The 72,089-nt window shown below is 41.6% G+C and overlaps 1 protein-coding gene across 5 annotated transcripts; it reads right to left on the bottom strand.

Moving 5' to 3' along the window:
* Nucleotides 1-23,948: 23,948 nt before the first annotated feature.
* SFXN1 (sideroflexin 1) lies at nucleotides 23,949-69,539 on the bottom strand. 5 transcript variants are annotated; one of them, XM_036884724.2, is made up of 12 exons: nucleotides 69,381-69,539; nucleotides 57,334-57,506; nucleotides 44,263-44,433; nucleotides 43,463-43,561; nucleotides 42,130-42,205; nucleotides 41,492-41,577; nucleotides 40,477-40,604; nucleotides 38,168-38,217; nucleotides 31,163-31,235; nucleotides 30,254-30,303; nucleotides 29,742-29,789; nucleotides 23,949-26,129 (listed from the first exon to the last, which is right to left on the bottom strand). In XM_036884724.2, exons 2-12 carry the CDS (start codon nucleotides 57,495-57,497, stop codon nucleotides 26,100-26,102), a joined length of 975 nt encoding a protein of 324 aa, XP_036740619.2. In that variant the 5' UTR covers nucleotides 57,498-57,506; nucleotides 69,381-69,539; the 3' UTR covers nucleotides 23,949-26,099. The 5 variants fall into 5 exon arrangements, 4 of the variants coding, with proteins under 4 accessions (XP_036740619.2, XP_036740621.2, XP_057347902.1 ...); XM_036884726.2 differs by lacking the exon at nucleotides 69,381-69,539 and adding an exon at nucleotides 68,833-69,367; XM_057491919.1 differs by lacking the exon at nucleotides 31,163-31,235.
* Nucleotides 69,540-72,089: the final 2,550 nt, after the last annotated feature.

Raw genomic sequence — 72,089 nt, 5'->3', positions numbered from 1 at the left:
GCCAGGCTTCAGATCTGGGTGGTGTTTCCTGCCTGATACAGGAAATAATGGCTCACATTTTACAGAGTGCTTCCTCTGTGCCAGGCACGGTGCCAAGCGCTGTCTCCATCCATAATCTCTCTCCATCCTCCCAACAGCTGCAGAGGTGGGCACTTGCTCTGATGATCTTATTTTGCAGTTGAAGAGTCAAAGACTTAACCCATGTGGAGTCATCCCCAAACCAGGACTGAGAGCCAGGGAAGGTTCAATGTGTTGGCATCACTATAAACAGGCCCAGAATCCTATGGGCTTTGGAACAGGAGTCCAAGCCTGGTTTTTGTGTCACCTGGACCCTGAATTTCCAGAAGCAGAGCAAAACAGGACTGGTACCATGAACCCAAAAGATAAAGGAAGACTGAATGAGGAGTGAATGAATGGATACCAATCTAACAACAATGCAGGAAGGTGGAGTGGAAGGAACACAGGCTTTGGAGTTCCAGTCCCAGTCATGCCAGGGGTTTGCAGTGGGACCTTATTGCACGTTTTCTACTCTCCCTGGATCTCACTTTGCTCATGTATCAAATGGTGCTAGAAACATCTCCCTCTCAAGGATGTGCGAAGGATAAAATTTAGAAATCCACGGGAAGCTCTTTGTTAATAGCATTTTTTAGAGGGAGACATACAATTTATTGTCCAAACCAGGTGTTGTATATTGGTGTGTTATGATTTGAAAAATACTTGTTTGTGGCTTTAATGAAGATATTTTGATCTAAGGGTGAGTTTGTTTACATTAAGGAGGTCATGTCAGGATGTCATCAAAATGGGAGCTTCTGAGTGCTTATCTATATGAACATGGGAGGAGCAATATGACATAATGGGCACTTAAATCTTAAATACCAAGAATTTTGAGGACTTATCAAGAGTGTTCAGTTTGGGCAGGGCAACACTTTGTTGATATAAGTAGCTCTCTGAACACCTTGGGACATGAGCTCCTGCTGAGGGCAGGCTACCTGCAGGCAGTGGTGAAAACACAGCAATGGCCCTGCGAAGGCGATCACCTTGCACATCAGCACCAGAGCTTTAGTCTGCCAGCGATGTGCTCCAGCAACAAGGACTTCCCATTTGCACTGGTAGCTGGCCCCCAGCTGTTGGCTGGCTCAGGTGACCTTTCTGAGAACTAACCCATAGCAAGGTATACCTCAACTAAATTTGGACCTTATTTCTTCCACCTCCCCTTTGCCTGAAACAATAGTGTTTCATTGTGTTTAATCTATCATTGGTTTGGACAGTTATTTCTTTATTGGCTTATTAGGAGACATTATCCTATATACTTGGCTTCTGAAATAGTATTACTAGTATAAATTATAATCCCCACAGTGAACCTGTGTTAAATAAATTATTGTCAAAGACAGTCTTAGTCTCTGAGCATGTTTTACCATGAACAAAACACCAGGGTGACGGAGAACAGAAAGGGGCACTGTGAACGCTGACACCCAATCAACCATTTTCCTTCTAAGTGTGCAAATTGTCACTTCTGCTTTCCTAAGAACAGAAGAAGAATGTTTCAGGAGGAGGACCCTTGGGAAGTGGTTAATAAGGTCAATTTAGCTTTCATGGAACCTGGCTGAGTACCTGGCTCTGTCCTATTTACTCACCAGATCTTGGGGCCCCTTCATAAAATCATGTCATTTTCAGTTTAATTCAGAGATTGCTGATTACAGTTGAGATGACTGATGCTGGAGTTTTATTTTGTGTATTTGAATCCCATTTCTGCCTCTTATAAGCTGTGTAATCTTGAGTAAGATATGCAACCTCTCTACGCCTCAGTTTTGTTCCCTACAAAATGGGGATATTCACCCCAAGTTCATAAATTGTGTGAGTATTGCATTCTTGGCACAGTCCTTGACACACAAGAGCCCTCAATAGCTGGTAATTTCCATTTTTTCCTTTGGCTGAACCACGCAGCCTGTTCAAGTATTTATTGAAATTCAAGCATCACAGAAGACAATGAGAATCAGGTTGCACTGGTTGTGTTATGGGCCGAGTTCATTCTCCTCAGTCCTTGTCCCTGCCACCACAAAGAACGGAAAGGCAGAGATGCATTAGTGAAGCAGAATGAAAGTTTTCTTTGAACACACTCCAAGGGGAAGAGGGCCAGAGTCAAGGTAGACAAAGAAAAGAAAGGGAAGCTCATTGGACAAATCCCTCACCAACTCCTAAAGCCAGGGTCACCTGGCATCCAGGGTCTGCTTGAATTTGCACAGCATAGGAACTAAGTCCTTACCACCCCAGGATTTGGGGGAGCTGCAGATCACTGGATGGAGTGAGTTTATATTCTGAGAACTTCCCAAAGCAAAGAGATTTTTCAGGCAGGATACTAAGGAGCATGATCATATACCGCAGTTCCGTCCTGGTCACCTAAGTGATGGGAACTTCCAAGCCCAAGTCAGAGACCTCAGCAGTCCCTCCTTACTTACCTGGAGTAGAACAGAGAGTGACACACTGGAAGAAAGGGGAGTGTGGGCAACCTCAGAGAGGGAGGCACAATGAAAATTTTAGGGTTTGGGGTTTTATAGGGCTTTTTGGGTAGAAGTCAGCATAAGGCATGAGGTATACAGGTGTTTTGTAATTCCTTTGAAGTTCTATCTTAAGAATAGGGTTATTTAGGTGACTGTGTTGGTCTGGATCTCAGCATTCTTTACCCACATAGGTTTATTTACACTTTGGAGGTCCTGGTTACAAAGTTACTTGACTGAGGGGCTGGAAGAAGAGGAAGAACAGCATATAGATTAAGTTAAAGAATAAGCTGGGCCTTTTTGCAGGGTAAGTAGATTTTACAAGGGCATCATCTAATCAGTACAATGAAGACACAGGCTGTGCTCCAATACTTTTCTTTGTTTGAGGAATATCCAGACATTCCAAGTCACTCCTGGCCTTTGAAGCTTCAACTAATTAACTAATTAACTCTCTGAGTCCTTTCTGGCTCTCTGGTTTTATTTGGTTAACTCTTTAGGTCCCTTTTAGTGGGCTTTACTGGCTTTATTCTCTCTCCACCCCTCTCATGTCTGTCTTTCTGCCTAACAGTTGTAGTAGTTCTATAACATTTAAGTGGATAGTACAGGGAAAAATGCTCTGTTACACACACCTGTTGTTACTAGTAATAATAATGGTAAGTGAAGCAGAGGCAATGGATGTGCCACTCCACACCCCCCTGGTCCTGCAGGTTGGCCCAAAAGCTGACTACTTCTTTCCTCAAGCATTTGCATCTCTCCTCTCTGTCAAGTGCTGCTCGTCCCATGCAGGCACTGCCATGCCTCCCAGGGCAACCCGTACATGATGGGGCAAGAGTCTGGATACCCCTGAGCCTCACGTCCTCGGGGGGCATGATTCTGACGTGATTCCACTGTGTTTTTCAGGTGTCCCATGAGGACCTAGGCCCCAGGTGTCTGCAGCAGGAACCCGTTCAGAGACACGCTATAGTGGCTTTTCTCCTTTTCCTCTCCCCAGGTCCCCACTGTGTTTCCTGGGGTCGCCTTGTAAATAAATCATGATCCCAAGTCTTGCTCTTTGAGAAACCCAAGGCTAGACAGTAACTGGAAACTGCTTTGGTCTGTTTGTATGCCCTCCAAATTAATCTGTTGACATTGTAACCCCCAATGTGACAATATTAGGAGGTGGGGCCTTTGAGAGGTGATTAGGTCAGGGGGTGGAGCCATTGTAAGTGGGATTAGTGTCCATATAAAAGAGACTCCAGAGAGCTTCTTTGCCCCTTCTACCATGTGATGGTACAGTGTGAGGATAGCCACCAGAAAAGAAGCAGGCTTTCATCAGACACCAAATTTTGAACTGCAGAGCTGTTAGAAATGAATTTCTGTTGATTATAAGCCACCCAGTCTATGTATTTTTGTTATAGCAGCCTCAAAAGTCTAAGACACTGACAAACATATAATCAGTGCTGGCCATGTGCCCAGTACTGTGTTGAGCACTTTACAAATACCCTTTTATGTGACCTTTGTAGAAACATTATGAGACAGACACTATTAATATGCTTCTTTTACAGATGAGAAAACTGAGTCTCAAAGAGGTAAAAGTGATTTCCCCACAAATTCAACAGTGACGCAGTAATTTTCCAGGATAGAGTACCTGGGCCAAAAATGAAGTTTGTACTGGTTGATTCTGTAGGGGCAGAAAAATTGTCCCTTCTTCTCTTCTAGGTTCTTTAGCTGATCTAATAATTAAATTTACATAAGATAGAATAACAAGAAAAAAACAAATTAAATTTTGTATATATGAGAGCCCTATAAAAATGTGAGACCCAAAGATAGGCAACTGAGGTTTATATGCCTTCCTAAACCAAGGAATGGAATAAGAGCCTTGGGCTTCCTTCAGAGGAGAGGAGGGCAATTTGCAGAAAGAGATGAGCAGATGTTTGGTAATCAGATGTCTGTCCTGCTATGCAAGTCTCCTGTGGCAGTATCTGTCTTTCTGGTATAGACCCCTACTAAATCCCACGACGCAGTTCAGGGAGAAGTAAAAGTTTTTCCTGCGTCTGCTGGATGTTGATTGCCTTCAGCTCAAAATGATCCACACGCCAAAGTGGCACATGTTGGGGAGGCATATTCTGCTCCCCTTCAATTCTGTTCTGATATGTTGATTTATTCATTTGATATGAGGAATATCTTATTCAGAGGGGACTTTGGGGATGATCTCCTTTGGGGTGGGCATGGGCTAGAGAATATTTAGACTCTAGAGGTCCGTATGTCAGGAGTTATTGATGAAATTGGGCTTCTGGTCAATACAAGAGTTTAGTGGAGCCTTAGGGAGAGGCTGTCACTGGGTTCTGATGACATTGCTAGAGGCATAGAAGAGTGAGGTCTTCAACAGAGGCTGTTCTCTGCCTGCTTGACTCATGGGGAGGGGGTGGTCTTCTCTGGACCAAGAGGGGCAGCTACTCTGTGCCTTTCCTGTGGGGCAGGTACCATGCTGTCCCATATCATTGCTGGAGGCATATTTCCCATGTGAGGGGCCACAAATCCTGCTCTTCCTCTAACCTATGGCATCTGCCAAGCTCAGGTCTTTGGCCTTTGATGGCCTGCTGATCTTGGGGAAACTGAGGCAGCCATGGGTACTGAGTGCTAGCCTTTTCGTGATCAGACTCAAGTCTCCAATGTGGGACTTCTGATGCAACTTCAGTGTGGAGAAGCCTTTAATTTCAGCTCTTGTTAATTAATTCATGATCAGATTACCAGGAAACTTCATTTCCAAATTAGACAAATTGCAAGAAGGAAAGTGTACTTCCTTTTTTTAATCTGGAGGAAACTGGAGTCTGGAAAACATCTAGGTGAAGGACAGAGCAGTGAGAATGCTGAAGAGCTGCCTAGTGTCCTCTTCTTCAGAGGGCTGCAGACCTGAACTCTGAGTCCAAGCCTGGCTTCACCTTTTACTGGCCATGGACTCCCAGGTAGGCTGCATGATCTCTCTGCTCCTCAGTTTTCTCTCTGTAAGATGGGGATGATATTGGTTCCCATCTCACAGAATTTCTGTGGGTACGAAATGGCAGTGCATGTAGACAATTTAGCACAGTCCTGGAAGCAATAGTAAATGCTCAATAAATATTAGAGCAAAGGGTTTATTGAGCATACACATATGTGACAGGTAAAAGGGAGAGGAGGTAGGGAAACTTTCAGACTTTGGTGCTAATCTGACATTTGGCCAATGGGGCACCAAGTTCTAGAGCAATAACTGTTTTTAGAAGAATCTGCATAGGACAGAAATGGCCAGACCCAAGTAAGCCTGCCATGCTCTTTCCCTGGCCAGGGCAGAGAACTCTAGCTCTGGAGAACCAGAATGCTGAGCTGCATGCTAAGAGGCTGTAGCCAGCTGCACTTCTTACAACTGAAAGGCAAGCTCCCTGAAGGAAACCGGAGCATGCACCTCTGTGGCTGCCACTGGGAATCTCTTCAGAAGCACAGCCAGTTCCTGACCTCACCCAGGTCTATGATCTCCTGAGAAAGGTGGTCATTCTTCAGGCCCCTAGTCAGCTTTTGGGAAATGCTGCCTCATCCATGGGGACTGTTCTCCCTAGGATCCACCTTCTTGCACCCGCAATGCATTTTCTTAAGTCCTTTTCTATCAAGAGCACGGCCTTGGAGATCCAGGAGGCTGGGGGACAGCCAGGAGTGGCCTTGGTCAGGGGAAGGTGTCATCCCAGCCTACTTCCTTTGACATCTCCCTACCTATGTGCTGGAGACACTGTTCTGTAATTGCAGTCATCCTGCAGCTAAGTGAGGGTCAAACTCTGTTCCCTCCAGCTCTGCTCCCATTGAGTGGTGTCTCTAAGCCTCCTTCACAGCTGACTCCCAGCTTGGCCATCTGACTTGCCTTGGCCAATGGGAATATCAACCAATGTGACTTAAGCAGAGGCTTGGTAAGTGCCAAAGCACTGGGGTTTTTCCCTCTTATGCTGTCCTGAGGCCACCATGCAAGGAAGCCAGTGTAGCCTTTTGGAAGATGAGGGGCCACATGTAGGAGCACCAGTGCCCCAGCCAACAGCCAGCAACAACTCCCAGGCATGTGTCTGAGGCCATCTGGGACTTTCCAGCCTCGAATGCCATTACATGAATGAGTTCGGGTGAAACCAGCAGAATATCATCCAGCCAAACCACAAAATCAGGCAAAGTAATAAACCCTTGTTATTTTAAGGCAATGTTTGGAGTGGGTTGTTATGCAGCAAGAGGTAGTTGATAAGCACGTACCCATATAAGCACCTCCCAAAGAGAAAGAGGTCTTTGAAACCTTATGAGTCCACCAAAGGGGAAGAGACATGTTTCCTAGGTGCTGCATAACTCGCAAGTTTACCCCTCACCCTGAGGAGTCAGATGGGCCGGAATTTCACATCAGTGCAGAGCAGAGTCCACCCTCTCCTCCAAGTTTCTGCTCTCACACTGTGGCTCCCAGCATTTGTGAATGAGGCATAGGTCTGCCTCTGAGCCAAATACGGACTGTCTGCTCTCTTAGCCACTGAAGACTCAGAGGAACCCTGAAATGATAACATGTAAGGACTTACTTGAGGGCCATGCCCATCCCTGGTTCCTGTGGGGAGGGAAAAACCTTCTTTTGGATGTGTGAGGAGCTTATGTTTTAGAAGTCAGCCATGGTATGTGTGTGTGTGCTTGACTTGTTTGTTAATTAATTCATAGACTCAGCAACCATTTTTGAGGGTCAACTATATGCCAGCCACCTTGGAAATTTCCTCAGAGGAAAAGAACACCTACTTGGATCCAAATATAAACAACGAGGTGAGGTTAAGATTCCTCTCAGCAAGTAATTTAGAATGATTTAGGTCAGGGCCCTAAAACACTACTTTAGAAAGCACAGCCTAAGGCATTTCAACTGAAAAATGCTCAAAAATCAAAGTTATTTTTTTCTAATTATGAAAGTAACTGCAAAATATTTAGAAAGCACAAAAATGTATAAAAAAGAAACAAATATCACTTAAAATCTCACTGTCACTGCTAATAATTTGGTGTTCTTCTTCTTGGTTTCCCTCTGGTTTTAAGAGGAACCATTTTAATCAGGCTTTGAAGGAGGAGTAGGAGTTTGCCAGGCATACCAAAGATAGAGAGGCCTTCCAGAAAAAGGAAGTGACACGTATAAAGGCCTAGAGATGTGTAAGTCCATGGACAGACATGGTTTGCGAAAGCCAATAGGGAAGGGACAGGAGGGCCAGAGAAAGGATACTGACTTGGACAGGCAGGCATGGATGAGGTCATGGAGGGCTTCAAATGTCAGATCAAGAAGCCAGGCTTTGTCAAACGCTCCAGGAGGGGATGTGCCTGCTCAGGCGGTGTGGAAGTTGGACTAGAAGGGGGAAGCCTGGCAGCAGGAGCGAGTGGAGGCTGTGGTCTAAGATGGGGAGCCAATGGTTTGAAACAGGCTGGTAGGAGGAGAGGATGGAGAAGATATTCAACCTCAAGGGGTGAGAAGCAAACAAAACAGTTATTTTTAGATTTTTAGCTTGTACAAAAAAAAATGATACCATCTATTTGAGAGGGTGTGAGGAAATGAGCCCTGTTGCTAGAATGAAAATTGGTACTACTTTTTTTACATAATAGTCCATTCACTAGCTATGTGATTTGGGGCAAGTGATTCAACCTCTTTAAGCCTCAATGTCATTGCATGAAAAGTGAGGATAATAGTAGCATCTATCCACAGAGTTGATGAGAGGCTTGAATGAGATAATAAATGAAATGTCCTTATAATGCCTGGCACATCAAAATAAATGCTAACAGTTAGTGCTCATCATCACCATTGTTATCTTCATCAACATTACCACCACCATTATCAAAATTTTAAATACTCACATCCTATGACCTAGCTCATCTCAATTCTAGGAACCTCTCCTAAAGAAAGAACAGCATTCAAAGATAAAGCTATACACAAGGATATTCATGACAGTTTTTTTTTTGTAATGGCAAAAATGTGGAAATAAAGGAAATGTCCATCAATGGAGGAATAATAAATTATGGGAATTAATATTTCAGGGTTCTATGAAGCTCTTAATAAGAAAGAGGAAAATCTACATATACTGCCTTGAAAGATATCCCTGGGATATTTTTTTTTTTTGAGAGGGCATATCTTATATTTATTGATCAAATGGTTGTTAACAACAATAAAATTCTGTATAGGGGACTCAATGCATAATCATTAATCCACCCCAAGCCTAATTCTCAACAGTCTCCAATCTTCTGAAGTATAACAAACAAGTTCTTACATGGTGAACAAATTCTTACATAGTGAGTAAGTTCTTACATGGTGAACAGTGCAAGGGCAGTCATCACAGAAACTTTCGGTTTTGATCACGCATCATGAACTATAAACAATCAGGTCAAATATGAATATTCGTTTGATTTTTATACTTGATTTATATGTGGATCCCACATTTCTCCCTTTATTATTATTATTGTTATTATTATTATTTTTAATAAAATGCTGAAGTGGTAGGTAGATGTAAGATAAAGGTAGAAAACTTAGTTTAGTGTTGTAAGAGAGCAAATGTAGATGATCAAGTGTGTGCCTATAGACTATGTGTTAATCCAAGCTAGACAAGGGCAATAAAACATCCACAGATGCAGAAGATTTCTCTCAAAACAGGGGGGGAGAGGTTCTAAGCCTCACCTCTGTTGATCCCCAATTTCTCACCTGATGGACCCCCTGCGACTGTGCCTGTCTTAGGTTGTTCCTCCCTTGAGGAATCTTACCCGTCTCTGGCTAACCAGTCATCTTCTGGGGCCATACAGGGAAATGTAAAGTTGGTAAGTGAGAGAGAAGCCATATTGTTTGAAAAGGTTAGCTTTTTACTTCTTTGCAGATTTATGCCCTGTGGCTTCTATGCCCAGCATTTGTCTTGAGGTATCTTTAGCACTTGGAGGAATTATGATACTCGGTAAATTCGATATGAGGCACGAATTCTATTTAAGGGTTGTAATTAGGAAGGAAGAAGAAAAGCTATAGAGGTAGCAGAAGGAAGAAAACATGGGAAGATTTATTATTTCTTTGACATATCTTCTTGTAGAGTAATTTAAGCATGTATAGGTGTTAAACTACTAATTAAATTATGCACACACATTAACATAATAGGAATACAGTCCAAAGCAGATCTATAATTACCAGCCATCTCCAGTGAGGCCAAGAAAACCAGTTAGGCACCTTAGGCATTTGTGAAAATTTGTCTGTGATATGATGGATATTGTCCAACTGTACTTGAACAGTCTTAAGAGAAATCAGACAAATTAAAACAGCCCATTCCTGGGAACTGTTCACATCCCATATGTTCTTTTAACAGTAGATAGTCTGTAGTTGTAAGATTTTGGAGCGCTACAACTTGCACTTCTCCTAATTCTTGGTTGATTTCCAACAGTGTAGATCCAGTCAAATTTGTTGTTTTACTGTATGCACAGGCCAGCTTAGATATCTCTTTCTTCATTCCAATGGCAAGTCCAGGAACCCGTGGGATGGATGCAGCTATGACTGCAGCATTGCCTGGATCTTTGTTGAGGTTTTTTGATGATCATCTTCTGGTATGACTCTTCCAGAGAGTGCTGATGTTGGAAGTTCTTCTTCATATCATATCTTAGTTCATTTTCTGGGTAGCCAAATTAGGCTTTGATCCTCTGTATAAACACAAACAGACCCTTTGACCACACTTTGATCTGCCCTTTATACCATTGTGTAGAACTCACTGGAGGTCACCACACAGGAACTGCTTTTTTGTTTTTAAGAGAAAGGAATATTATCAGAAAAGTGTACCTCCATAGCTGATCATCTGACACCCTTTAAGTGAACAAAATTTAGGATATTTAAAGCATGCATTAATCGTTGATTTACAGTTAGTTTTATCCTATCATGGAGTAATCCCCCTTTTCTTTCTTTTTTTTTGTTATCTTTAATCTACACTTACATGAAGAATATTATGTTTACTAGGCTCTCCCCTATACCAGGTCCCCACTATAAACCCCTTTACAGTCACTGTCAATCAGCATAGCTAAATGTTGTAGAATCACTACTTGTCTTCTCTGTGTTGTACAGCCCTCCCCTTTCTCCCACCCCCCCATGCATGCTGATCTTAATAAACCCCTTCTTCCTCCCCGCCTTATCCCTCCCTACCCACCCATCCTCCCCAGTCCCTTTCCCTTTGGTACCTGTTAGTCCATTCTTGGGTTCTGTGATTCCGCTGCTGTTTTGTTCCTTCAGTTTTTCCTTTGTTCTTATACTCCACAGATGAGTGAAATCATTTGGTATTTCTCTTTCTCTGCTTGGCTTATTTCACTGAGCATAGTACCCTCCAGCTCCATCCATGTTGCTGCAAATGGTAGGATTTGCCCTCTTCTTATGGCTGAGTAGTATTCCATTGTGTATATGTACCACATCTTCTTTATCCATTCATCTACTGATGGACATTTAGGTTGTTTCCAATTCTTGGCTATTGTAAATAGTGCTGCAATAAACATAGGGTGCATTGGTCTTTCTCAAACTTGATTGCTGCGTTCTTAGGGTAAATTCCTAGTAGTGCAATTCCTGGGTCAAATGGTAAGTCTGTTTTGAGCATTTTGATGAACCTCCATACTGCTTTCCACAATGGTTGAACTAGTTTACATTCCCACTAGCAGTGTAGGAGGGTTCCCCTTTCTCCACAGTCTCACCAACATTTGTTGTTGTTTGTCTTTTGGATGGCAGCCATCCTTACTGGTGTGAGGTGATACCTCATTGTAGTTTTAATTTGCATTTCTCTGATAATTAGTGATGTGGAGCATGTTTTCATGTGTCTGTTGGCCATCTGTATTTCTTTTTTGGAGAACTGTTCAGTTCCTCTGCCCATTTTTTAAATTGGATTATTTGATTTTTGTTTGTTGAGGCATGTGAGCTCTTTATATATTTTGGACGTCAAGCCTTTATCGGATCTGTCATTTACAAATATATTCTCCCATACTGTAGGGTTCCTTTTTGTTTTATTGATGGTGTCTTTTGCTGTACAGAAGCTTTTCAGCTTAATATAGTCCCACTTGTTCATTTTTGCTGTTGTTTTCCTTGCCTGGGGAGATATGTTCAAGAAGAGGTCACTCATGTTTATGTCTAAGAGGTTTTTGCCTATGTTTTTTTCCACGAGTTTAATGGTTTCATGGCTTACATTCAGGTCTTTGATCCATTTTGAATTTACTTTTGTATATGGGGTTAGACAATGGTCCAGTTTCATTCTCCTACATGTAGCTGTCCAGTTTTGCCAGCACCATCTGTTGAAGAGACTGTCATTTTGCCATTGTATGTCCATGGCTCCTTTATCAAATATTAATTGACCATATATGTTTGGGTTAATGTCTGGAGTCTCTATTCTGTTCCACTGGTCTGTGGCTCTGTTCCTGTGCCAGTACCAAATTGTCTTGATTACTATGGCTTTATAGTAGAGCTTGAAATTGGGGAGTGAGATTCCCCCCTACTTTATTCTTTTCTCTCAGGATTGCTTTGGCTATTCGGGGTCTTTGGTGTTTCCATATGAATTTTTGAATTATTTGTTCTAGTTCATTGAAGAATGTTGCTGGTAATTTGATAGGGATTGCATCAAATCTGTATATTGCTTTGGGCAGGATGGCCATTTTGACGATATTAATTCTTCCTAGCCACGAGCATGGGATGAGTTTCCGTTTGTTAGTGTCCCCTTTAATTTCTCTTAAGAGTGACTTGTAGTTTTCAGAGTATAAGTCATTCACTTCTTTGTTTAGATTTATTCCTAGGTATTTTATTCTTTTTGATGCAATTGTGAATGGAATTGTTTTCCTGATTTCTCTTTCTATTGGTTCATTGTTAGTGTATAGGAAAGCTACAGATTTCTGTGTGTTAATTTTGTATCCTGCAACTCCTGGGATATTTTTTAAGGAGGAAAATGAAGCTGTGGTTTAACATGTATAATAGGATTTCATTGTTATAGACAAGGCCAAGCCAGATACATTTGCAGGTGAATGTAAATATTTGCCTAAGCATAGACATGGTCCAGATAAACACAGACCAAATTATAAAGCAATTACCCCTGGAAGATGGTGGTGTTGAAGGGTGGGATTTTGGAAAGGAGAAGAGGGAAGCTATCATTTTATACAATTCTGTATTAGGGGAGTTTATTGTTATGAGCATGTATTATTTTTGGAGTAAAAATAAAGAGCTTTTTAGGTCAGAGACGTTGAGGCTTAAAAGAAAGTAGAGCAAGGAGGAGGAGCTCAAGGTGGAGCTGGGATGTTGCTGCTTTGGGAATGAATGGAGGAAGCACATGTGTGCCCAGAACAGAGTGCCCTGCAGGGCTCCAGAAACTGCATCTTTCAGATTGCAAACTCCATTCATCCTGGAATCTATCTATTCAGACCACGGTTCTCCAGAACTTAGGAGTTGCTACCTTGGGGACCTCTTCTCTCTGCATTCAGCATCATTTCAGGTTCCTCCTCCCATGCCCGTTGAGAGGGAGCTGTGGTGGTGATTACCCTGGGGTCAGAGGCGGGCTCTACGCCCTCCCTCAGAGGGAAGGCAGGCTGAGGAGAGGCCTGGGAGGGCCGGTGGGCCGCTGTTGCGTTGGCCCGGCGGTGCTAAAGCCGGATGTCAGTGCTCAGGTCTGCCTCGGCTGTGTATTAGCTGTTTGATTTCAGGCAAGTTTCTGAAAGGCCACAGTTTCATCATGAAGTGGAAATAACTAGAGTAGTTATTTCACAGGGTATTGAAAGATTAAAGGAGGTGGGGCGGGGAGGGGGGAAAAACTGCTCAATGAATGTTAGCCGTCACTGTAAACGTGGATCGCTGGTGCTTGAGTGGATACAAGTCCATATTCTTAGCTCAGTGCTGGACGTTCATGTCACTGCAGTGCACTGAAAACCCCATCTAGCACCCAAAAGCATTAAATTACTTGAAAGAACTCCTCAATCTCTGGAACAGGTATCGACTCTGGCTGCACCTCAGAATGGGCTGGGGAGCCTAAAACACCGATTCTCAGGCCACCCCCAGGTATTGGGATGCAATTGGCTTGGATGGGGCCTGAGCAATAGGAATAGTGAAATGCTCCTTGGCGATCCTGGAGTGAAGCCAGGAGTTAGAAACTATTCAAGGCCAGACGGGGGTGCCTTCTTAATGCGCAGCAGACCCTGAAGATAGCGTCTTGCTGTGCTGAGGGTCCCCCCAAACCCTCTGTAACCCACTCTCATCAACTAGACTTAGAGCTGCTGTCCACACTAGCCACAGAGTCTGTCTGCCTCTTCTTCCTCCTCTACTTTTTAAAAAAATGTTATCATTAATCTACAATTACATGCAGAACATTATGTTTACTAGGCTCCCTGCTTCACCAAGTCCCCCCCAAAATCCCCATTACAGTCACTGTCCATCAGCATAGTAAGATGCTGCAAAATCACTACTTGTCTTCTCTGTGTTGCACAGCCCTCCCATGCACCCCCCCAACATTATACATGCTAATCGTAATGCCCCCTTTCTTTTTTCCTGCCCTTATCCCTCCCTTCCCACCCATCCTCCCCAGTCCCTTTCCCTTTGGTACCTGTTAGTCCATTCTTGGGTACTGTGATTCTGCTGCTGCTTTGTTCCTTCAGTTTTCCTTTGTTCTTATACTCCACAGATGAGTGAAATCATTTGGTACTTGTCTTTCTCTGTCTGGCTTATTTCACTGAGCATAATACCCTCTAGCTCCATCCATGTTGTTGCAAATGGTAGGATTTGTTTTCTTCTTATGGCTGAATAATATTCCATTGTGTATATGTACCACATCTTCTTTATCCATTCATCTACTGATGGACACTTAGGTTGCTTCAATTTCTTGGCTATTGCAAATAGTGCTGTGATAAACATAGGGGAGTATCTGTCTTTTTCAAACAGGGCTGCTGCATTCTTAGGGTAAATTCCTAGAAGTGGAATTCCTGGGTCAAATGGTATTTCTATTTTTAGTTTTTTGAGGAACCTCCATACTGCTTTCCACAATGGTTGAACTAATTTACATTCCCACCAGCAGTGTAGGAGGGTTCTCCTTTCTCCACAACCTCGCCAACATTTGTTGTTGTTTGTCTTTTGGATGGTGGCGATCCTTACTGGTGTGAGGTGGTATCTCATTGTGATTTTAATTTGTATTTCTCTGATGACTAGCGATGTGGAGCATCTTTTCATGTGTCTGTTGGCCATCTGAATTTCTTCTTTGGAGAACTGTCTGTTCAGCTCCTCTGCCCATTTTTTAATTGGATTATTTGCTTTTTGTTTGTTGAGGTGTGTGAGCTCTTTATATATTTTGGATGTCAGCCCTTTATTGGATCTGTCATTTACGAATATATTCTTCCATACTGTAGGGTACTTTTTTGTTCTATTGATGGTGTCCTTTGCTCCGCCTCCACTTTTTATTGTTAGGCTATGCTTAGCAGTTTGGGATTCCTTGTTTTTTCCTCCATTGTCCCGTGTCCCGTTTTGTCTCTCAAGGGAGCCCTGGGAAGCTGGAAGTTCTCCGGAGAAGTGGGATACGGTCCCAGCTTCTCTCGTTGACAGCATCCTCCTCCTCCTCCTCTGATCACCACTTCTATGTTTTCAGAAGTGGCTTACTCCTGGTGAGGAGGTCGGGTCAAAGTGAAGGGTCCTGCTTGGTTCCTGCGCTTTGTGCAGGTGGCCGCATGGCCCCAGCTGGAGAGCTGCCAGCTCCCAGTGCTTCTGCTTCACCCGGCACCCCTCTGCTGGCGAACAACAGAGTGAAGCCCCCTCCTCCAGTGGGGACCGGAATTACTGTTCACAGACTTTGTATCACGAGGTTGTGCCCTTTAGAATTTCAATGGAGTAGACGCTTTGTCTCTATTTTTAGCTTTTTATTATTTAAAAAAGATTGTTCTGCTAGGCTACCATCTTCTCTGGAGATTGCACATGATTAAAATACATTTTCATTATAAACGGGAATAAGGGCAAAACGTGTTCGTGATTGCAATCACACAGATGAAACAATTTGCTGGCCCTGGGAACTGGCTGGGATGTGGACTACTAATGCTTGCCAGGCTGATGCTGTGGCGCTACTGGAAGTGGTTTGCTTGTCTGTCTTCTCCATTTGTCTGTTATTGCTGGGAAATAAAAGGACAAGGGAAGGAATGTCATGACTTAGGCCATTTACCCCTTTAAAAGACTATAAAGTGTGTTTTATTGTCTCCATCTTACAGATGAGAAAATGAGGCTCAGGGAGGGGGGCTGCCTTGTCCCATATCACGGCAATAGTAAGCAGCAGAGCTAGGATTTGGGTACTGTCCCTTCCCTGCACAACCATTCAGGATGAGCCCCGCTTTCAGGACAAAGACCACATTCCTCCCTTAGGCACTGAGGGGCCCTCAAGGCTTGGCCCTCTGGTACCCTGGTGGCAGCCTCCCTGAAGCTCCTTCCCTTGTACATTCTATGCAGCCACACTTTCTCTGATCTGCAGGTCTTTGCATGGACTCTTCCCTTTACCCACAAGCCCTAGTTTTCTTCCTGCCCCCTTTCCTTCCCAGTTAGTAATTCCTACTCATTTTCCTAGTGTCTGCTGAGGGGCCACTTCTAAAGCCCTCCTGATTAGCAGCTCCCCTCCCCGGAGACGGGTTCGAGGTTCACTTCCTAGTGAAATTGGCCTGTGTCACAGCCCGGATGGCTCTGAGGGTGCGTATGGACTGGGTCTGCTCCGCCAGTGCTGTGTGTCCCCTCTCCCCCTTCCCCTCCTCCTGGGAATCAGGTGCTGGGTACTAGGAGCCCCAGTGGATGAATCCATTCCTGCTTTCAGACATAAACCAGGGCATCATTGCAGCTTGCCGCAGCTAGAGAGACCGTGTTTTTCTCATAGCTTCCTCTGCCCTCTCCTGACCTGGCCTCATAAATCCGGAGGTCCACGTTCCGGGGCCGCAGCAGGTTGCCCTGGGCCACCTGCCCTCAGCCCTGGGGAGCGCCCAGCTGCGGGTGCGCGATCTTGCGGACAATGCTGCACCCTAGTGGCGCCTCTCAGCGCGGCGCCGCTCCCGGCCCGGAGCTCCCAAACCACAGCCAGCTGCAGGCCTGACAGTGATCGAGGCGGCAGATAAGCATGTCAGTAAGGCCCTGAACTGGATGTTTTCCTGATTAAAAAATGAATACAGCTGCATTGCAGAAAATTCGACACAAAATTGTAAAGAAAAGAAAGCCTGTAAAACCAGACACCAACAGTTCAACTATTTTGGTGAATATCCTAATACATCTTTTACACATTTCAATGCATGTACTATTAGAAAAATGGGATTATAATCTACAGAGGTTTTAAAAAGCAGCATTTAATTTGTATATCCTGAGTTCAGAAGCAGAAGAAAATCTGGAAAATCAGAAAAGCATAAAGGAGAAAATGTAAAAATCACTTAAATGCCATGATCCAGAGAACCTTTCTTCTAAATTTAGCTTATATGTGTGACAATCGGCTGCTGTTTATCCATCTATCTATCTTGCAAGAATCCAAATCAGAAATTTAAAAGATTTCCCTTAGGGAAAAATTTATCTTGGTTTACCCCATAGTTAGTGTACACTTTCTTTTCTTTCCTGCCTGCCAATTTCTCTGGAAACATCGCCCAACTTCTACCTTCCTCCACCTGTCCCCCTCTCTCCGTTAATATTCCATGTGACTCATGTGGGAGTAGCCAGGCCTCCTGTGAATGTGTGAGATTAATTCTATTCATCTGTGGGATTAATTCTTAGAAGTGGAATTTTTTAAAAGAGGTATGTGCATTTACAAAAAGTCTTGATAGATACTGCCAAGCTGTCTTGCAGAGAAATTGTAGCAATTTGCACAGCCACCAATAGTCGCAAGAGTGTCTGTTTCCCCTTAGGGTCAACAGAGTGTTGTCAAACTTACTGTCCCCTTGGGTCTTGCGCCTTAAGTTTAGCTGCAATGTGCTGAGTATGTGCTGTGCCAGGCACCAGGTTAAGTGCTATCTATTAATATTAATTACCAAATGAGGAAGTAGTTTTATCTTCATTTTACAGATACAAAGACTGAGGTTTAGAGAGCTTTGCCCATCTCAACTCAATGAATGGAGCTGAATTCAATTCCAGTGGTGTCCACCCAGTGGTTCTCAATCTTGAATGTGTCAGTCATTCAGAGGGCTTGTTAAAAGTTGGTTGGGCCTCACCTTCAGAATTTCTGACTCAGCACATATGAAAAGGGCCTGAGAACACCCATTTCTAGTTCTCTGTGATGCTGTTGCTTGCTGATATTGTCAACAAGTCCAGGGACCACACTTTGAGAACCATTGCTCCTAACTATGACAATAATATGGGATCCTGTCTGGAAAGGACCACGCTGACCAACTATTGACCTTAGTTGGGTGCTCATTTGAACTCTACATGTTCTACAAACCTTTTGTGTGTGTGTGTGTGTGTGTATGTGTGTGTGTGTGTGTGTGTGTGTGTGTGTGAATGTGAATAGATCTTTTATAGTTCTTTGCACCAACTTCGGTTTGTGGCAAGTGATTTCACTTCTTCAGGACAGTTCTGCCACATTTTTAATGGAGATGATGCTCAGAAGAACCCTTGGGAGAATTCCAAGTAGTGATGTATGCAAAAAAAACCCAACACATTTGTAGCTCTGGGAGTAAGGGTGGTCCCCATCTGGGGCAAGTTCCCTAAGAATCTGTTAAAACTGAAGGAGGACAAGGGGAAGGGCAGTTTGGGAAAAAGGGTTTTTATTGCTTACAGCTCCCTTGGGTTCTTAGCCAGCCCTTGCTCTGTCCATCCCTTGCCCCGGGTGACTGGAGGCTCTGCTGTGGTAAACATCCATTGGTATGTAAATGAGTCCCTATCTGCACACCACTATGGAACTCAGGAAGATATTCTGGGTGGAAACTTCCATTTATCCCACAACCCACCTTACTTACATGCTTGCACTCCCAATCTTCCCAATGGCCCCTGTGTGAGAAATCTGGAGCTCTGTAAGCAGGATAACAACATACAATAACCACAACAATTATACAGGTAGCAATAAAATCATGACAATCCTCAAGCCAGAGTTCAAAGTCTGACTCAGATTAAGTTATTGCTCATACATTCCATGGGAGGCCAGAGCTGAACTGGCAGGTGACTCCGTGCACACTCATCAAGCAGCAGCTGTGGTTAAGGGCCAGGCCCAATCTGCAAAGACTGTAGAAGAGAACAACCTTAAGGGTGATACATGTTTTAATGACACCAGCAGAGGCAAATCCTGTCCATCAGGTAGAATGCATGCAAGAGAGTGATCCTCTGATAGGACAGTGAATGTAGGATGCATGCAAAGGGGACAGTGCAGGTAGGATTCATGCAAGAGTGGTCCTGTGATGGGACAGTGCAGGTAGGATGTGGGACAGTGCAGGTAGGGATATGTGCAGAGAGTGGTCCTGTGACAGTGTGGGTGGGATGCATGCAGAATGTGGTCCTGTGATGGGACAGTGGCAGGAATGGGGTAGGTGTAGTTCTCCTGGAAGCACAGGCACTGGCCACAATAATAAGACACAACTTTCCCCATAAAGTGCTTTCACCTTCCAGCCTTGGGTGCACTACTATGACCTTTGGGGGCCATTCTGCAGTTACTCCAGGAATACACAGGAGGCCAGTTTCCAGGCCTTGTCCCCAGGGTGCCAGAAGGGCCAGCCATTGCTGGTCCAGGTGTCAAGATGTCCAAGGCCATGTAGCCTCCAGGTCGTTGTGGGGCTCAGTCACACAGTGCGTTACTACTAGGCTCTGTTGATGTCTCCAAACGTCAGAAGCAGGCCTCACCAAAGGACCACAGCCCACAGTGTCTGCCCTGGACCAAGTTGTCTGCTCCATGATCTCCTGGGGAAGCCAAGGCAAATGGCCTGCAAGATGCTGCCAGAAGCCACAGTCACACAGATGTCCTGCTTGTCTGTTTTTCAATGGTGGTGGTAAATGAACACATTTTATCCCAGCCCCACCTGATTCCCTTGCATGCCAAAGTAATCACGAAGGTCTCAGAATTTGTGTCAAGTGCAGAATAAACACTTTCCAGTAGCCTACAAGACCAAACCTCTTGGAATAATGCCACAGTTATCTGTAAGAGAATCAGAGGTGAGCATAACATCATACACGACATTAGTTCCCCCTATTCCCAAGGGGATTCAAACTTGTTCACTCTGACAGCCCTATCCCTGCAACCACTATAACAGTGTAGACCCCAGGACACCACTTTGGGTCACAATAAATCAGGGAATAGTCAGCTCCTGTGTCCACCAGAGCCAAGACACACTACATACTCACTGGGAACTAATACTTTACAAAATTACTCAACATGTGGCCTCTGGTGCAAGAGGCCAGTCAGTCCCCCAAGGCAGGTACCTGACCCTCCCCTCGGTCAAACCGGGACACCCAATTATCATCCAGCAAGGGTCCAGGTGGGTTCTGCATGTCCTCTCCCAGGAAGTCCTGCAGACACATGGGCCAGACGTGGGGCTTTGCTTCTGGCTTCTGTGTCCTGGACCTCAGTGGCCGAAACCGCTGCTCCGGCTTTAATTGTTGCCATAGCTCTAGCAAGATTCTATTGGGCTGTCCATCAAGTTTTTCTTTCACTGCCCTCACCTTTATCAAATCAACCTACATCTGGGACCTGGAGACCTTTGTGGGGCCCTTTGAACCTTTTGTCTCAGTAGCAGATTTTATCTCCTTCCGTGCTCTTACTCTTTCAACCTCCCCCAGTTCTGCTATAGTTTTGAGTAATGTCACTTATGGGTTGCCCTATGTAGGAGGCAAGAATAGTCACTAGGGATGAAAAGAGGGATTGGGGAGCTGTATTTCTTATCCCCACGGTGAATAACCATCGGGGCCCCGAGGGTCCATATTGTAGATGGTGTTTTTCATGCCCAACTCCTGTAAAACCTGCTGGAGCTCTGGATACATCTGCCAGCTCGTGGGGAAGTGTGGTAAATCACCCTGATTAGGCCATACAGCGCTAAGTGCCACTACCAGCCAATCAAAAAGTGCATGATTCTCTGGGGTCTGATAAACGCTCTGTAACCTCTGCCGGAGAAAGGGGTGAGTTGTCAGAGAAGCCAATTTACCCATTTCTGGCCCAGATAGAACAACCCCATCTACTCTTAAATCCCCAAAACACAAAAACCACGTGGACAGAGGCTCCAAGGGCTTCTGCGGAGACCGGTTGCTCAAGTCTACCAGCTCTGCCTGGGGATCGGGGTGGAGCATGGAGTGCGCCACAGCCTGGGGAGGGAGCTGCTCCTCTCCATGAGGAGCTCGCGGTTGCTGGGTCTTTATTACTCCGACCGGGCGGGCTTTATATACAGGAGGTGCTCGTGCCTTAGGTGGCGCCTCAGCACCAGCTCTGTCCTCGGCTCCACACCCTCACCCTTTCCCAGCTCCTCCTGCTCTGACATCTCTTCTACCATTCCTGGAGCCAAAGGCACCACCCCTTCCTTTCCCTCCCTGAGGGCCTCTGGCAGCCCATTTTTCTGCTGCCCCGTCCCACACAGCTAGCATGTCTCTCAGCAGCGTGATCTCGGTTTCCAGTAGCTTTCGCTTATTTTTCAGAGCATCCCACAACTCGTGTTCCTGTTCTGCCACTTCTGCGGAAGCGCATCTCTCTCCTTGTTAACTCTTTCCAATGCTGCAGAAGCATCCAACCCACATACCCTGCTGCCTCTCGGGCACTCAGGTCCCCTAAGGAGTCCCAGACTTTGCGGAGGGCCAACTCCCATTGCTTCCGGGGGCCCCACCCCTCCCCCGTTCTTGGGGGGGGGCCACTCCTCTAGAAGGCAACTTACCCTGGGCCATATCCCCACTGGGGGATCTCTGGGTGAATCCCCACCACCCATAAGGAGGTCCAAGGGTATTTCCCCACCACCCACAGTGGGGTCCCTGGGTATCTCCCCATCTACAGGGGCAGCCAACTGAAACATCACACGCATGAGGACAGTTTTTAGGTTCACGGAACCCTGCCAATTCTACACCAAAATGTAGCTCCAGGAGTTAGGGGGTTCACTGCCCGGATCAAGTTCCCTAAGAATCTGCTGAAACTGAAGGAGGAGAAAGGGAAGGGCAGTTTGGGAGAAAGGGTTTTTATTGCTCACGGCTGGCTCGGGTTTGGTAGCGAGCCCCCACTCCATCAGTCTCCTGCTGCCGAGCGCACACTCCCTTCCCCGCCTTCCCCCTTCCAGGCAGATCTTCATGGTGACCAGATACCAGGAAGAGAGGGGAGGAGGGAATGGCTGCCACGCCTGTCCCCTTGGCGCAACCGCCCCACCCGCCACAGGGGCTGGAGGCTCTGAAGTGGCAAACATCCACTGGTATGTAAATGAACCCTTATCTGCACTTCACTATGGAAGCCAGGTGGAAATTCTGGGTGGAAACTTCCATTTACCCCAAAACACTTAAGATCATGAAATGCTGTACCAAAGCTAGTTATAGGTATTCCTATTGATGGAGAAGCTGTGAAGCACAGTGGAAAACACTCTGGAGTTGGACAAACCTGGACTGAGATGGTGGGTGGGCCGCTGCATGATACTAGACAAGTCAGTCCACCTCTCTGAGCCTCAAGTTCCTTCTCCTGAAAAATGGGGCTATTAGGGGGTCCTTGAGGATTAAACAGCCCTATATATGTTGTCCCAAGTGTTTGCTGCTCTAGAAGCTCTAGGGGCAGTGGTGCCCTTTGATAAAGGGCTAACTCTGGAGAATGGTTATAATTTGGTTGCTCACAGCCATTTTCCCCTCTCAATTCTCAGGGATAATGTTCATCTCTAGGACTGTTACCAGAAAATCCCCGTCTCTGTTCACACATCCTGGTGATGACCTCTCTGACACAAAATGGACTCTTTCCCCCAACTGCAAATTGGAAATGGAAGGATACTTCTTCAGACTCCTGCAAAGAGCCCAGTGACCACGTGGACCCTTGGCTGGTGCCAACTGTTCTCTGTGCTGGAGGAACGGCGGTGGACAGAACAGAAATCCCTGTCCTTGTAGGTTTATACTTATTGTGTCCCTACGTATCAGTACAATGTCAACACTGAACCTGCATGCTTTCTTGGAATCTGGTGAAGGATAAACATGCAGATTTATAGCAAATTACATTGATCTGAAATTGACCCAGTGAAGCCCATAAATCTAGGAATACCAGAGATGCTGCTACAGCCAGAATTTCTCAAGCTGTGATGTGTACAGGGCTCCTGTTATCCTGCACTTTCTGGCTCAGTAGGTCAGGGACAGGGCCCAAGAACTGGCATTTCAAACAAATTTGAATGCTGCTTGTCTATACACCACAATTTGAGCATCTAGAGTTTGATACCTTATATCATGAATACCAAATGTACCTTATTTTTCTTCAGCTTTCAGTGAAATTCTGAATACACAAAGGGCAAACTAATCTTATTATCCAATTGTTTACATTTTTGGACGGGCTGTAGGTTCGGGTGGCAGATCTTGGCAGTAGTTTTCAAGTGATCAGAAACAGCCTTGAGTGTGTATTTCACTATGGGAAGGCCCAGCATTCTCGTCTGGGGGCAGAGACTTTTCCTACCTTTGTCTCATTTAGGTAAAACCTTGTTTAGATACTTTAAAAGGATGAATTCAAGTGTCTCCACTTGACCATTTTAATCTGATACTTTTAGTTGGGTTGTGGGTTATCTCTGGGGTAGTTGCCAGGGTTCTGAAATCTTAGCATAATATTGATAAACTGGCAATTCGCATGTCCAGTGTCTCTAAAATGAATAACTATATGATGGGCAGCTATTTATTGAATGCCAACTGCTATACAGGGATTATCTTGTTTAATCTTTATAACTCTATGAGGCAGATTCAATTATTTTCTCCAACCAACCAAACAAAACTGAAGGTCAGAGAGAATGTCAGTAGCCCAAATGTATATATTTTAAAACAGGGTACAAACAAGACTGTACTGGCTCTGACTTCTAGACCCAAGCTCTTGAATATATTTAGGTAATTTAAGTGATGAATAGTTATGGTAGCAAAACAGATTCAGAGGCATGACCAAGAAGGTTAAAATGCTCAGTTCTTTATTAAGTATGTTAATAAGGCACTCCCCAATCTTGGGCTAAGTTTTATTTTTTCTGTGAACTAGGCAAATGATGGGTCCACATTAGAATCTGACAATATAAAAACAAATTTACCTCACCACCATGTGCCATGGTATTAGTCACCAGGGTCCAAAGCAGAATCACATTTCTCCCCATGCTTATAATAAACATTCCTAGAAATGCATTGTGGGGCTGGTGTGTATGTGTGTGTGTGTGATATGTGTATGGTGTTCAAGGTGGAAGACTGGTAGCCAAAACAAAAATGTTATTTCCTGCATAATGTAAAACTCTCTCTTCACTTGGAGTTACTGATGGTACTATTAAGTTTGAATGAAAGGTACCATCCACTGCAACATAAAAACTGCATCATCCTTTACATACAAATAAAACAGAGAATTTATTTTCATTCTGAGTTTATTTAACATTTCATCCAGTTGAACTGAAGTAACACATTGATTCCAACACTGGCAAGACACTGCTAATACTGAAATAAAAACTGCCAGTCAGTAAGTACGTACAATTCCTTATATCATTTTAAAGGAGTTAGAAATAACTATCTTTACAAGTTTATTGCACTTCATGTGGACTTTTCTCCAGAAAAGTTATTTCTAAGAGATCAGCAAAGATTGCCAATCTTGGTTCATTTGTTCCTTTTTATAAGCCATGATTAAACTATACAGTTAAAATTTCTATATAAAATCATCAGGAGTCAGAAGATTCAATAAATAATGTTTAAAAAGACACATCTCCATGTTCATTATCCCTTTAATAATGATGCTTTGGTCGTATCTTTCTGGTGTGTATAAAATTTTGGTTAGTTCATCCATCTTAAAACCAGTTTTTCATTTTTTCAATTAAGGTTATGATTCTGAAATGAAGCTACCGATGAACAGGGGCTGAGAATCCTGAGATGAGCTGGGGCAGGTGGGGCGGGGCTCAAGTGCATTGGTTTCTTGTTAAAAGCACCCTTCCAGCACCTCATGGAGATCTGCCTTGAATGTCAGGCTTTTAACCACTTTTTAAAGAGAAGCATCTAGGCAGCAAAATACATCCAAGGCCAGTATGTCACGGGGAAGCTATTTTGCTTCAAATGGTTTCAAGAGAGAAAACCTAAGTGAGAAAATTCTGGCAGCACAAAGGAAGGCTCAGAGTGGCCCCAAGCTCCAGATCCACAGCCTTTCAGAGAAAACAGAAACACAGACACAAGGCACACCACACCATTTTTTCTTTATGGGGAAATTCAGTCTGGTCACATCGTCAGGAAAAATCTGTCAAGACTAGTTTCTACACTTTTTTCACTTACAAGTCTTTGAATTACAATCAAATTGCGTGGCCTTCACTCAAGGAAACCACCATCTCGCATATGCCTTTGAATATCTACAGACTTGAAACATACTCTGTTACATTAAATACATGTGAAACTACTACAGATGTTATAAATGTGGTCCATGAATTCATTCTTTTCCAATAGGGTGGAATGTAATATACATCATTCAAGTAAAATCCATTTAGTCACTGATTCACATACACATAATTTCCATAACTTCCTGAAACCAAAGGGAGCTATAAAGATGACAAGGTAAGACATGTAGGTAGCTGGAACTGTGTTCTCACTTCTAAAAAAATCAAACAGAACAGATTCAACCCAGTCATACATCACTGGCATTGACTATTCTTCTAAAACTTGACATTAGTATATTTCAGTTATTTGATTATTTGATGTAAATAACTGAATATAAAGTCAACAAGTGCAAGGTAAAATTAACATCTTCTTAAGAATGTAACAGCATAAATTTAAAAGTCAACCAGAGAAACCCACCAGCAATACGAATACATATAGTCGTTGGCAACAGGGAGGGCTTGTCATATTTATCTACTACCGTGACTTTCAGGAAGTATATGAAGGAGCTCTTACCCTCCCTACAGATCAAAGAACTCATCATCTACTTTGGGTTGCTCACTGACCAAACTGGGAGCAAACTGCCCTTAATATTTATGAATCATTTCATATAGTTTAGCCTCAGACCTTTAGTGTCTTCCCAAATCACTGCTGAGATCTTGATTTGAAACAAGAATGGATAAAAATTCAGTATTTTAAACCGATTTCCTTTTCACTGAATGATAATTGACAAATACTTATTGAGCATATACTGAACATCTACTCTATGCCCAGCAGTGCTGTTTAGAACTCTGGGTGAGGGCTGGGGTATTATCGTTTAAAACCAATTACTATAAAAGCTATAGGAAGGGTATTTCTGTAAATGATACCATAATTCAAATGTAAAGGAGCCAACAGGTGTTGGGCACCTGGCCCACACCAGGTGCTGTGCTCTATGTAGCAGCTTGACTCTGAAAAGCTAACGTGGATCTTTAAAAGGTTTCTTAACTGGAAGAAGCCAGGTCGAATGGGAATTCCCTCACCTACATGGCCGCACCAGGTATGCTGTTGGCCGGATCAGCTGGGGGTTCCTTTCCCTACTTTACAATCCCTTATTAAAGTACACACGGCGTAATTCAGGATAGGTCTCTTGGATCTTGGCTTGCAACTCAGCCTCCAAGCTTGTCACAGACATGGAACTGGGATAAGGGAGAAACAACAGGATTATTAAGTGGGCAGAGTTTAAATGGGAACTAGAACCTGGAGAGAACAGAGAGGAGACTTCGCGACTGATGCAGTAAAACAGTCCCATTTGAAAAATGCTTCATGAGCTTAGAAAACGAGCATCCTTTTCCTTTCAGAAAATTAACTGTCATTAATAATCAAGAAAACACACCTAAAGAGCCCCCAAATTACTAAAATCTCAAAATCCACTCATCACTGGTAAGGATGCAGGGCAATGACACTCTCAGACCCTGCTGGCACTGGAAAACAATTTGTGGGGATGCACTTCCCAAAGAAAACAATACAAATGCTCATCACTAATGGGAAAACACATATGCCCTCAGTGGGATTTTTAACACTGAGAATCACCCGCACTGATGAGCTTTTGTCCACTGTATACAAACACACGCTCATGCTCAAACTTTCAGAAAATACTAAAATGTGTGAGAAAAATCCCTTGTAGTCACACCACTGAGACATGACCACTATTAGTCTCTGCTTTATGCACTTAAAAAATGTACTTGAATGTTCTATATGTGTATATGTATTAAAGCTTTTTGTTATGAACACATAAATATAAAGGTACAAAGGAAAATTGTCCAGAATTCATACTAGCAGAAAACCTATTAACATTTTGATATGTAATTAATCTTTTAAAAAATTTGGCCTCTTAGTTGAGATGTGGTAAAATATGAGGTAAAAAAGGTAGGATATAGACTTATAAACATGTGCAAAAAAAAAAAAGTTATGCCTATAGAAAAAAATACCACAACAGCTATTTTCTATGTAGTGGGACTTTGGGTAATTTTAAAATGCTGCTGCTGCTGACAATAATAATAGCTATGAGTTCTTAATCATTTGTTGTTTGACATTATGCATTTTAATCCTTATAAAAACCCTGAATGTCAGGTATCATCCTAATTTTACAGATTAAGAAACTGAAGATGTAACTGATATGAAGCCAGATCTTTTCTTGACCCCAAAGCCATGTTCCTAACCAACAGACTATACTGCCTCTTGGTCCTTCTGTTTCTCCACTGATAGGGAGTCTTCTGTTTCCTATCTTCTTGGAGAGTTAAAAAAAATTGGCATAATCTGTTTCTTGACAGTTGAGTAAACCTCACCTGTAAAACCACCTGGTTCTTGTGCTTTCTTTGTAGGAAGTTTACATAATACTTCAACTGCCTTAATGGCTATGAGCCAATTCAGACTTCCTAATTTTTCAGTCTTGTTAATATTTTTCTATGAATTTGTCCATTTTGCCTATTATCTAATTTATTGATAAAATAATGTTGATAATATTCTCTTACTTTTTAATCTCTACTGAATCTGTAGTTATGCCTTTTTCATTCATAATATTTGAGTCTTTAAATTTTGATATCACAAGGTAACTGTCTACTTTGTAACAATTTTCAAAAAACCAACTTTTGACTTTGTAGATCCTCTATTTTTTTGTTGTCCAATTTATTTATTTCTGATCTTATCTCCTTTTTCTTCCCCTATAGTTTATTCTTTTGTTCTTTAAAACTTAAGTTGGACATTTAGTGCATAGATTTCCAGCCATTCTTCATTTCTAATATAAACATTTAAAGCTATAAATTTCTTTCAAGGCAGTATTTGTTGCTGCTTCATATAAATTTTGATTAGGAATGTTTTCATTATCTCTCACTCATGCAGAAGAATGGATATTGTGGTATATTCATACAATGGACTATACTATATGATAGTAAAGAATGGTTAAACTATAGCTACATGCAATATGGACAAATCTTAGTTATATGATATTGAATACAAAGAACAAGTATAGGAAGACTATATATAGTATGACAGTATAAAGTTCCAAAAAGACAAAACTAAACAACAGCATTAGGTATACATACATACAATAAAAAATGAAAATGCAACTGTGTGATGGCCATGAATTCAGCACAGGGTTAAATCTGCTGGGGAGGCAGGGAAACAGGCTGTGAAGAACCCATATGTAGATGTAATTTATTGGTAATATTTTTATTCATGAGTTAGGCAGTGGATTCATGGTGGTTTATTATGTTATTAAAGTAAATGAAATAAAACAGGGTCATGCTTGGAACAATGAGGACAGTCTGCTATGAACCGAGGAACATGATTAATCCTATTCTATGCAACAGACAAGGAAGAAACAAAAGGAAAAACAAATAAACAAATGAATAAGCAAAGTCCCTCACTGATAAGCTTCACTGTAGATAGAGGAAGACAAAGAGTGTTCTTGGTCTCCCAAATGTAAAACCGTATTTCTCCAAGGACAAGCACTAGTAGTGGCACTAGTAGTCACAGAAAACTTCTAATTTCTGTAACTTTAAATTTCCATACCATGAAACTAATCATAAAAACAAATGTTAGAACAAAAATCCTGTTTTTCTCATACCACAAAACCAGGCCTATATTGGAAGTTTCTTTATGGATTTTCAAATCCTTTTAATCTCAAAATAATATCTACATTTATTAAGATTATACCTGTTATCAGTCACTCTCCTCAACATTTCACATACACTATTTCTAAATCACTGAGTGCAAGATCAACTACCAGATACTGGTGTTTCAGCACTATATACTTGAGACATGAACTTTTCTTATGTTAAGCCCTGCAATTCAATGAAATAGGTATGATTACTCCTCTTTAGAGATGAGAAAATTCATCTGTACAGGGCTCAGAGAACAAGTTCTGAAGATCCTGTTCTCTCCAATGCAGGGCTTGGCTATAGCCATCACAGTGATAAAAGGCTCCCTCTCCTTGAGATTTAATTCTCTATTAAGAATAATGTGGAGTCAAAGACAGAAATGAAAGAGCAGATAACAGGTGGAGATCTCTATCAGGTGGAGGGACCTGACAAAGTTGGTTCTAGAACAGAACACATTGCCCTACTTTGAAAGCTTACAGCATGTAAGGGACCCATTGGCCAGGAGCTTGGTAACCCATTATAAAGGCAGGAGCCTGGTAGCACTTAACAAAAGCAAAACAACAAAATGCTTCTTCTGTTTCTTGATGTTAGGTCAAGAGGAGGCTGAAGATTTATTTGATGCTAATTTAATGCCTATCAATCCAGTTCTTACATCAAAAGCAGGATTCAAGAGTAGCCTGTGATAAAAGTGCACAAAAAGGCTTTGAAGGCACAATAAAAAACTAAGTGGGAAGAAGGGAAGCAAATACTCCAACCACTGAAGCTAAGTGTGTATAATTGCTGTCCCTGGAGGGAGAGCTTAAATTCTAGTATGTCTGTATTATAGATGCCATTTGCCAATGGACTGGACGACAATGAGCCATAATTAAATTTTTATGAAAGCACATCTGCACCAGAGTTAACCTGACTCTTATAGAAGAATAAAGCATTTTCAAATGTAACAGTCGTGGGTAGAAAAGAGCTGGGGAAAAAGCTCTGAAATAAAACAGACTTCATTGGATTTCTGCCTCTCTCCCTTTGAGAGACTTGGCTTCATTAAATGTTTTTGAGCCTCAAATTCCCTACTAGTGAAATGGAATAACAGTGTGTGTATCAACTGGTTTTTAGGATTAAAACTCATGATCATTCTGGAGAATAACAAATACATACCTTTTCTGAGGAAACAGAGCACAGCACAGAGGAGTAGCAAATACCAAGCTTAAAAAACAAAAAAAGACAGATCAAAGCATTTTGAAATGGCTGACTTTTTAGATTCTTTTTCTCTTTTACATCTACAATCATTCCCTTTCTTTCGTGCAAGCATTATATTGCCTCACAAAAATATATTGTTTGTGTAATTTTATTACCAAGGACAGCAAAAATAATTTCTTAAAAATGTCAGGGGTAACAGGAGTTTAAAAAAGAATCAGATTAATGACAACAAAATAAAATAAATAAATAAATAAATAAATAAATAAAATAAAAAAGAATCATGCAAACAGCTCCAAAAGTTGCAGGTTTCTCTTTATTTTAATCTAATTGTTAGGACCCTAAGTCCCAGGTGTTCTGGGATGGTCCCATTTTCAAAACTTGTGTCCCATTTTATCTACCCTTTCCCTTCCCTTTCATATGCTGTATACTTATCTTTAGAAAAAATTAATTATGAAAGGAATTCTACTCACCAGAAGCCAACTAATCCAACTTGAACAGGTGCGCTCATCCATGGGAACCTCTGTGTTGAGAAATAAATTATTTTGACTACCTCCATCTAGGCTCTTACAGACAATTTCTTCTGCTGATTAACTGGGAGGAAATGCTCCACATTACAAGATCCAGATGGAAAGTGATTAGTGAAATTGGGGTTAACACTGCAACAAGCATATTTAGTCCTGACTTTCTGTGGCCTTCCTTTATCATCAATGAATGCACATGCAAAGATCAAATGGCTTCTCACTTTTTCCCGCTGAACATATATTCTGAGAGATGCCTGCAATATACAGGAGGTACAGACATCACTCATTCACTTACAATGTACCCTCTGGTTGGAGAGGCAGTAGAGTCTGGTGCCATGGGAAAACAAACCTGCCCTGCCAGTATGTTCCCAGCTGCAGGGCAAGGGCAGGCAGGGCCCAGTCCCTCCAGGTTTCGGTTTCCCTATCTGCCAAATGAGCGTCACAAGTGGTTCCTGAAAGCGTGTGGGTGAAGATACAGCAGGTAATATTCATAAAGCACCTGGAACTTAGTGGAAACCCAAACATTCCCCCCTCCCTCCCCTGCTCCTCTTTCCTTTCTTGGGTTTAGTTGCTGTCAGTGGCTGGTGTTTTTGCCTGCCACTTTTTAAAAATGGGAACGAATGAGTTGGTTGGTCTTTTGGAGAGTAAGTATTGTTAGATTTTTCATTTTCAAAAAGGAGTAGTACCAAAATGCACAACATAAAGAGCGATGAGATATATGGTTATATAAATAAGGCCACTGAAATGGGTGCAAACAAGCTGTGCCCTGGTTGTAATGAAATCAGCCAACTTAGTTTAGAGTCAACACAAGCTGTTAAAAGATCACGATCCCAAGAAAGGCTTGAGTGAGAGGCGTACCCCAGTCCCTGGGCAGACTCCTCTGGTGGAAAGGTACATCACGTGGGTTAACATGAGCGCAGAGAGGCAGGGACTAGAGAGGAAGGGAGAAATGCTGTCAAGAGGAGGCAGATCCACAGAGCTTAGGCAGAGGGGCCACACCCCTCGAAGGAGAGCAAGGAAAGGAAACACTGTACTGTGGGCAACCGGCTCCTGATGATGAGGGGTTTTCACAAGGAAATGTAGATCGTCACCTGAGCAATTCCCAGACATGTGACACGTGAGCCAGTACACAGACTTGGTGATGGGAAGGCGGGCTGCATCCTGAAAGAGATCTTGCAGAAGGAGGAACTTGGGCCCAGGAGAGCAGCCTCCTTATTCCAAGTGGACTCTTGTCTGAAGCAAATGGGCCTAGCTTGTTATCCCAGGAACAGCTGTGTGTCACCTCAAAGAACAGCATGCACAAATGAAAGGCTGACTGTGTGTGTGCACAGTTTTTCTGGAAAGGCTCTTGGTAATGGCAAGGATCCTCGACAGCTCTGGCTTACTGGTGAGACCCAACGTGGACGCCATCCCTTCTCCCGACTCCTCTCCAGCACCCCATGCTGCCTAATTCATCCCTCCTGCTGAAACAGACTTAGTCTGAGACTAAATTAGTGAGCTGTGGATGTTGGGTCTTTCCTATATACTCACAGAACGCCTCGGGGTAGGCTCATGTCTTACCTAGCACAGAATTGTGCAAACACAGAATATTTTAAATGAAAATGAAATGAATTAAAAATAGTAATCGAAGTTTAGAAGACATATATTCAATGAGGCAAAAGCTCAAAAAGTTAATCTGCCTCTAAATTCCCCCTCCATACCACCCCCTCCACCACTACCAGGATCTCTTTTCTAATGGCTTGACATATATAGTAAACTACACATATTTAATGTGCACAATATCAGTTTTTACATATGTATTCAGCTCTAAGCCACCATCAATATCAATATAATGAACATATCCATTACCCCTAATACTTCCCACGTTCCTTGCGCCCATGGCAATTCCTCTCTCTTCCCTAAACCCTGCACCCTATTCCCTGGCAATCTCTAATCTACTTTCTGTCACTATACATTACAGTTTATATTTTCTAGGATTTTATATACAGCACCTGCTCTTCTGTGTAATTATTTTGAGATTCATTCATGTTGTTGCATGAATCAATAGTTCATTACTTTTTATTGCTAATCAGGTGTTCCACTGCACAGATATACCACAATTTGATAATCCATCCTCCTGTTAATGAGCATTTAGGTTGTTTCCAGTTTTTGGCTATTGCAAATAAAGCTGCTGTGAACATTTATCTTTGATGGATACATGCTTTCAAATACCTAGGAGTGAAATGGCTGATCAGATGATATGCACATGCTTAACATTTTAAGAAACTGCCTGTTTTCCAAAACGATGGTGCCATTTTATATTCCCATCAGCCTGATATGAGAGTTCCAGTTTTATATTCTCACCAACTTTATTAGGGGAGGTCTTTCTTTGTATTAGTGAAGTATAATTGATATACAATATTACACTGGTTTCAAGTATAAAACACAGTGGTTCAACAGTTACCCACATTAAATCCTCACCTCCACTAGTATGGTTACTATCTGTCAACACAGAAAGATGTTACAGAATCACTGACTGTATTCTCTATGCTGTACTACCATCCCTGTGACCAACTTACATTATGATTGAGATTTCTGTGCCCTTTTATCCCCCTCAATCTCTCCACCCACATACCCCAACCCCTCCTCCATGATAACCACCAGTCACTCCTCACTGTCTAAGAGTCTACTACTGTTTTGTTCATTTTGTTTTATTTTGTTTTTAGATTTCACATGTAAGTGAAATCATATGGTATTTATCTTTCTGTACCTGGCTTATCTCACTGAGCATAATACCCTTTAGGTCTATTTATGTTGTTGCAAATGGCAGGATTTCATTCTTTTTTATGGCTGAATAATAATTCATTGTGTATATGTGCCACCTCTTCTTTATCCATTCATTTATTAATGGACACTTTAGTTGCTTCCATATCTTGGCTATTGTAAGTAATGTGGCAATAAACATAGGGGTGCATATATGTTTTTGAATAGGATTTTATTTTCTTCAGGTAAATTCCTGGAAGTGGAATTATTAGTAGTATGGTATTTCTTTTTTTAATTTTTTGAGGAACCTCCATACTGCTTCCCATAGTGGATGCACCAATTTACATTCAATAGTGTAGGAGGGTGCCCTTTTCTCCACATCCTTGCCAACTCTTGTTATTTCTTGACTTTGGGATAGTGGCCATTCTAATGGAGAGGCATTATCTCATTGTGGTTTTGATTTGCATTTCTGGGGCAGTCTTCTTTATTTTAGACATTCTAATAGGTGTTTAGTGGTAGCTCATGTAGTTCTAATGTGAATTTCCCCAATAACTAAAGATACTTAGCATCTTTTTATGTGCTTATTTGATATCCATATATATTTGGTAAAGTATCTGTTCAATCACATTGCCCATTTTTTATTGGGTTTTCTTGAATGAGTGTTGAAGGTTCTTTATATATTCTGGATACAAGTTCTTTATCAGATACATGCTTTGCATAAGTTTTCTCCTAGTCTGTTTCTTGTTTTTTCATTTTCTTTAATGGAATTTTAACTTCATTTTGATAAGGTCCAATTTATCAGTTTTATTTTACACTGTGCCTTTGTTGTGTCAGGAAATCTTGGCCTAACTCTAGATCTCAAAAATGGTCTATTATCTTTTCTTCTTGAAGTTTTACAGTTGGAGATTTTTACATTTAGAGTCTATGAATCAGTGGGCATTCACTTTTGTATGTGATACAGTCAATTTCCTCCACATGGCCAGGCAACCTGACCATCCACAAATCTCCCAACAAACCATGCTGTTTCTTCCCTGAGCTTCTGCAGAGCATGTGCCCTTGAACAGTCCTATTCAAGTCTCAACCCACTTACCACAGTTGGGGGGATTCTTCGCCACTCTGTGCCTTGTGGTGTAATCAGCACGGACTGGACCACCTCTTTCCATCACCATGCTACACAGCTCCCAACAGCATGGCTCAAGCCTTGTTTCTATGATTCTAGCACCTAGCGCTCTGCTTGGCAGTCAACAGGTGTTCAGCAAAGGGATGCTGACTAAGCAAATGAATGAATGAACAAATAAATGCTACATTCAACACTCTATCGCAGACAATCCTGAAAATCTACTGAGTAGATGGAACAGTTCCCTGCTATCAAAGGAATACAGACAAAGGAGAACTTAAGGGATGAGGAACTATGATCTGACCCAACGCACATCAATTTTCTTCCCAATGCAAATGCCAGCAAGTTAAAGAGACCACAGGAACAATCCTTCAAGAAAGCCATTGTTTGAAGTACCAGATTTTAGTCAGTGGACTTTCTGATGTACTGCAAGATTTCTGTGGGTCACCTGCCTACAGCTATGCTTCCTCCAGCATTCCACTCAGGAGAAGATAAGGGGTAGGGGAGGAGGGCTCATGTAGAATGCTCCCCAAGCTCCCCGTTTAAAAAAGCCAAGAATGGTCATTTCATGTTTGAAGAGGAGTTTGGTCATATCCAAGGTAAAAGCCCAGATAAGTACATCCTTGCAAAGAGGCACCTCTGGCCACTGGAGCTGTGGGAGCAATCAGAGGGCCAACCGAGCAGAAATTATAAACTGCTGAGAAATGACCTGTGGAACCTTTGTAACAGGGGCACAGCAAAGCCTGCTTTTCAGAATAGCATTTGAAAGTGCTCTGAAGATGGAAACACATGGATAGTAATGTAAGCTGCCTCTGCCTATGGTTTGGTAACAGCTATTTTATCAATTAAATCCTATGTTCCTCTCTACGGGGGCAAAATGCAATGTCAGCGTAACAGCAGTCCTGAACTTAGGAATGTATGTGTTTATGAGTAGCTCAACAACACTTAGCCATGGCTTTTTCTCTGCTGAGGCTGAGGGAGCCCAGCTACAGCCAGACCCCCTACAGCCAGCGAGGTGCTAGGACTGACCCCTGAGTTACTCTGCCTCTTCTGAGCTTACCACAAGGGTTCTGAAGCCAATGACCCCTTCTGGCTCTGGGTGACGCCCTTCAGTGTTGGAGTTTGGGCAGGCTGACAGCTTCCTTGTGAAGGGTAGGCGAGGTGGCACACCTCCAAATTATTACTGAAGGGTCCAGTATTAAGCAAAGCTAAAAACTGCAAACTACGATGAGGGAGGAAAACTCAAAGTTTATTCATTTATTATTGTGGAAAAGGACAGTGTGGCCATTGTGGGCTACCTTCTTGTACCATTTGCTGGTTCCTTCATGTAAGAAAATGACAGGCTGGCCCTATGGCAATTTCTGTCAAAGAAAGAAAATCTGGCAGTATGCCAACTATGTTTTTTGTCCAGTGTTCGTCACTGAGAAATCAGAGTAAAAGGGGCAACTTTTCGGCATTAAGATCCCAGGAGTTCAGGGGCGTGACTGAATTCGGAGGGTGAAAAACCAACTTCATTTCACGTTTTCCCCAGTGTCCTAACTTTGCAGCATTAATATAAGTTCAAAAGCAGACTTTTTGGGGTAGAACTTCTGGAAATCCAAGCCATGATCAGGACACGTGCTAGCAGCTAGAGTGTGGCCAGTCCTCACAGGCTGAGGGCAGACTCCGTGGCCTAATGTCCCACCATCAGTGGCAAGGTTGGGAGCTTCTACTCCACACTAGGGGTTGGGAGGCAATTGAAACGTTGAGAGAAAGGACTGTAAAAGCTTCAAGAGTGGGGATGTTGCCACTGAAGGTGGCCTCCAAACTGCTTTCACAGTCATCTGCAAGTTCATGACAATCCTAACACTGTTACACTATTGGTGGAATGATCCACATTTACTGCTCCTCTATCCCAAAAGCTGTCATTTTTATGTCCGACAAACTAACATGGCAAGATGATAGTTTCCAAGTCTTATATCTACCTAGAAATCTGGTATTGCTTTAAAAAAAATGATTTTGCTTGAATTTAGCAGGAGTGGAAGGTTAGGTTTATTAAATCCATTTTTGATTTTCCATTGTTTCTGAAGCTGACATGCGGATACCTTAAAAATTAACGACCAGGCAAGTCAAAAGACTGTCTGAGTCAATATGTGTCTTTGCAGAAATACTGTAATCCTTATCATTTATCAGATCAAGAGCCAGCAGAAAACACAAGGCATCAATTCAATGTCTGCAAAGCTATGGGCCCACTGAGTGGGCCACCCACTCCTAATGTCCTGGAGAAAGATGTTGACTGACCCCATTATCAATTCATTTGATAGGTTTTCTCCCTCAAAGCCTAAATCACTTCCACAAGTAAAGCAGGATGGGTAGAGGAAGGAACATTAATTTTTTCCATATTATCTGAAAAGCAAGGAAATGTCAAAGTTGGTGAATTCCAAAGGTTTATGTAATTTGATATTTTTAAGATGTCGTCACTGAGTATGTAAACTAATCCATTAGCAGTATTTAAGAGTTATCTTTCCTAAACTTTGCACCGGAAAGAGACTTTGGCAGAACATTTCCATGAATTCTCAAAATAACTTCTGTAAGTGGGTAAAATGTCAAATGAGGCTATAGTTACATTTTGGTTTACATGAATAGCTTTACTGCTTGAATATATGTAACATCTGTATTTTTGCTTAAGGCTGTCAGAAGCCACACAAGAAATGGAAGGGGACTCAGGGCTTGTGAGGGCGCAGCTTCCTGGGAATAGGCCAGGGTCTGTGGCTTTCCCTGGGAACACTCCAGGGAGCAGTGGGACAGTTCACTACGGAGCCACCACGACACTCCACCACTGGTTCATACTGACATGCAAGACGGCTAGGAGCAGCGGCTCAGGGAATATAATTCCTCCACAGGTCCAAAGCTTGCAGGAGAGGATATGAGAGGCGGAGGGCCCCATTCCCTTACATGGCATTGGTGCATCGGCAGGTGACAGCCCAGGCACATTGGTCAAATGAGGCGCTCAACATAACGGTGTCTTCACAGCATGCTTTCTAAGAACATAATCGTATTTGAAAGTGTTTATGGGGAGTTCACTTAGTGTTGGCCTTAGTTTTCCTTCCAGGGCCTCTAGGGAGTACACAGGTCAATGAACCTATCTGTGGGACGTTTAGAATTCTCCTAATGACTGAATCACTCAGGAAGGGAACTATGTTTGTCTGGGAACTATCTTCTTTTCTCAGATCTTTTTAGTGTCCCCTCAATATTACTGTTCTGTTTCTAAGACTCCAAACAATTCACCCCAAAAGACCTGCAGTCTTCATCACAAAACACCTGTTCCTCCATCAAGGAACCTGAGCAGTTCTTCTGATACATCTAACCATGTCACTTTCCCCACCACAAGAGCCAAATGAGTCACCCTACCCCACTGTATCCTACTTGTAAGATTTGGGAAACTAAGGTGATGCCTAAATACTGCTGCATTAAATCACAGAAGCTACAAAAGTCAATGTAGAAAGAATGCATATAGCACATGGAGACTTCTTGGTTAGTTTCGTCCTGTAATATTTTCAGATCTTGAGGGGAGGCAGCTAATAGATTAATGTCTTATTAGATATGACCACCAAAGAACAATCCATCGGGGCACTCAATTCAGTGCTCAATGAGGTTACTACTCCAAATTCTTTTTTCATTTCTGATAGGATGGATAGTGACTTATAAACATACTGTTCCAAATTCTCCCCATCTCTTCATTATTACCTAGCTAGGCAACCCATTGATGACTAAGGCAAGTGTATAACTGAATTATAACCTCTCAAGAGAAGTGGGTAGCAGTCTTCGTTTTTGAGAGCTCTTTCAAATACCTGCGATTAGAAACAAAATGTTCTTGGAAACATCTTTTTATTTATGTAAGTGCCCAAGTGCCACTGGCCTTCAAATTCTTCATTCACTATTCATGTAGGAAATACGCTCTATAGTTTGAGGTCTGAAAAGGAATTGAAAGGATTGACATGATGATAAATAGAACTGAGGCTTACCTTTAGGAAGGCTTTCTTTTCCAGAGTATTCATGATAAATGGAGGGATGGCTGCAAGTAAAGATAGATCCATTTAAATCTTTACTTAAGGTCTATTTTCAGCTCACATTTTTTCTCTAACAATTTCATAAAAGGCTGATGTCACTGTTAGGCTACTTTCACAGTGGCAGAGTTCAACTATTTGTAATAATTCTTTAAAATACTTTAATATTAAAAAAAAAATTCACTGTTCCCATTCTCTAGATTTTTGAAGAATAATGTAATGCTCCTTGCCAGCCAAAGCATTTTATAAACTTGAAGAGAACTTTACAACTAATTTTAAATATGCAGCAGTATGAACATCAAGAACCCTTCCCTCCTGTACTAATAAGACAAACACAGCCTTCCCAGGGCATCTATCCCACAGGGAGGATAGTGCCAAGAGCCCTGCTTTGAGGGGTCCTGGAAAAGTTCTGTAACTTCTCTGGGCCTCAGTATTGTTTCCCTCATCTATAAAATGGAGAGAATTGAATCAAACTGGCCATGATGATTAGATGCAATAACAACACACATAGAACACTGGGCAGTGGTAGTTCATTTGTGCATAATTTTCATCAGACTGAACTGTCACATCCACCACTTCAATATGACAACTGCCTTTAGAGATTTCACTGGGATAGAAAGATTGTGTTTCTTCCCTGGGGACTAAATAATGTTTAAAATAACCAACCCACTGGAAATAGATTTGTTGGGCTGGCAGAACTCCAAAGAGGAGTCTCGTATTTCACAATGAGAAAGAATAAAACCACAAGCAAACCCTGGGTAGAAGCTGAAGTTGCAACCTTGATTTCGACAAGTCTAGAAATCTGGGCTCAGTGGGCATGCATGTTGGGGCGGGCTCCCTGGCCCCCTTTTAGGTTAGTGACAGTGTGCCATCCTGGGCTCAGCGGACTCAGCCTGCATTGCACACTGTGGTTTGCACAGTGCATCCACCCTGCAGTGCATACTGCCATCTCATGAGGGCGCTGAGGGGCTCCCTTGTTCAATCAGTTAGTGGTGGTTAAATCAGATAATCCCAGTTAGCTGGAATGTGACTGACATGTTCCTCAAAGTTTTCCTTCATTCCCTTTTCTTCAACTCTTCTTGTCCACTCCTACTCATCTGCTGATGAGCATATACAGTGACAAAAGGAATTTAAAGACAACAAAAAATATTACTGGGAAAACTTGACGGCAGCTGATTACATATGCTTCCTTTGGGAGCTTAGTTAATAGCCAAATTCAGTTTAGATGATGAAATTAACCATGTTTAATGGTTAGAAAGAGCAGCAAAACTGCCAGGCCCTCTGGTCTCTGAGTAAGTCTGAGAACCTCCTCTAGGCCCCCAGTCTGACGGTAGCTCTAGGAAGCCTTGGGAGTACACCAGAGAGTCTCAAGGAAGTGAATGCAATGTCGATTTTCTGCCTTTGGGCTGACTCCAAGCTCTGTGAACAAAACTGAGGAGTAGTTTGGCACATATCTTAAGAGCTGCTCTAACAACTCAATTTGGTTCATGTTCCAAAGCTTTCTAATTGATAAAGATAACAACTCTTCAGTAGAAATTACTCCTATTCAAGAACTTCTGGAAGTTTCTTTTCAAGATTTACAAGATCGAATTCTTTGCCTTCAAGTTCTCTCCCCTTAGGCTGTCACCGCCCTGGTCCCTGGGGACTGCCAACCCGTCCATCAACACTTGCTTGCAGTGCTGTGACAGCTTCCTGACCCGTCTCCAACTGTCATTCTTGCCCCCTCCTGAGTCTGTTCTCAACACAGCACTCACAGCCATGCACTCAAAACCTACACAGGATTATGCCACCCCCCTGCTCAAAAGCCTCCATGGTTTCCTATCCCTCAGACTGATAGCTAGGGCTTGAAACCCTACGGGGCCATCCACGTCCTGCCCTGAGGCCTCGCTCATTCCACCCTATGGTTCCCACCTCCCCGTCTGCTCCAGCTGCACCTGCTGCCCTGCAATGTTCCCAATGCACCAGGCAAGCTCCCCTCTCCTGCCATCCCCTCTGCCTGAGACATTCGCGGCAGGGCCCACTTGGCTCGCTCCCTCGGCTTTAGTCCTCTTCCCTCATCTTCCTGTCTGCTTCCACACCCTCCTTCTCTTTAGCCCTATTACCATCTCACATATTATATATATTACTTCCTTTGTTTTTTTCTCTGCCTCCTCTGATAGACAGTAAGTTCCACCAAAGGGTGTAATTTTTTCCCCCCACTGATGCATAAACATTTCTTCAATCTGTATCTACTGAAAAAAATGCATGGATGACGGAGTTCTACTAACCCATGCCAGGGGCTGCCATGAGAATCCTAGAGACGACGACCTGGGTGATGGCTTGTTTTGCAGCATTTGCTGACTCACCCAAGCGGTTCCCATTTTCATCTGTGACAGGAATGCCAACTTTGAGTTCCCTACAGGGCAAAACACGTGCAAAGAAGTTCAAAGATGTCTTCCTGAAACGGCTGAAAATAGTACTATGCTGTGAGAGATCAAGTCGCTCCTTAATCTGAAGACCCACTCAAGTGTCAGTTTTGGCACCAACAGCTCTATTTATTAATACCATGGATGAGTTTAATCCATGTGTGATAGACACAAAAGTAAAATAACACTAGTTAACTGTTATAAAAAAGAAAGTGCAGCATTTTAAATAACAGTATGACTCGAAGGGTGAATATGCTAACTTAAAGAGAAGGTTATTTCTGTGCTCATGATTGAGCAACTTTCCAAACAAGAGAGAGAGATAATATATGGCATCATTAAGTCAAATATTTATAATGACATAGGGGTCACCAGTACATGGCACTACTGGATATTTAACTACAGTTTCTAACACTAAAATTATAGCTCCTTTTGTTACCCTGTTTTTTGTCATCCATTCCAAAATGCTTTTTCCTGTTCTTTCTTCTCTTCTAATTTTTGCCAGTTCTAAAAAAATACTCCCAAAGATAGAGATTAATACTATTTTAAACCCAATCAGAAAATTCTGGGGGAAGAGACCTTCCTTCTTTGCCTAGTCTTAGCACAACTAAATGTAAGTCTGAGATACATAATTTAACCTTTTCGTAACACAGAAGTAGAAAGAGTACTCTAAACCCCCAGGTACTCACTGGCCTACTTAATTAGCAACTCCTGGCTAAGCTTGTTTCATCAATGGACCCATCCTCACCCCGAACATAAATTATTTTGAAGTTAATCCCAGATCTCATATAATTTCATCTAAATATTAATATGAATTTTAATTATTACAAAAGACTCTCTGTCAAACACAAGTCCTTTAAAGAGTGCATATTCATCTTACCTTTGCCTCATTAATGGAATATTAATACAGTTAGCAGCAGCTACCGCAGCAAAGGGAACAAAACGTCCTATGAGTGGTGAGACATGCTGCAGAAAAGATAATTCCAAAAGCATTACCTTACTTTTCCTTACTACTGAATGAAAATACTTATTTCTCCTTGAAAACTGCTAAAAATGCAGAGTCCTATTTATTTAGAAACTCAGGCCAAGGTACTTTCAAAACTTGTTTCCTAGTGGTATTTCTATATTTCTGGTAAGGGTATCCTGAATGCAGACTTCCAAAACATTTGGACAGCTTAGTGTGGTTGATGGAGTAGGGGGCTTTGCAGTCCCAGTGTCATGAGTTTAGATGTTGGCTCCCCAACTTCTTCAGGGGTGTGGCCTCTGGTGGGCAGTTGGGGTGGGTGAGCATTTGGCACTTGAGACATAGCACCAGGTCAGACCAGGGTCTTGGCAGAAGTTATTGGTGACATCCCTTCCCAAGATTATTGGATAATAAACTGAAATATACAGTGGAAGATAACGGCTACGATAAAAAAGTCATAGGGCTTGAACTATTTTTCAGAAACAACAGACTTAGAGCCAGGTAGCTTGAGAACAAATTAAGAAGCTGTACTTGGAAAATAAGGATCTGCATACCTTGGTTAATGCATTGAGTCCTAGAGCTGTTGCTACAGCGCCAGTAGTTGCAGAAACATAAGCTGTTCCCAATTCACTAAAAAGAAAGAGAAGAGTACATAAACAATGTCAGGAAATGCAAATTCTGCAAAGCAACATTTTCTTTCACTATACAAGGAGAGAAATTCAGAGAAAAAGCAAGTAGACCCATAAAAAATGGCATTCTTCACATATAACCTAACTATAACTGAAAACAAGTAACTACTTAGAATAGGTGTGTGTCTGGAAGGAAGGGAGCTGTGAGTGACTGGAAGCTGCAAAGGCAGGGAAACGCCTATTGACCTAAATGTTCACAGCTTATTTGCTTAAATAAAAAAGACTTTCCAAAATATTAACATATTATATATATTTCATATGTAATATACAAATTATTATAATTAATACTATACATAATATATAAATATAATATAAACTTAATGTTTTATGTATTTAATATTATATAAATTATATATAATTACATATATTATATGTAATATAACATAATGCAAGTAAAAATGCAATGCTGCCATTCTTAAAATTCTATCTTCTTATATAAAAATACTAAAAGTCTCATCTTTAACATATGCTTAAGCACAAGTAGTTTTTTCTTATTTTAAAATAAAATTTAATTCAAGGATTAGATGAAATGAAGGTGTGATGAACACTGCTGGTTGTAGATTGCCATATCTTTTGTTCCATATGATGAAGGTAGAAGAATATGGACTGTCAAAAGCAATTTAGAGTGATAAAAAAGAAAACCCTCTAAGTGTTACACAAGTTGTGCTAAAAGTTGTGGTTAACCAATCACTTCAGCCTGTCTAAACATTTTTTTATAGGAAGCAAAATTTTAAACTTAATTGCTTTCTTTTTGGCTCCACAAATGACTTATTTTAAAGAAAAATCACATATAAAAGTCCCCTTGATTTCTGCAGAGATCACACTGCTGATGCTGCTACTTCAGCCCCTGGTTATCTGTCCACAGGCAGGGGCAGGTGGGACCAGCTTGTTGTTTTGTGCAGGCCAGCCCTGGGCTGCCTGTGGTGTGTGCTGCAGGGGAAGGAGCCCCAGGATGGGGGGCACGTCCTCCTGCCAACGGTCACCATCTGCATGAGTCATGTCTGAGACAGCAAGCTGGACAAGAGTTCTCTTTATAGAGGGGGAGGAAAACAAGCACTACTTAATACAAGTATGCTCCATAATATTCTCAACAATGTAAACAATTTGTGCAAATCTACTTTATTAAACAGGAAAGTATTGGCACTGAGTCAAATGAACACTAGATGGGTGCAGCGGATGGTTAATCTCGCAGTCTTACTTCATAGTGAGGGGGGCGTCTCCACTTCTGTTGGTGTAATTGACCACGGCATTGAAGGACTGGTTAACCCACTGCCAGAAGAGCACGGCCGGTGTGGTCCTAAAACAGAGCGATCCATCATATACCCGCCATCACCTGTGACCTAGCCGCTGTGCAGAACAGAAAATGTGAACACCGGTGACCAGAGAGGAGAGGACTACAGAAGGGAGAATGCTGGGTCAAAGACTGCATGTTCTGGGTCAAAAGCTTAGGTCCTATGTGGCCGGGCTGAGTTTTCAGGGATTCCGTTTCTTCATTCATTAGATACGGATACACCAAGCTCAGAGGGTTACTTACGGTAAGGTTGGAGTTACCTTAAACTTCAACTGAAATTTGTGAGAGCTTGGCACAGAGTAGGGACTCAATAAATGTTACGTCCCTTCTCTTGGGGAAAAAAGAAGCCATTTGTAGGCTAAGTAGTCTTGATCCGTCCTAACTGCATATGCAGGCTTTAAGGTCCATGTCTGTATCTACATCTAAGCCTATACCTATACTTACACCTGCATTTGCTTAGAGACACCTTTTTATTTCCTTCTCCATCTTATTTTCTTTTGGGTTTAAGATTCAGGGACAGATTCAGCCTCCTTTTGAACAGCAGAGAATACTATTTAGCAGAGGAAAAAGGTAGAACAACCCCTGAAGTTGGAACATTTATACAAAATGGAACTCAAAGTGAAAAAATAAAACTACTTACATACAAATGTACTTTCAGCTTCTGTAATATAAACTGAACTAGCTATGATTACATTTCCATAACTCACCTATAAAATGTCATCATACAACCTGTGATGGTCATGTTCATTGGAACCTGAGCTGACATTCTTCCTATCAAAATCATCTTCTCGCCAGTGTCGGGATGAAAAGCTGAATCATAGATGTACTTTGCTCTCCATAATTCATTTGCTGTGAGACCTGGAGGAACAATTCCTTGTCTAGGAAACAACAACAAATAACATAATGATTGTTCATTTCAAGTATCTCACCAGTGCTGCAGGATACATGTAGTTGGAAAGTTTTTAAGTTTATACTTATCTAACACAACTGGCTGGATGGAATGGGAAATATAACTCCAATTACATAGTGAAATTTTAATGACACAAAGGACAGTAAATACTCAAAATGAGTATCTCAAACACAAATAGCTCAAATTATCTGTAATTTGGAAAATTAAAAACTTATCTTGTATAACAGGCAAGTATTCAACTTTGAAACAGTCTTTTCTTAATGACATTTAAAATTTATTTTGAACTTTGCAAACTCTAAAAATATTTTTAGCCGATTAGACAAAAGCTGTGACAATCAAGAATATTAATTCATTTTTAAGCTTAGTTTGAAAACCTAGATAAGAAAGGCTCATTATTTTATTGTCTTGTCAAAACAAAAACATGTTCACTGCTTGAAATTCAGAAAATATAGAAATTCATTAGAGTAATTAAAACCATTCAAGCCTTTGCCTACTCATCACCATTGGTAATGTTCTGATTAATATACTTTCACTCTCTTCTAGGCTCTATATACACTATCTAGAATCTATATAAAGTACCATACCTGTTGTTGTATAACTATTCCTTTTAATCAATAAGATTTTATAAACATTTCTCTGCCATCTTTAGATATTCTTCTATATCACTTATACTTGGGTGACTAGGGTCCCCCCAGATTCACATCCAGTCAGAACCTCAAAATGTGACCTTATTTGGAAATAGGGTCTTTGTAGATGTGATAGTTAAAATGAGGTCAAGCTGGATTAGGGTGAACCCTAAATCCAATGACTGGTGCCCATGTGCAGACAAACAACAAAGGTCATGTGATGACAGAGGCAGAGACTGGGGTAACAGAGGTAACAAACCAATGGATGCCAAGAAACAACTAGAGCCTTGAGAAGCTGGAAGAGGCCAGGAACGGTCTCCTCTAGAGCCTTTAGAGGGAGATGGTCCTGCCAACACCTTGATTTCAATCTTAGCCTCTTGCAATTTCTATTGTTTTAAGCCAGTTTGTGGTAATATGTTATAGCAGTCTTAGAAAACGAAGATATCATCCTTTTAAATGCTACACAGTATTCTACTGTATGACTGTAAAATATTATCCTAATCCTCCATTTTTTGGCATTTTAGTTGCTTCTAATCTTTTCCACTTGTAAAGAATGAAGAAGTAAACATCTTCCTAAATAAATCTTTCCCCAGTTTAAGACAGTTAGAAAGATATAAGTACATGTGCTGAGACAAAAGTTATATAAACCATTAAAACTAAACATGCCTGGATAAAAGGCGTATCTTTTTTTATCAACAGCAGCAGCATCCTCATTATTTTGGTATGTATGTATGTTTCATATACTGTGGATAGTTTTGGTAACTGTGTTATCTGCTGTTCTGAAATTTTTATTTTTATGTTGTCAGGTAGGAAGAAGTTTCTGTCGAGAAAGACCTGAGCCCCTTCAAGATTATACAGATGTTTACCTGGACTTCTTGCATTTTCATAAATTTTTGTCATTTACATTTAAATTTATTTGGAATACATCGTAAGGAACGAAGATGTGAAATGTGTTTAGCTTTACTTTCCAGTTGGCTGGTCTGCCATTCCAACACCAAGATTTAAATTCTCTATCATCAACTGAGGTTTTGTGAGTGCTAGGCTTGAGCTCTGGACTTTCTGTAGTGTCCCCATTACCTACCCTGTCAGGTGCTGCTGCCCACCACTTTATAATTTTGACCAATTTTATGTCTGGGAGACCAATGGCCTCTCACTCCATTACTCTTTTTTCTTTTTTCATTTCCTTAGTTACATCCATTAATGTATTCTTCCAGATAACCCTTAGAATTATTGTTAACTTTATAGGCAATCACAGTTGTATTTTGACTGAAACTGTACTAATCTGGAGATTTCTGACACCTTTGTAATATTAAAGAGTTTCTCTTCTGAACATCTCTCCAGCTACTCAAAGGCTTCTTTTAGTGACCTCCTGTGGTCTTTGAAATTGCCTCACACTTTTGGCTAAGAATTCCCAGACATTTTATATATATATCGCTTATTCTTTCTGGTCTCATGAATGAGATAAAAAAGTACTATCTAATTATTGCTGCTGTCTAGAAAACTACCAACTTTTTGTGTAAAAGCAGTCCCCTCATCATGTTCTCTTGTTCCACTGACTTTTCAATTGATTGTTGAGGGTATCTTTATTTGCAAAAAAAAAAAAGTCTTGTCTTTTCAGTATTTCCACATCTTTCCTCATTTTTATGGCTTACTAAATGGGTTAGGGGTTCCTGAACAGTGTTACATAACAGTGAAGATAAAGGCACCCTGGCTTGCTCCTGACTTTAAAGAGAATGCTTTGTAATGCAACATTTTCAGGGGAGTGGTCTCTCGGATGTTAATAGATATTATAGGAAAAGAGAAAGGGCCCATATTCAAGTTTGGGAAAATGGATTCAATAGCTTTTTTTATTCCAAGACTTGGCATTTTCTTTAAACATTCAATGCAATGTGACATACTCAAGAGTGGGATGTAAACTTACTGAAATTTGACTCGAGAAACCACCTTCTTTTTTTCTTTTCTTTTTTTGGGAGGGGGGTTGACTGGGTAAATATCCCACAGGATTACTTTTCTACAGAGCTCTCTATTGGAAGTTTAGCTCTATTGTTTCATTATTTAGTGTTACACACTGTGGGTAATGTGGGATATGTATTCCTTATCATATTAAAGAAGTACTTGTACCTTAGTCCTAGTTGATTAATAACTTTCTGAGAATTAGATTGTAATATTATCTTCTTCGGGGCATCTATCAAGATATAGCTTTTCTGCTTTGATATGATAAATTACATTGATAGGTGTCCTAAAATTAAATCTCCTCTTTATTCTTAGAATAGATCCTACTGGTTCATATTTTAACATAAGGCTTGATTTGATGTGCTACTATTTTATTTTGGATATTCACATTATTAATTTGTAAGATGAGCCATTGTTTTCTTTTAGTGTGCTTTTGTCATTTATAGTATCAGGGCTGCAAATGAATTGGGTAGCATCTCCTTCGTTTTCTATGCTCCCATAACATTAAAAAAAATAGCTTAATTAAGGTATCATTTAAATACAAATTTAAAAGTCACCCATTTTAAGTGTATGATGTACAGTGATGTAATCACCTCCAGAATCACAGTATAAAATTGTCACATCTTCCCAAAGGTTCCCTCAAGCCCCTTTGGAGTCATTCTCCTACTCCTGGCTACCACTGATCTGCTTCCTAGTACTACAATATCACCTCTGAGAATTTCACGTAAATGGAATCATATGGTGAAAAGTGATCGTGTGTCTGGCTTCTACCACTTTGCATACTTTGAGAAGCATCTTTGTGGCTGCATCAGTAGTTGGTTAACTACTGAGTAGTATTCCATTTGATAAAGGAACCATAGGCATTTATCAATTCTCTTCTTAGCCATTTTAGTGTGTATTAAGTAGTATCTTATGCAGTTTCAAACTGCATTTCCCTAGCAACTAATGACTTGAGCATCTTTTCATATGCTTACTTGCTATTCCCATATTTTCTTTGGTGAAGTGTTGTCAGTCTACCCAAATAGTCTGACCATTTAAAAACTGGGCTGTTTTGTCTTATTATTAAATTAAAAGAGTTCTTTATATCTTCTGGACACAAGGCTTCTATAAGATAGAAGTTTGCAAATATTTTCTTCCTGTCTGAATTTTTGTTTTGTCTTCTGAAGTGTTAAAATAAATTTTTTTCCTTTATTGTTCATGCTTATGTTCTACTTTGGATGCTTGGAAATCATCCAAAATCATAAAGATCTTCTTTTGTTTTCTTCTAGAAGTTTTATGCTGTTAGCTCATATATTTAGGTCTATCATCCATTTTAAGGTAAATTTTGTTTAGAGTGTGAGGTAATGCTTAATATTTGTTTTCTACATGGATATTCAATTTTTCAAGAACCATTCATTGAACAGAATATCCTTTCCCTATTGAATTATCTTGGCATCTTTGTATTAAATCAATTGACTATATATGTTTGAGTCTATTTCAGGATTCCCTATTCTCTTTGACCTATATGACTACCCTTACACAATGCTATATTGTCTTGATTACTAGAGCTTTATAGATAATATAAAATTTACCACTTTAACCATTTTTAAGTGTCTAGCTTTATGGCACTAAGTACTTTCATATTACTGTGTGACAGTCACTACCATCCATCTCCAGGACTTTTTCATCTTCCCAACTGAAACTGTACTCATTAAACAATAACTAACAACTCCTCATTCCCTCTCCCCTTAGCCCCTGGCAACCATCATTGCATTTTCTGTCTCTATGAATCTGATTAATCTAGGTACTTCATATAAGGGATTCAAACAATAATTTGTCCTTTTGTAACTGGTTTATTCCTCCTAGCAAAATGTCTTCAAGGTTTGTCCATGTTATAGCATGTGTCAGAATTTCCTTCCTCTTAAAAGGTTGAATAGTACTCCACTGCATGTGTATACCACATTTTATTTATCCATTAATCCACCCAATGACACCCAATCCTGGGTTGCTTCCACCTTTTGGCCATTGTGAATAATGCTGCTACGAACATGGGTGTACAAATATCTGTTTAAGTCCCTGCTTTCAGTTTGTCTTTTGATACATACCCAGAAGCAAAACTGTTGAATCATATGGTAATTCTATTTTTAATTGCTTGAGGAATCTCCTTATAGGATGGGTTTCTTATTTTTTAACTCAATTCTTCTTCCACTAATTAATTAAAAGGATTTATAAGGAACTTATTTTTGATGCTGTTGCATATTTTTCTCTTACCTTCATAAAAATAATCTGGTATAAAAGTTCTAGGTTATAGTGTTTTCTCCTCAAAACCTTATACATACTGCCTCACGGCCATCTGGCATTCGGCATATAGATGAAAATACTGAGACATCTCGGACATTTGCTCTTTTTAAGAACTTTTCCCCCTGTTTTTGGATGCTTTTGGACTTTTCAGTTTCTTTGTAGAAAAAGAAAAGAAAAAGAGGGGCGGAGCCAAGATGGCGGCATGAGTAGAGCAGTGGAAATCTCCTCCCAAAACCATATATATTTTTGAAAATTCTGCAAATACAACTATCCCTAAAAGAGAGACCAGAAGACACAGGACAACAGCCAGACTACATCCACACCTGTGAGAACCCAGCGCCTCGCGAAGGGGGTAAGATACAAGCCTCGGCCCGGCAGGACCAAAGTGCCCCTCATCCCAGCTCCCGGCAGGAGGAGAGGAGTCTGAGCGGGAGGGAGAGGGAGCCCAGGACTGCTAAACACCCAGCCCCAGCCATCCAGACCAGAGCACAGACACACAGTGCATGCGTGGGGTGCTGGATACTAGGGAAACAGGACAGTAAGACCTGTGGGCGGGTCCCCGCAGCCGGCACCCCTGTGACAAAGAAAAGCGAGTGCTTTTTGAAAGTCTTACAGGGACAGGGACCCTACAGCTGGACGGAAGTGTCCCAGGACACTTAGCCCAGAAGCTGAGAATCCAGGGGAACTCCAGGCGCCCTAAACTCTTCGGCAGCAGTGCAGCTCGGAGGCCCCTCACGGAGATAAACAGCCTCCTGCCCGTTTCCCTCCGACACTGCTCCGCCATAGTGGAGCAGCAGCCTGAGGCAGCAGGGCAGAGCTTCTTTCACAGCGGCCGGGCAAGAATAAGAAACCCCATCTGCGCACAGCTGCCCAGCACAAGCTGCTAGGGGTCGCTGTTCTCCCAGGAGAGGAAGGCCACAAACCAGCAAGAAGGGACGTTCTCCCAGCAGACACATGCACCAGCTTCCCTCAACTACCTCTATCGCCATGAAAAGGCAGAAGAATTTGATACAGAGCAGACTAACCCAGACATCCTCCCCTGAGAAGGAATCTGGAGAGATAGACCTAACCAATCTTCCTGAATAAGAATTCAAAATAAAGGTCATAACCATGCTGACGGAGCTGTAGAGAAATACACAAGAGCTAAGGGATGACGTCTGGAGGGAGATTACAGAAATGAAACAATCTCTGGAAGGATTTATAAGCAGAATAGATAAGATGCAAGAGGCCACTGATGGAATAGAAACCAGAGAACATGAACGCATAGAAGCTGACGCAGAGAGAGATAAAAGGATCTCCAGGAATGAAACAATATTAGGAGAACTGTGTGACCAATCCAAAAGGAACAATATCCGCATTATAGGGCTACCAGAAGAAGAAGAGAGAGAAAAAGGGATAGAAAGTGTCTTTGAAGAAATAATTGCTGAGAACTTCCCCAAACTGGGGGAAGAAATAGCTGCTCAGACTACGGAGGCACACAGAATTCCTTAGAGAAGGGACCCAAAGAGGACAACACCAAGACACATAATAATTAAAATGGCAAAGATCAAGGACAAGGACAGAGTATTAAAGGCAGCCAGAGAGAGAAAAAAGGTCACCTACAAAGGAAAACCCATCAGGCTACCATCAGACTTCTCAACAGAAACCTTACAGGCCAGAAGAGAATGGCATGATATATTTAACGCAATGAAACAAAAGGGCCTTGAACCAAGAATACTATATCCAGCACGATTATCATTTAAATAAGAAGGAGGGATTAAATAATTACCAGACAAGGAAAAGTTGAGGGAATTTGACTCCCACAAACCACCTTACAGGGTATTTTAGAGGGACTGCTCTAGATGGGAGCACTCCTAAGGCTAAACAGATGTCACCAGAGAAAATAAAATCACAGCAAAGAAAGAAGACCAACCAAATACCAACTAAAGGCAAAAAATAAAATCAACTACCCACAAAAGCAGTTAAAGGAAACACAAAAGAGCACACAATAAAACACCCAACATATAAAGAATGGAGGAGGAGGAATAAGAAGGGAGAGAAATAAAGAATCACCAGACAGTGTCTCTAATAGCTCAATAAGCGAGTTAAGTTAGGCAGTAAGATACTAAAGAAGCTAACCTTGAACCTTTGGTAACCACGAAACTAAAGCCTGCAATGGCAATAAGTACATATCTTTCAATAATCACCCTAAATGTAAATGGACTGAATGCACCAATCAAAAGACACAGTAACAGAATGGATAAGAAAGCAAGACCATCTATATGCTGCTTACAAGAGACCCACCTCAAACCCAAAGACATGCACAGACTAAAAGTCAAGGGATGGAAAAAGATATTCCATGCAAACAACAGGGAGAAAAAAGCAGGTGTTGCAGTACTAGTATCAGACAAAATAGACTTCAAAACAAAGAAAGTAACAAGAGATAAAGAAGGACATTACATAATGATAAAGGGCTCAATCCAACAAGAGGGTATAACCATTATTAATATATATGCACCCAACAGAGGAGCACCAGCATATGTGAAACAAATACTAACAGAACTAGAGGAGGAAACAGAATGCAATGCATTCATTTTAGGAGACTTCAACACACCACTCATCCAAAGGATAGATCCACCAGACAGAAAATAAGGACACAGAGGCACTGAACAACACAGTAGAACAGATGGACCTAATAGACATCTATAGAACTCTACATCCAAAAGCAACAGGATACACATTCTTCTCAAGTGCACATGGAACATTCTCCAGAACAGACCACATACTGGGCCATAAAAAGAGCCTCAGTAAATTCCAAAAGATTGAAATCCTACCAACCAACTTTTCAGACCACAAAGGTATAAAACTAGAAATAAATTGTACAAAGAAAGCAAAAAGGCCCACAAACACATGGAGGCTTAACAACATGCTCCTAAATAATCAATGGATCAATGATCAGATTAAAACGGAGATCCAGCAATATATGGAAACAAATGACAACAATAACACAAAGCCCCAACTTCTGTGGAACGCAGCAAAAGCAGTCTTAAGAGGAAAGTATACAGCAATCCAGGCATATTTAAAGAAGGAAGAACAATCCCAAATGAATAGTCTAATGTCACAATTATTGAAATTGGAAAAAGAAGAACAAATGAGGCCTAAGGTCAGCAGACGGAGGGACATAATAAAGATCAGAGAAGAAATAAACAAAATTGAGAAGAATAAAACAATAGAACAAAATCAATGAAACCAAGAGCTGGTTCTTTGAGAAAATAAACAAAATAGATAAGCCTCTAGACAGACTTACTAAGAGAAAAAGAGAATCAACACACATCAACAGATTCAGAAATGAGAAAGGAAAAATCACGATGGACCCCATAGAAATACAAAGAATTATTAGAGAATACTATGAAAATCTATATGCTAACAAGCTCGAAAACCTAGAAGAAATGGACAACTTCCTAGAAAAATACAACCTTCCAAGACTGACCAAGGAAGAAACACAAAATCTAAACAACCCAATTACTAGTAAGGAAATTGAAGCGGTAATCAAAAAACTACCCAAGAACAAAACCCCTGGGCCAGATGGATTTACCTTGGAATTTTATCAGACATACAGAGAAGAAATAATACCCATTCTCCTTAAAGTTTTCCAAAAAATAGAAGAGGAGGGAATACTCCCAAACTCATTCTATGAAGCCAACATTACCCTAATACCAAAACTAGGCAAAGACCCTACCAAAAAAGAAAATTACAGACCAATATCCTTGATGAAAGTAGATGCAAAAATACTCAACACAATATTAGCAAACCAAATTCAAAAATACATCAAAAGGATCATACACCATGACCAAGTGGGATTCATCCCAGGGATGCAAGGATGGTACAACATTCGAAAATCCATCAACATCATCCACTACATCAACAAAAAGAAAGACAAAAACTACATGATCATCTCCACAGATGCTGAAAAAGCATTCGACAAAATTCAATATCCATTCATGATAAAAATTCTCAGTAAAATGGGTATAGAGGGCAAGTACCTCAACATAATAAAGGCCATATATGATAAGCCCACAGCCAACATCATACTGAACAGCAAGAAGCTGAAAGCTTTTCCTCTGAGATCGGGAACAAGACAGGGATGCCCACTCTCCCCACTGTTATTCAACATAGTACAGGAGGTCCTAGCCATGGCAATTAGACAAAACAAAGAAATACAATCAACCCAAATTGGTAAAGAAGAAGCTAAACTGTCACTATTTGCAGATGACATAATACTGTACATAAAAAACCTTAAAGACTCCACTCCAAAACTACTAGAACTGATATCGGAATACAGCAAAGTTGCAGGATACAAAATTAACACACAGATATCTGCGGCTTTCCTATACACTAAAATTGAACTAATAGAAAGAGAAACCAGGAAAACAATTCCATTCACAATTGCATCAAAAAGCATAAAATACTTAGGAATAAACCTAACCAAGGAAGTGAAAGACCTATACCCTGAAAACTATAAGACACTCTTAAGAGAAATTAAAGAGGACACTAGCAAATGGAAACTCATCCCACGCTCTTGGCTAGGAAGAATTAATATCATCAAAATGGCCATCCTGCCCAAAGCAATATACAGATTTGATGCAATCCTTATCAAATTATCAACAACATTCTTCAACGAACTGGAACAAATAGTTCAAAAATTCATATGGAATCACCAAAAACCCTGAATAGCCAAAGCAATCCTGAGAAGGAAGAATAAAGTGGGGGTGATCGTGCTCCCCAACTTCAAGCTCTACTACAAAGCTACAGTAATCAAGACAATTTGGTATTGGCACAAGAACAGAGCCACAGACCAGTGGAACAGAATAGAGACTCCAGACATTAACCCAAACATATATGGTCAATTAATATATGATAAAGGAGCCATAGACATACAATGGGGAAATGACAGTCTCTTCAACAGATGGTGCTGGCAAAACTGGACAGCTACATGTAAGAGAATGAAACTGGATCACTGTCTAACCCCATACACAAAAGTAAATTCGAAATGGATCAAAGACCTGAATGTAAGTCATGAAACCATAAAACTCCTAGAAAAAAACATAGGCAAAAATCTCTTGGACATAAACATGAGCAACTTCTTCATGAACATATCTCCCCGGGCAAGGGAAACAAAAGCAAAAATGAACAAGTGCAACTATGTCAAGCTGAAAAGCTTCTGTACAGCAAAGGACACCACCAATAGAACAAAAAGGCACCCTACAGTATGGGAGAATATATTCATAAATGACAGATCCGATAAAGTGTTGACATCCAAAATATATAAAGAGGTCACGCACCTCAACAAACAAAAAGCAAATAATCCAATTAAAAAATGGGCAGAGGAGCTGAACAAACAGTTCTCCAAAGAAATTCAGATGGCCAACAGACACATGAAAAGGTGCTCCACATCGCTAGTTATCAGAGAAATGCAAATTAAAACCACAATGAGATATCACCGCACACCAGTAAGGATTGCTACCATCCAAAAGACAAACAACAAAAAATGTTGGCAAGGTTGCGGAGAAAGGGGAACCCTCTACACTGCTGGTGGGAATGTAAATTAGTTCAACCATTGTGGAAAGCAGTATGGAGGTTCCTCAAAAAGCTCAAAAAAGACATACCATTTGACCCAGAATTCCACTTCTAGGAATTTACCCTAAGAATGCAGCACTCCAGTTTGAAAAAGACAGATGCACCCCTATGTTTATCGCAGCACTATTTACAATAGCCAAGAAATGGAAGCAACCTAAGTGCCCATCAGTAGATGAATGGATAAAGAAGATGTGGTACATATGGAATATCATTCCATACAATGGAATATCATTCAGCCATAAGAAGAAAACAAATCCTACAATTGCAACAACATGGATGGAGCTAGAGGGTATTATGCTCAGTGAAATAAGCCAGGCGGAGAAAAGCAAGTACCAAATGATTTCACTCATATGTGGAGTATAACAAAGAAAAACTGAAGGAGCAAAACAGCAACAGAATCACAGAACCCAAGAAGGGACTAACAGTTACCAAAGGGAAAGGGACTGGGGAGGAGGATGGGTGGGAAGAGAGGGATAAGGGCGGGGAAAAAGAAAGGGGGCATTACGATTAGCATATATAATGTGGGGGGGAGACATGGGGAGGGCTGTGCAACACAGAGAAGACAAGTAGTAACTCTACAACATCTTACGCTGATGTACAGTGACTGTAATCAGATATGTGGGGGGGTCTTGGTGAAGGGGGGAGCCTAGTAAACATAATATTCTTCATGTAATTGTAGATTAATGATAACAAAATAAGAAAAGAAAAGAAAAGAAAATCACTATGTATGGGTCTCTGCTTGAAACAAGGGTGGATCTCTCAAATTTACAGACATATTTTTCTCTCACCTGAGGAAATTTCCATTTTTTTATGTACTTAAAATTAGTTCTTTTACATTTTTCTCATTTTTCCTTTAAAAGCATCAGTTATACTTCACTCTCCATTCTCTATTTGCCTTAAATATAATTAATCTTTTTCATACCTTTACCTTTTCATCTATATCAGGAATGACAAACTATAGTCCATGGCCTGTTTTTGAGTGGCATGTCGGCTAAGAATTATTTTTACATTTTCAAAGGGTTGCAAAAAAGCAAGAACACCAAAGAATATGCGACATAGACTAGTGTGCCTGCAAAACCAACTGTATCTACCATCTGGCCCTTTGCAGTAAAGGTTTGCCAGCCTCCGGTCTTCATCCCTGGAGAGCTTCTCAGGCTTAGTCCCACATCTTTGCTTCCACTTTTTCACCAGTCCATTTCTTCACTACCCAGTTCTTTGCCACTGACTCCTGCAGAGACTTTGCTTTTGCCCATACAGTAGCAGATTCTTTGTAACGTTCTTTATGTCTTCTTCCAACTCCTGTCATTTCATCTCAGCCTCTCCTCTTTTTGCAGCTTTTGTTCCAGATTCATAGAACATTTTACTTCCTGCATTCCTGAAATGTTTGTCTGCTGTCTTCGTCTGCCTGTTCTTCAGTACTTTCTCATTTTTTAACTCAGTTTTGCTTCATCTCCTAATCACTCCAAGATGTTCTGTGGTCCAAGTATTCTCTCTTTAAGCACTCTGGCACATGATAAGATCTGGCCAATCTCTGTGTTTGGTGACAAAGTTTAACTACTGCCTTGGTTCTTTTCCTAACAACCCATGCGACCATCAAATACTTGTTTTGCATGTATTACTTGTGGTGCACTTAGGTGCACAGCTCCCGCTAATCCAATTCTCAGCTTCTAGCTGACTTTCCGTTAGAGCAGGAGTCAGCGAACTACTGTCTGTGGCCTGTAGGGCTCCCTAGCTAAGAGTGGTTTTACATTTTTTAAAGGTTTGTTAAAAAACAAAACCCAAAAAATTAAGGATATGTGACAAAAACCCTTTGTGGTCCACAAAGCCTGGAAATATTTCTGACATGGTCTTTTATTGGGATCGTTGCAACCACTCACAGTTGCGGTAGAGTATCTCTCCTTTTACCTCCCGCTGGCTCTTTGAACTGATGGAGTGCAGCCCCAAACTACAAACCCTGCCACCAGCATCTTTCCTGCTGGAGCTCCTACTTGTGGGGTTTATTCACTGGGGCTTGATCTCAGAAGAACCAACCTACACTTGCTTTTTGCATGGTGCCATCTTCAATTGGAAAAAGAACAATGCATGGGGTGGCTGTGGACACAGGGGTGGTTGTACTGAAAAGCAGGAGGCAGGGTACTGGGGAAGAGGACCTCACAGATTGGCACTATGAGTTGTGGAAGGATGGTGATCTTACTTTTGGGTTACTATGAACCCTGGATATCTGTGCTCAGCGTCAGAATAAGACATGTATTCCTACTTCCTACTTTGTGTGTGTGTGTAAAAGGATTTCATTGCAAAAAGTTATAGAATCACTAAGTGAAAGTTTAAAGACAATAGACTAACATGATGATTTATTACTACATTAATCCAAAAAGCATAATCATTAATGTTACCTGTAATCATGCACTATTTTTCTTGCATTCTCTAGTTGTTCATTGGTTAACAGAATATTCCTGGGGTCTGTTACAGTGAAGAAATGATTGGCTCGTCCAACAAAGGTGCTCTGATCCCATCGAGGTTCCTTGATGTTAATGTTTGGTGGAAGTTCTCCAGACATGGTCCTGGACTACAGGGGATCAAAAAGACAAGTCTAGTTAAGACTTACAATGCTGCCAAACATTTAGAAACTTTCTAGTCAAATTAATCTTTTAGTAAAGATTTATGTACATTCCTATTTATAAAAATAATTTTGCATAAATGGAAGAAAGATAATCTAAATCCAAAGTTAATTTTTGTCCATAAATCTCAATTGATCTTAACCAAAGTTCAATAATTTCCCATATATTTCTCTTTGTAAGTATGTAGCATTTTATCATTCCTTACTTTTTGAAATTACACCTGGAAATACGTTAAGAAAAACAGAAATATAAAAAGTTAAAAATAACATCAACAGGGGCTGAAGTTTGAATGCCTTTTTCTGGGTGAAACAACCAACGTCAAGCTACCACTGCGTTCTGGCCCACCAACGCTGTTATTTCTCCCAGTAGAAGTGACTAATAATGCAAGAAGCATTAAATGCCAAAAATTTTCTGGTAAAAAAGATTCATATTCTTTCAGCTTTGTTCAGCATATAAACCACCAATCAAATATGAAACATTATGTTCTTTAATCTAACAGGAACATACTGGAAAAAACACATTCTTACAACCTCATGAATAGGAGTAATACTGTAACATACAATTTCCATCATAAAATACCTATTTTCTGGCTAAGAACCATTACTTTTTTCCAAAAGTAATTAATTTCTTTCTCTGAGTAATACATGCTTATTTTTAGAGCTGCACTGTATTACTGTAATACGTGCTTATGGTAGTATTCTGAATAAGCTTACTGAATAAGCTTATCTTAAGAAACTTTGTTCTGTATAGTCACAGACTGTCAGAAACTCTGCTGTTTAAAACCAGAGCAGTAAGAATGTAATGTCCCACTCTTGACACAGAGAAGGAGCCTACATTTCCAGCCCAGATGCAGAGTTTCAGATTAGGGAGTTTCTTAACCTGACATTCCACATCCTTCTTAACTTCATAATTTCCACGAAAACAGGGCCATGGGGCCACTTCACAGTCCAGACATTTACATCCAGCCCCACTTTGAGCCAATCAAAATACTACTTCACAAAAGAATAATGAAACAAAAGCTCCCACAGTCCAGCCATGCTGAAATAGCCATTGTTAATGTTTTGGTACATTTCCTTGCAGACATTTTATATGCATATTATCATATAATTAACAAAATTAAGTTGATATCATACTATATATTTTAATTTCCTGATTTCTTCTTTTGGTAATAATTTATTGAGCATTCCCCAAGGCACTAAATATTTATTTTGGCTATCTAACAGCACTCTCAGTGTTGAACTTATTTTCAGTTTTTCACCATGATAAATAATGCTGCTCCTATGAATCTTGTCATGTCTATGAATCTTTCCCCTCAAAGCTGGTGATTTCCTTAGACTAGGTCTCTCTGCATGATATTAGTAGACTGAATGATCTAACTACAATAAAAGACTTCAAGCCATCACTTTCTTATTCCTGTTTCCCTATCCTATGTTTCTAATACCAGTTCTAATAGCAGCTTTCTTATCCAGTCATTTTTCATTGAGATTTTTTAGTGCTCCACAGGTTCTGAGGTACATTAAGATGCCAGGTGCAGATGCCAGGTACTCTTGCCATTTGTACTTCATCAAAATTTCAAATTGCTGCATATCAAGACTCTCCGGATCAAAATTGAACATGTTAGGCCCACGGATGTAAGGAATCTAGTGTATGTGGAAACAACTGGCCAGAAAGTAAAAATCATCTGTTAGTCATAAAGTCGGCTGAGATAATGAACAGATAGAGCCAGCTGCAAAGCTAACAGGAAACCCTATTTTTCCCAAGGTCACAATGCACTTATAGTGTCATAACAACACCCGTCTTTGAGTGACCACTGCTTTCTTATCTTAAGAAACTTTGTTCTGTATAGTCACAGACTGTCGGAAACTCTGCTGTTTAAAACCAGAGCAGTAAGAATGAAATGTTCCACTCTTGACACAGAAAAGGAGCCTACATTTCCAGCCCAGATGCAGAGTTTCAGATTAGGGAGTTTCTTAACCTGACATTCCACATCCTTCTTAACTTCATGATTTCCAAGAAAACAGGGCCATGGGGCCACTTCACAGTCCAGGCATTTACATCCAGCCCCACTTTGAGCCAATCAAAATACTACTTCATTAAGCTTCACCTAAACCCCCTCTTCTCCAAGGTGCTTTCAAAGACCTATCTCCTCCTTTGTTGGTGAGATGCCCCCAGATCATCTGGCATGTGGTCTCTTTCATTGCAATAAGTCATTAAACATGCTTCGCTGGACTACTGGTTTGTTCCTGTTGGTTTGTCATTAAACATGCTTCGCTGGACTACTGGTTTGTTCCTGTTGGTTTTTGGCTGATTGGGCTCTGAGAAGGGAAATGAAATGTATAGATTTTAGATCAGAACACATAAAAATCATGCACATCATGTACAGGGATATAGGAAATATAATGTATACAGTGAGCTGTGTCACTGTATGAAGAAATGTCTACATTTCAAATTAGAAAACATCAAATGTATTATTTAGAAAACATAAACAAAAAGCAAAAAACAAAACAAAAAAAACCCCTCCAATTCATACCCAGGAGGGCAGTGGTTTTCAGACTTGCCTGCAGAGACCTAGAGCTCTGCTGAGGCACCTTCATGACTCAGGAAGTGGAAAGGATTTGGCAGGTAGGAGTCAGTAGGTGGAGTCTGGGCCCCTAAGTTTGTGTTCAAGAACAGCGGGTTTGCTTTTTTCTGCCTTCTACATCTGTTTGATGACAAAGATCATCTGAAAAGAGGGTTCTATTGCTTGGGGAAAAAAAAAGAAGAAAAGGAAAAAGTTGGAAACCACTACAGGAGAAGATCTATGAGGTGGTTCACGTCCAGAAGGTCTCACGACTCTTCAGGCATTTTTTTTTAACTCCAGTTTCACAAGTCAACCCTGGCATACATTTGATTAGTGTTTCTCAAACTATTTGTCAAAGGACGTGCTTTAGTTTTTCTAATTTCTAATCCCCATCTTGAACCAATACTTTCATAAACTATATTAAAAATGAATCCGAAGAAAAATGAAATAAAAAAAATTGGATAAAAAATAAAAGCCCCAATTTTTTAGTTTTAGTTTCAGTAGATATGACTGTATCATATTGTTTTGAACGTTCCTAAACAGTTACTTTCAATTTCTATACCTACCTCAATGTGTACATGTAATAAACAATTCACACTGACTTTGTCTACAGGTCATACCTTGAATTTACACTTATGTGTATGGTTGACACTGTTTCTAAACATAAATGTCACCAAATAAATGCTATATCTGATCATATAACTGAAAAAGACAGATAATCTGGTTTAACTCCCTCCCATTTCTGAATGGTTTAATGTAAGATATAATCCCTACCTTTTGGATTACAATTTAAAGAGAACAGGAGAAATTCTTAGCAAAACAAATTATTTTAGCTTTGTTTTTCCTTTAAGGTCTAGAAAATTCTGCTACCTTTAATGCTCAATTATTGGGCACCTACCATGTGACAGATTCCTGGGGTACATTAGCAAACAAGGACAAAAATTCCTGCCCTAGTGGAGCTGATATTGGGGTGGCAGGGATAGAAGGAGAGCCTCACAATAAGCAAAAACATAAGAGGTAAGTCAACTACTCATTAATTAGAAGGCAGTAAAGGTTTGGGTATAAAACATAACGGGATAAGAAACACCATGACTATGGACTGCATTTTTAAATAGGGTAGTCAGTGTAGGGCTCACTGAAAAAATAACTTTGGAGCAAGATCAGAAGAAAGTGAAGAACTGAATCATGTGGGTGTCTGGGGGACAGAGCATTCCAGGCAGGAGGAACAGAGGTTGCCAAGACTGTAAGAATAGCAAGAAGGCATGCAGCTGGAGTGGAGTGCAGAAGGGAAGACGGAGATAGGAGATAGGGAAGGGTTTCAATTGGAGTCAGACTGTTTGGGGCCTTGCAGAGACTCCAAGGCCTTTGCATTCTACTCTGATGGAAAGGAGAATCACTGGAGGGTTCAGATCAGAGGATCGAAATGATCTGACTGACAATTTAAAGGGATCTCTCTGGCTGCTTGTGTGGAGAATACACTGGGGATATAAGAGCAGATGCAGAAAAAGCCAACTGCAAGTAATCCAGGAGAGAGCCGATGGTGGTGCAGGCCAGGGTGGGAGGATGGGGGTGGCAAGACCTGCGACATTCTGGTTATTTTGTTGATGGAGCCAACAGGATTTCCTGACAGCTTAGATGTGGAGAGTGAGAGAAAGGAATCACAACTCCTAAGGTGTTTGGCTGGAGAAGCAGCAAATCTCGGAGTGCAAACAGCAAGTTCAGGTTTGTACAGAGTAAGTTCAAGATGCCTAGGAGACATCCAAGTGGAGATGCGCAGGAGGCAGCTGGATTCAGGGGTCTGGAGTTCAGGGGAGAGGTTAAGTTGGGGATATACATCTGGGAGTAGTCAGCACAGAGACTGCATTTGAAATGATGCAATGGGATGAGCTCACCAAGGAAGTAATTATAAGTAGAGAATACTTCCAAGGACTCCATTCAGAGGTCAGAAATGTCTAAGTTACAGCAAAAGAGGCTGAGAAGGATGACCAGGGGGTGGAAAGTCAGGAGAGCGTGGTACCCTGGAAAACAGATGAAGGGAGTCTATCATTAGTCCCATGGCCAATAGGAAGAACCAAAGGTAGTTGGTTGCTCACATTTTGGGGGAGGGAAGAAAGGAGAATATAACTCACTGAAGGACCAGCCTGGGGTAGAAGAACACTGCAAAAAAGGCCCTCTCTGCAAGTTCTGAATCTAAGCAATGGTGGTAAGAAATAGGGAGACTGCACACACATTAAATGTCCTCTCCTCTGAGAACTGTTAATTCTGCAAAGCCACGGGCACAAACTGGTGGCCCCTTACTAACGGAGCACATCGAAATACCTGGAGAGCTTTTCAAAAAGACAATTACAATCCCCTTTCTAGAGATTCTGGCCCCAAAGGCCCAGTGTAAGGCCGGGCATGTGATTATGCAGTAGCTCTGGTGTGGCCTGCAGGCTCTCTGGGGAGCAGGCTGAGCTGAGTGCAGGGTGGGAGCTCTTTCCCTCCCTGTGTCCTCTCTGTGCGGCCTGGCCATCCCTCATCGATCCACGGTGGTCCTCAGTGGACAGCTAGTGATGGGGATTTTTCTCATGAAATTGAGTACCAAATAATCTTCCTCCCCTTTAAAGTATAATTCTATCACTATTTCTCCTTTACATGCTGTATAAATGATAAAAAAAATTAAAACATAGCTTTCATGTAATTCTAGTTCTTAATAACAAACCATCTCCCGTTTGTGGATAGAAAGCAACATCTAGGTCAAGTTGTCACCAATATGAGCCAGTTTAAAACATGGCTACTTTACGAAAGAAAAAAATGTTCTTATTGCATAAGAGCTGGATAGGATCTTAAAAATGACCCATCATTCTTAACCTCAGCATATAGATAAGGAAACTGAGGCCCACAGTGGGGAGATAACTTGCCAGATTGTGTGACTGGTGCTGGTGGCAGAAGATCTGGGAGGACCAATGGAGGACTCCCCTCCCAGGCACTGCTCTGCCAGCTGACTCTTTCTACTCTGCTCCTCTCTTTTAATTATTAAAAAAGTAGTAAAGAGCGCAGCTATCCAGAGGCCTGCCAGTCCAGGCTTGCCCCCGCAACCGCGCTGCCAGGTTGACACCTTTCTAGAGAGGTGTTCTTAAGCACTGCTGACTATGTGGTTCTGACAGTATTTCAAGCAATGGGTGGTGACAGTTTTACAACAGGTGCTTCTCAACTAGGAATTTCTGCAGAGCCACTGGAGGAAGTCATTATGCTGTACAACCTCAAGATACTGTAGACAATGAATGATCATGAAGCCACAGTGGTTCAAAATAAAGTTTCAGGGAACCAGATCTGTGTGTTCCAATTGCATATATGGCAATGATAAGGAAAAGCACCACACCTCAGAGACAGACTCCACAGGACACCAAAGAAAGTGTTCCAGAATGTTTGAGTTCCCCGCTTTCTAACACCTGAAGCTAGTGAATGATGCCATGGGAAGAACAGGAAGTCATCAGCGGGGAGGGTAGTCTCATTGCCATGTCTACCATGGCTTTGACAGTTATGCAGAAGTGTGGAAGTATCTTGGGAAATTTGGAGAGACTATGAAGAGAGAGACAGCAATGGTGGAACATCACAGCCACAGGTGAGCAAGCCAAGAGCTTCCCCCAGGAGGAATTTACTAACCAGTTACCAGATGGTTTGGTAACTGCGGACGGTCAACAGCTAAATGTATAGTTTGCACAGTATCATATTGGCAGATTTGATGTTCAACACTTTGTTTTCATGGTCTGAAGAAATGTGGAATGGGGGTGCACAGAAATGAGAGTGGTGATAAGATTCCAGAGCAGGGACATCAGGAAATGACCAGTGAAAGGAGTCTCTCAATACATTTAAATTGCTGGGCTGTAGCTTCTTCCTGAAATACCTGACCAATCGAGGTGTTAATTCTGATTTAGGAATGTTTTTTCATGAATGAGTTTAAAGAAAAATTTGCATTTTAAAGGTGTTAAAAAATTTTTTTTGTTTGAGAAAAAAAGATAAAAATAACAGTTTCTGTGGTTGACACCGCTTACACTAAGAACAAAGTCAAGGCTTTATCACAAGACAAAATCACTTAGAATGAACTGAGGATGCCAGCTATCTGGGACCATTAATAATTACAGCATTAGACTGTCTTTAAATAGGTCATTTCTAAAGAGATATATCTTACCTATTATATGTTGATAAATTAATTAACCCATCAAAGGTGATTAATCTATTACAGGGAAAATAACTATTAAAATACAGTCTCTTGACTAAGGTTTTGGGTAAACATAGCATCATGGAACCTCATCAAAATAAATTTCTTCAAGTCTTTTCATTCATTCATTCACAAACAAAATTTGTGCATTCAATATTCACTGAAGGCCTCTCCTGTACCCAACACAATAAGATGAAAAACACACACAAATGAACCAGCCTAAATTTCCCCAAGACCACTTGCAGACATCCTTCACATAGAGAGCTTATTAGGTATGGACATTAACTCTGTGGATGAAGTCTTAAATTGAGTTATCAGATTACTAACCTGGGCGAGTCTTACTGAAGACTGTGATATGAATGACTGTGGCATCCAAATCTGTACACTTTTTAAAAATACCCATTATTTCAATGGAGTAAATCCTCTTTGAAATCCGCAATAACACAGTCACAAAATTTAAGCTTTTGAAGCCAAAATGAGCGGCATGACAAAGATTCTGTATTCATAATATATTAATATGTACTACAGGCCTACTGGTAATGTTAGTTAACCCCATCTTTTTCCAAGTTATTATGTTTTTATATCACGATCTTCATGACCAATTCTGGGAGGGCATTATTTCCTTTTAGGTTAGATATCACACAGTGCATCTCCTGATTCCTCGGCTGGGGACCACCTCTACCACACATATAAGCCTTCATGGCTGGTTAACATCTGCTTCAATTAGGCAATGGTGATTGGTTTAGTGCCTAAATAAGTTTACTGAACCAGTTGGTTAGCTGAGCTTGAATTCCTGGTGAGCTGCACTATCTTATCTGTCCAGTAATTTAGAATCCCTTGAATGGAGGGCATGAGGGAAGGGGTGTAGTGGTTAGGAGACTGTGTTTGTGAAGGTGGCAAATCTGAGTTCGAATCCCATCTCTACTGATGACTCTGTGACTTTGTATACATTAGACCACTGTTCCAAGTTTCTGTGTCTTTATCAACAGAATCAGGGTATTGCCTAATAATCACTAATATTTAATGACTGCTTATTCTATGGGCTTTCCTTATATTATCTCATCTAACCCTCATATCAGTTTGATTTACAGGGGTGGTTAGCTAACCTGCGTAAGTAGGGGTGCCAGAATGTGAACCTAAGTTGTCTGGCTCCAGAACCTTGTTCCCTGGAGAGGTGGCTCTGAACACAAAAGCGTTTCCCTGGAGATTCTGATTCAGTAGAGCTGTGGTAGGACTAGGATTAGATTTTTAAGAGGTACACTAGGCATATCCTATGATTAGATAAATCTGGGAAACACTATATTGGAAAGAATGTAAAAATTATAAATAAGTAATAACCAAATGTTGGGCCACTTGAAGGAAGATGTTTATCCTCTTGCAGGGCAATATAATTATTTAGATGACTCCCTGGCCTTTCACACTATTGCTGGGCCTTTCTGGCTGGTTCCTGTGAGGGAGGCTCCTTGCCCTGTGGTCTGGTCCCACGAGCACCTACACTGACAAGGTAAGGAATAAGAATGGGACTGGGACAAATGCAGTCTGGATTGGAGTCCTGATTCTGTCACTTCCTTTCCAGGCATGTCACTGGGTGAGTCACTTTACATCTCTGAGCCTCAATTTTCTCATCTGTAAGATGGATAAGAGTTGGCTCACAGAATTGGTGGGATTAGCAAACTGAAGTGTACAAGAGGGTTTTTAACCTTTATTAATTGTAAAATGCCAAACTAAGGTAGGGATCATTAATAACAAGCCAGTTATCCACGAACGAAGCTCCTGTGCAGTTGCTGTTGGGGGTGGGGGCTGGGGGACTGGAATGGAGCTTGGCTGCCTGAAAAAGATGTTAGAGATGACTAAGAAAAGTACCTTTTCTCCAAGATAAACTTTATTTCAAACTCTTAACTACATGCCAAAAAAATGCTTAGCCACTGGGGAAAAAAGGATTTTCCAAAATTTCACAGGAAACAAGTTAGCAGGGAATGTGTTTTATCAGGGACTTAGTAACAAAGATCTTTAACCCTGGCTAAAGATTAATGATGATAATTAAGTTATTAAACTGGAAGCTTGCTGTTGATTAAAACGACTGCAGTTTGAAAGAGTTAAGAGTCTAGTTGCCCTGATTTTAGTTAGGGCCAGGCAGGTGTGAAAGATCTTGTCAAAGTCAGTCTCAGTGGGGGCATGACTGAGTGCCCATTATGTGCCAGACACTGGGGTTTCCATGCATTATTAGACTGCTAAATCCTCATTTCAGCCCTCCAAAGAAATTTCCCCTATTTTGTAGAGTTGCTTAGAGAAATGAGTGCTGTGCCTAAGATGACACAGCCTGGAAGTGGTTCTCTCTGACTTAATACCACAGTGCCATTCCTTGAGAGGCCAGAGGTGGTATGTCCACCACAGGCCATCACCCTGAATCAAGGAACCTAAACAGCACATATACTAATTTGTTTGGCTTTGGGCTCACCCTCCACACACAACATTCCTTTCTTATGGGCATGGCCACGAGGAGATCAAATTATAGATCAGGAAGTTGAAACCTGTGCAATGAACTAGGTTCCACAATCCAAAGGGCATTTTCACTCAGCAATGGCCTTCTATTGTGTACTCTTCTCTATTCCCGGGGGCCTGTCTAGAATCAGAAGACATGGAGTATTGTCTTCTGCCAGTCTCTCTGCCACCATCATCCCATCCCCCTGACCCTCCCAACAGATCCACTCTTCTAGCAGCTTTAAAACACCCAGGTTACAACATAATCATTGTTCATACTTCACTTTTCAAGATAACTTTGGGTTTGGATTTATTACAGTTTTTTGGATGGGTGAAGTTCTTTGCCATTAAAAAAAAAATTCTATTGGTTTCTACTTGTGAAGGTGGCATCAGCCTATAAAAATGGTAAAATACTACCAACCAGTAGTATTTTGCACATATTCAGTTGAATATTTTACCACCCACTTTAAAGAAACAAGACAGATTACATATATCTATGAAATTATTTTACAAGTAATAGTAGTTAACTAAAAACTTACTAACTTTGACCTCTATAATTAAGTGTAGGTTTGATGTGTATTCTAATTTAACAATTCTGTATTTTCTAGAAAACGATTGGCCTTTTTAAAAAAATGACTCACTGCTACTGATTTCTTACCTTTAACCTTAAGCAAAAGGTTGGTTCCACCCATGATTATAGTCCAACTAAATGCATCTAACCACTGACTGAATAGTATGATACAGACCCCTTATTTTACTCTAAAGCATCAGAGAGCAAAGACATTGATGGTGGACCTGTTCTAATGGTCGCTCGCTGCTGCCCTAGTTGTCCTCTCAGCTTTCCTTCCAGGAAGTGAGGCGGGTGAAGGGATGTTGGCACCTTTCTCTCTACACCCATCCACATGACATTTCACAAAAGTTCTACAGAGTATTCAGAACATTCTAAAAACTTCAGACTCTGAATTACAGCCAGCCCTTGCTATACAAGTTCGTCTCTGACAACTGCAAACCCAAATCTCACCCCTTTCCTGAAGTCCCAATGGGGCTTAAAAAGCCTGCATTCAATCTACCCTTTGAATGGACACTATGAGCAATTACATATCAGAGCTGCATAGGAACTGATACATCTTCCTCTCCAGACACCGTCGTTTTTGAAAAGCAGACACATGTAATTCAGAGGGGAGGAAAGACCTACTTGAGGTCCCAGAACTTAATGGAGCCTCCACTCATCCTCCTCAAGAGTCCCTCTTATTTTATATGTCACATCTGACTCTAGGACCATCAGCATTGCAAAGCCTCCTTGTTAACCTGCTTTCCCTCCTTGCACCTATTACAATGCTTGGAACACAGAAGCAGCTCAGTAAACGGGGGGTGGACAAAGGAAGAGAAAATCTAGAGGAACCCAAGTAAAAATCCACAAGGCAAGGCAGAAGAGACATTATGACTTTGAGAAAATTACAAACAAAATGCAGTGGGATTCAAGAAGGCAGCTGTCCACGGAATGGTGATGTGCCCGAGCTCAGAAGTCACTCAGAGCTAGGCTTTTTAATTCAGGCACTCAACAGCTATTCACTGGGGGCCTACTTTATGCAGGCAATTGCTGGGTGCAGGGGATAGATAGATGAGCAAAACAACCTAGGCCCTGATCACAAGGAGAGAATAAAACAAGCAGGTTAATTTCAACTGATGATAAATGCTATTAAAGAAAAAACATCTAACAAAGAACACGCGCAGGAGAGGGCAATTTTAGACAATGGGGCCCAGGGAAAGCATCTTTGAAGAACTAGCATTTAAACTGAGACTCATATGGTTAGCTGTGACCTTGTGCAGGTTACTCAACCTCTCTGAGCCTGTTTTCTCATCTGGGTTAGGAAAGTACCTATCCGGGTTTGTGAAGGTAAATGGACCTAAATCACTTGCACAATAGTAGATATTGTGGTTACTGTGTAGCTATTCTGGGACAGCTGAGACCCGTGACTCTGGGGAAAGATCGGAAATGCGAGGTCCACCCAGGACCACTATTATTACTCACCGCTTTCTTTCCAACTAGACTGTGAGTTCTAGGCCAGGTGCCAGTTGGTCGCCTCTGATCCCAGACTCCCGCTCTGCGCCAGGAGAAGCCAAGAGCCAGGAGTGTGAGGGGTGTGGGGGTCCGTGCCACCTGGTTACCTGGCAGTCACTCGCGCGGGTCCGCGCGGTGGCCTGTCCCCCGGCAGCCATCTTGGGTGCCCTCACCGCGGCGAGTTTCGTCCCGCGGCCGCCGGGGACCGCGTGGCAGGGCGCGCGGCGGCGTGCAGGGAGGAACCCCGCTCGCATCGGACACGAGCCCCACTCCAGCCCCGTAGCACAGGGGAGCGTACGGGGAGATCAGCTTTCTGGAGGCGGGGCGCTGTCAGGCCGCGGGGCTGCAGGGGTTCCCAAGGTGCAGGGACCCCTGGCCCGGGCGTCCCCGGCACGGCGAGGGGGCTTCTGGCTGCGCACCCCGGGATCTCCCTCGGCCGGCCCGCGGGCGTGCGCCCCTCCGCCAGGCTCCCTGCGGGTGTCCCACCTCTCTCGCCGGGCCCGCCATCCGCTACTCACCGCTTCCCTGGCTGCAGCCGAGCCGCTCGCTGGACCCGCTCAGCGCCGCCTCCGCGGCCACCGGAAGCGCTTCTCCCGCCACGGGGGCCCTGCGCGCAGCCGCCGCCTGGAGCGCGTCCCCGGAGCGCGTCCCCGTGCGCAGCCACGAGGCTCGGGCGGGCGGGGGCGCGGACGCGCCCTGCGGGTCGCTGAGCTCTCAACCTCGCCTCCGCCTGTTCCAGGCGCGAACCCCTGTGCCCGCGCGCTTGCTTCCCGCTCTTCGCCTCGTGCTGTCTCCATCATGAATTCCCAAGTTCATCCTCACGGTGGTGTGGGGCTCTTGTTCAAGCCAGTACCATTGTTTTCCATTTTGGTTTCTAGAGCGGACTCGTCCGTACTTTATTCATTAATTTTTTTATTTCCAGGGTCTTGCACCCCACCCCACTCATTTATTGGTTTAAACGGGTGTTTCCCACGGTGTAGAATTTGGCACCACTGGCACTACAAGGCCATTTAAGGTGGTCCAAGTGCCACGACCTGATTTATGTCTTAAAAAGAATCAGTCTGGAATAGGCTGTAGGGGAGGTGAAGTGGAGGAAGAAAGAGCACAGTGGGGAGGCTAACGTGGCTAACTCGTGGAGAGATTATAATGGCTTGGGCCAGCTCGGTAACGGGGGAGATGGTGAGAATTATGGGGTTCTGGCTTTATTTCGGAGGCAGAAGGAATCTAATAAATGGCAAGTTACATCATATTCATGGATGGAAAAATGCCATTTTTTAAAGTCATAAATTCTTCCCAACTTAACCTATCAATATACTGCAATTCGAAACAGAATTCTGACAGTTCTGCTGTGTGTAAGACAGTGTGTGTATAACTTGAGAAGATGACTGTAAAATGTACATGGAAAAATAAAGAGCCATAAATAGCCAAAACAAATTTGAAGAAAAAGACAAGGTGGAGTGATTTCGTTCTGTGAATACAGAGAGGTAGTTATGTTTGTGCAGAGATCAACATATAACTTAGTGCTGCCAAAAAGAGTTACCAGACATGGACCTTGCATATATTGAAACCTGCTCTTAAGTGGCATCCCAGGCTGGGGGGATGGGGTAGGGGGGAGGGGAGGGGATGGCAGGAAGGTTAGTCACTAAATGATGCCTGGGCAATTGATTCCCTACCATATACTGTACACAAAACTTGACTCCAGATGGATTAAAGACCCAAATCAGAAAAACAAAACTTTCAAATTTTTAGCAGACCCTGGTATAAGGAGGCATTCTTAAATAAACACAAAAAGCACAAAACATAAAATAAAGATTGAGAAGTTAAACCACATTAAAACTCAAAAATCCATGCTTATCAATCCTACCATAGAGAAGTGAAAGAGTTCATGACTGGGAGGAAATATTTCCAACACACAGCTCTGGCAAAGAATACATATTCAGAAAATATAAAAAACATTTACAAATTAATAAGAAGGGAGAGAAACAAACCAACAGAAGAACATATCTAAAAATGAAAATGAATACATGCAAATCACAGAGAAAGAAAAACATATGGCTTTGACCCATAAGAAATGATATTCAACCTGGCTAGTAAAATTCCTATGAATGTTTAACCATTTTCTGTTCTTTACTGTTCCATGTGTCAAGTGTTAGGCTCAAAGAGATTTAAAAAAATTTCCTTCCCCAAAAAGCTTATTAGCAAGGAGACAGACAAGTAAACAGGTAATTTCAGTAAGTGATTACAATTCACACAAAAATTGCAACAATATAATGTGGAGTAAGTGACTAAGTGTTATGAGATCACAGAAGAGGATTGATTAGCTTTGCCTGCAGAATGGGGATACAAGAAAGGTACAGTAAATATAGAGTGTATCAGTTTTCTGTTGCCACAATAATGTATAGCACAACCACAAAACCTCAGCAGTATACAATAGTAAACATTTATGTTTGTTCCCAAGTCTGTGGGCTGTCTGTTTCTGGGTCTCGGCAGGGCTCTGTCCTGTTCACTCACAGCTGGGACAAGTGGCCCCATTTGGCTCTTCCCCCTCTCACTCCACCAACAGGCTAACCTGAGCATGCTCACATGGCAAAGAGGTGGAGGCAGGAGAGAGAGAGAGTGACCCCAGGTCTCCTGAGGCTAAGGCTTGGAAACAGAATGCCTTCATATTCATTTCATCCTATTGGTCAAACCAAGTCACAAGACCAGCCCAGATTGGGCAGGGGGCGCGGGTGGTGGTGGGGAACTAGAGTTTTTCTTGATGGGAAGATCTACAAAGTGATAAATACGTGTAGATATACAGATAAGTAGAGAATTGGGGACATCATTTTTCAAAAAATTTAGTCATGTGTGTTCTTTTTGCCTTCCCAGCATCCTAATTTCTTTTAGGGGAGCTTCCCCCCACTACCAGATCCTCACTTCATTTGATCCTGGGTCAGACTGTTAATCAATGGACTTGATCTTCTCATGCCTGCCACAGTACTGGGTAAGTGACAGAATCCTGCCCTGAATTTATAAGTAGACACTGGGAGAGAGAAGTTGCCTCCCTCCCCTGCCCTAATTGGAGTTGCTAAGCTGGAAGAAGGTGGATCAGGGCTGCCAGGGCTGCCCTATTTGCCAGTCTCAGAAGTGAAACTAAGCTGAAGATGTGAGAGAGAGTTCAAATGACATCATTTCACACCGTCAATTTAGCCAGTCCTAAAGGTAGAACTGCCTCCTGGGCTTCCAGT

Source organism: Manis pentadactyla, chromosome 2, assembly GCF_030020395.1.
Source record: "Manis pentadactyla isolate mManPen7 chromosome 2, mManPen7.hap1, whole genome shotgun sequence".
NCBI lineage: Eukaryota > Metazoa > Chordata > Mammalia > Pholidota > Manidae > Manis > Manis pentadactyla.
Note: the sequence above shows the minus strand (reverse complement) of the source record. Positions and strands in the feature narration are given on the sequence as shown.

Bases quoted from the DNA above. Each gene is read 5' to 3' on its own strand.
- SFXN1 (XM_036884724.2), bottom strand. From the start codon at position 57,497: ATGTCTGGAGAACTTCCACCAAACATTAACATCAAGGAACCTCGATGG. The intron at 44,434-57,333 runs GTAACATTAATG...GTTGTTTCCTAG, and splicing joins AAAATAGTGCATGATTACAG to ACAAGGAATTGTTCCTCCAG. The intron at 42,206-43,462 runs GTAAGACTGCGA...CTTTCTTTTTAG, and splicing joins GACGCCCCCCTCACTATGAA to TGAATTGGGAACAGCTTATG.